At 44.2% G+C, this 72089-nt stretch overlaps 2 protein-coding genes across 2 annotated transcripts; one reads left to right on the top strand and one right to left on the bottom strand.

Annotated features, from left to right (window-relative positions):
• Positions 1-2745: 2745 nt before the first annotated feature.
• Positions 2746-9424, bottom strand: FAM167B (family with sequence similarity 167 member B). Its single transcript, XM_066575016.1, has 2 exons — positions 8935-9424; positions 2746-5061 (listed from the first exon to the last, which is right to left on the bottom strand). The coding sequence occupies exons 1-2, from the start codon at positions 9217-9219 to the stop codon at positions 4798-4800; spliced, it is 549 nt and encodes a 182-aa protein (XP_066431113.1). The 5' UTR covers positions 9220-9424; the 3' UTR covers positions 2746-4797.
• A 17213-nt stretch (positions 9425-26637) lies between these two features.
• LOC136574469 (myotubularin-related protein 9-like) lies at positions 26638-46286 on the top strand. Its single transcript, XM_066575015.1, has 10 exons — positions 26638-26934; positions 29608-29755; positions 33885-34010; positions 34099-34272; positions 39697-39914; positions 39994-40155; positions 40366-40507; positions 40620-40840; positions 44855-45006; positions 45092-46286. Exons 1-10 carry the CDS (start codon positions 26738-26740, stop codon positions 45175-45177), a joined length of 1626 nt encoding a protein of 541 aa, XP_066431112.1. The 5' UTR covers positions 26638-26737; the 3' UTR covers positions 45178-46286.
• The last annotated feature ends 25803 nt before the right edge of the window (positions 46287-72089 follow it).

The raw sequence follows: 72089 nt of genomic DNA, 5'->3' as shown, positions 1-72089 counted from the left end.
CAGACATTGTTCTAAGTAGCTAGTCTGGCCACTACAAATTATTTGCAGGCCTTGCTCAGCTAGCAGTGGCTTTCTGCAGAGTACAAAGTTAGCTGAAAAGTTACATAAAGCTACAATGAAAAATGAACAAAAAAGAAAGAACTAAGTAAAAAAAAATAAATGGGAAGATGAAGAAAGTAAAGGGTAGGGAATGTGTTGGTAGTGGTGGTGGTGGAGGTGGTAGAGAACGGGCCAAGTTGGCACTTTAATAGGCTCCCACTGAGGCAACAGCTCCACTTTCTGCAGGAGGCAAGCCAAGCCTGCTGCCATTCCGAAGAATTGGTTCTGCCCATGTGTTACATCCGCAGCATGCAGGATAGGTTGTAAAGTGGATGACATAGTATGCCTCAAGTACCACCACCTCCTCTTTCTCCCAGTCACAGGCACACAGCGGTCAGTTTGCATCGGTCAACCATGAGCATCCTTCCCTACTCCTGCCAAATTCCCCACACACTATGAAGCAGTCCACGTGGATCAGTCTAAGGAGCTATTTGATCATTCAGTGTCATGGATGTTAACGGCTCAGTCCAAACAAACAGAGAGAGAAAGAGAGACCAGACCAAGATATTGAATGTATAGATGCAGAACCATTTTTTTCCTCCAAAGTGGAAGATGAGGGTGGGCCAGTACGTGAGGTCAGCCCTCCACAGCTAATATGTACTCAAGAAATGTGGAAATGGTTGTGGCAGCTTTCAGTGCTCAGAAGTTTTCATGAGGAGCACACTCTGCCCTCAAGGTGCTGTTTCTCGTGATAATGGTGGTGATGCAACTGTTGCTGTTTTCCTCCTCCTCCTCTTTCTTCTTCTCCCAAAACGAAAGTTTTCTAAAGCACAATTAACAGCTGTAGCTCTGCAGCTTTTTCTTGGAGAAGGTCCATGCTTGACGGTTTTATTCACCTGGTAGAATTTGTCTTTGCAAAATTTGACATTGCTTTTAAAAAAGCACCACACCTGCCGTTTTCCTTAGCAAAATTTTTGGTAAGTCTACTGCTTTTCCTTGAAGGAGGAATATTTGAGGTCAGCCCTCCACGGGCAATGTGTACTCAGAGATATATGGAAATGGAAGTGCCAGCTCTCGGTGCTCACTGTAACACAGAGAACACTCAGGTTAACAAGCATAATGAAGAGGAGGTAGAAGATGATGATGTGCTTGACCTAACATGGACAAGCATCATAGCAGTTCACAGAGAAAGAGGTAGTAGCGGACGTTGAGTATGGTGTCACAGAAAAACATAAGTGGTCTCTTGCTGTCCCAAATAAATTGAGTTGGTGCTTTTGTCATTATTTTTGAACCTATGTGGCTTCCTTAGGTTGCTTTCACACAAGTGGAACTAGCCCACGGAACACAAACGGTGGAACTCTTTACCTGAGGGCTTGGTGATAGCAAAATTGATAGAAGAGTTTAAGAGGGGACTAGACGTCTTTTTAGAGCAGTATGATATTACAGGATATAGACATTAAATAACCAGAATGCTTGTTGAATCGGGTGTCTTCTGGCTGCTGGACATGAAGTCAGGTAGGAACTTTTCAAATGTTGATCCAGGGATTTTTCTGACTGCCACTATGGAGTCGGGAAGGTAGTTTTCCCCCCAAACCAGAGTAAATTGGCTTCTGCTTCATTGTTTTTTTTTTTGCCTTTCTCTGGATCAACATGGGGGGTTGGAAACAGACTGAACTGGTTGGACATTTGTCTTCTTTCAGCCTAGCGTACTATGTATGTTACTGCTACACACTAAACAGATTTTGGTGTGGAATTCTCCAATAGCAGATTAAGACCTCATGTCTATGTGCAGGGTCTCCCCGAAGTGTTTTAACAATGTTTGTAAGTAAAGTCTTTGCCGGCAGAGACTGCGTATGGCTATGAGTGCACTGCACATGGCCACATATCACCACACACACAGACATGCACAGTGTAACTTTTTTTTTAAATTTCCCACTCTGAAGCAGGGCGTATGGGCGTATGAAAATGCCGCCCATACACAATGTATTGTGTATGGACAGCGTATGCATATGCTGCCTATGCAAAATTATAAGGCTTACGCTGCATGGTACACGGAGAAATAGAGCATGCTGCTATCTATTTCTCGTGCGTATCGATTTCCAGTGTCTACTTGCACATGTGCATGGATCAATGAAAGTCCATTGATTACGCTTTATTTCACCAAGACATGAAACACATGGTTGATATTACTGTAGTGTTCACATGTTTTAATTATTTTAATAAAGAAGATTTAACCTGGATATATAAGTGCTGGTTTCCTACATATATATTGTGTTTATAATTCTAGCTTCTTTTTTTTTTAATTCTTATTTCTTTGGTCACTATTCTAGTAATCAAGTTTTCATAGTTCATCCAATGTATGGGCGCAATCATCTTATCTTATGTATTTTATAGTTGATTTCTTAACATTTTTTAAGGTATTTTGCTTCCATAGTCTCCTGGTTGCTATGGCAACTAGAAAATGTTTTGGGTGGTAGGAAATACCCATCTCAATAAATTTGGGCATATGTGCTTTTATTTTAGCTAAAAATATTGCCGTCTGGTTATTGTTAAATGTTTACTTTTGAATTACTTTAATGGCATAATAACAATGTTTTATATATTTTTTTAATCTATAGATTTAAATATTTTTGCAAAGCAAAAGACAAGGACAATATGAAACATGCAAGAAGAAAGGAACAGAATATGTAATAACTTTTTTCTTATATTTTTAGATTTATTGAATTTATGAAAATAAAAATCAGATACAATAAAATATAGGGACATATTAGGTCATATGAATGTCATCTCGGGAGTTCCTTCTCTGTTCTAGCCAACTCTGATGCACTTGGGTCCGTTCATGCTACTTATAGAAAGGTACAATGAAACTATAGAGAAAATGCTAAGCACTTTGCTTCCAAACTTGTGTAACCAAGAGACAGTAAGACATTTAAAAAATGCTGCCAATAGAAAGGAGGGACGGAAAAAAAGATAAACCATCATATGGAGAATGACATACTGAATGGCTAGATGGGGCTAATCTATTTATTCATGGATAGAATGTGAAATAAAAATCTAAAAAATATATTTATATACAGTTAACAGGACGCAGTTGCCACTTATTCTGGGAATCCAGGAAGACACTACAAGCAGAGGCGTAACTTGAAGCTCCTTGGTCCCGGTGCAAAATCTGTAACAGGGCCCCCAACTATAATGCTTTTTTCATAGTACTGGGCTCCCAATATGTAGAAGAGAGGCCTTATGGGCCCCCTAAGGCTCCTGGGCCTGGGTGCAATCGCATCCCCTGCACCCCCTATAGTTACGCCCCTGTGACAAGTGCTCAAAAGCTGAATCAATGCATACTACAAAAAGATGGCCATGGAGGGCATGGCCAAGCAACCCAAGACAGTTGCACTGACCATTAAGTGCACTCAGTGACTTGACATATGTGAGAATGTCAGGAAATGACCATGGAAACCCCAGATGTTAGAACTATAATGGCACATGTGCATGAGGAAAAACTGAAATCTATGGCCAACCACATGCAAAAATATCAACAATTTTTCTAATAGTTTTTATATGCACCTAAACATTTCTGGTCTGTATAAGTCATGTTAATCTGATAAAGGAGTATTTTGGTATTTGGACTCTTTTGGTTACCTAAGATTTGAAACACAAGTACTTGGAATTTTTTCTATGGTTTCATTTTACCTTTTTATGGACACCCAGAGCAGATGATTTTAGTTCCAAGGAGCAATACAGATAGCACCTGCTGTTAGACTTGAGATTCCTATTACATGTTATAATTGTTGTTGCTTGCTGCAGCTTCCCACAACAACCCAGGGTGAGATATTCTCCTGATTAAATAATTTTGACTTTATCTAGACAATATTGCTCCTCTGTGGCACTTTGCCATAGTTTCTTCCTTCAGACAGTATATCACTTATGGAGACCTTTAACACATAAATACTGTATCCAAGAGTATCAACATTCTGAAGAAAGAACATAGTGTCATAAACAGTACAATAAAATGATATAATATGCAGCAGTAAGGCAGCTTTTAGCTGTGTGATACATTAATGATATTTAAAGGGAACTTGTCAGCCTATTTACACTGCCCTAACCAAGGGCAGCACAGACTATGACATGGTTCCTTTAAAATTGGATTTATTTATTGGAGTACGGTGAGAACTTTGTAGTGGAGCATAAAAGCCAGTAAATTTGCATAAAAAAGGTTCAAAAGTTGATATTTATGAAACCAGGAAAATAAGGTTGCAGCTTTGCTTCTTTTCCACCTGACTCCCAGCACCGAGCCAGTCCACACTCCCTTCCTATCCAAGCTGTGACTCATAAAACTATTAGAATATATTGCACAGTACACTGAACTTCTTGCAAGCTGTAAAATAATATTATCTAGAACTGCATGTGATATAAACATCATATTCTTTTTCAATAATTTTTATTGAGTTTCAATAACATAATAAAGTGTGATTGTTCACAGTGAGAGAAACGAAATAATCTTGTAGATATGATACCTTTTAATGGCTAACAAAAATACATTATGTTACAGCAAGCTTTTGAACCTCTAAGGATTCGTCCTCAGGCATAATGGAACAATCTTAGAGAAGCATAACATAACATACAAGTGTATTTGTAGTTGTGGACATCAGTATTAATTACGAAGGATAGACTATACATTCTTATACAGCAAACAGTCAGTATATTCTGCTGGCGGGTTGGTAATAATTTTAGTTTCTCTGTACAGATGATGAGAACGGCTTAGCACAATGAAAATCTTCGGGAATTAATATTCATGCGTGTCACCCCAATGTGTTTCAGGGGTGTCGAAAGAGAGAAGGCAGCTCGTGGTGGGATGTTGCAGAGTAGATCAGAGTCTTCATCACAATCCTCTAAGTCAAAAGTAGCATCGTCGAGCATTTCTTTGTGCCTCTCGCAGGTCTGCTCTATTTTAAACTGTGAGATCCGGGATCGTAGTAGCATAAGCTGTCGTGCCAGGAGGTGGTCTGAAGCCTGCATCTCCTGCTGTGTAAAACAAGAAATACCAAGTAAGTAAAGTGTTCAGACAATACAATTTATGTAGAAAAATAAAGGAATTCTATAGATCTTAAGATTTACAAAGATAACATGTTAGTAGTAAAATGTTAAAAGTGACTCAGTTAAAGCAAAATGCTCTTAAATTCACATAGGGAGGGTCTAGACGACCATATTTGCACCATTGTTGCATATTTTGTGTGCGCATTGCACAGAGAAAAGGACTCATTGTTTTAAATTCACACTTTCACTTTTGTTACTGTTTTACTGAGGATTTTGTCACAGATTTTGCTGCAGGCTTGCAGTAGATTTCACCTCTTCAAAATGCGATTTCCAACCCACGAGCAGAAATCGAATGCGATTTTCCGCTCGCGGGGAGAAATGGCAGCATTCAGATGGCCTATACGTAGCTTGGAATTCCTTCGGCCGGAGAAGAGAGTTTAGCACTGGCTGATCACGGCAATAGAAGCTTCCATAAAAGACTATGGGAGCTGCCAGCAAAGAGGAACTGGGAGAGAGTTTAGCAGTGCTAGTTGTGCTAAACTTCTCTCCCTCCCTTGCTGGCAGCTCCCATAGGCTTCTATGAGAGCTGTAGGCTGATCGCAGCCAAAAGATAGGACAAGACCTATCTTTTTTTTGGTCGCAGCGTATGTGCTATATTTTCCGGCCGGACAATTTTACGCGCTGGAAAATTGCTCATCTGAACGAATGCATTGGAATCCAATGCTTCAGATGATCACGATTTTCGGCTGACGTTTTATCGCAGCAAAATAGCCACGATAAAACGTTCATGTGAATAAGGCTTTAGGTATACACCCACAGAGTGATGATAGGAAGGGCTTAAGAATGTTAGATGACAATGAAGAGATATGCATAAAATCTTTTTTTAATCCATACCAAATTGTGTTGGTGTGCTTTTTATATGTATCTCTCTTTTTGATAAACACCTATTTACATACAGTCTTTCCATTTAGTGAACACATTCAGTGTATATGCCAGGAAACCTCCTAATGCATATGCAGAGCATAACCAAGGATGGGAAAGTGCAGAGGAGTGAGCTTTCCTATGCAGTGGGCCACTGCTAAAAGATATATACTGTTGGGTATACATTTTTTTTTACATTGTGACCAATGGTCATTGTATGCCATTATATGTCTCTGCAGTGGCATACATCAGAGGTATACGCTGGGTAAATACTCCCAACATATAGCCTAAATACGATGTAAACAGAGTATTGGTATGACCTATTATTTTAATTGTTCTAGGTTGACATGTTGGCACTGAATTAATAATACTTTCTAATAATTAGGACATGCAAACTTACACTAGAGCAGTGGTGGCGGACCTATGGCATGCGTGCCAGAGGCAGCACGCAGAGCCCTCGCTGCTGGCACGCGTCGCCGACGGCCACTCACCACGTTAGTGAACACCAACAGTGTGCGCCAGAATCATCACTGAGCAGCAACGCAGAGCAGAGGAGTAGCAGAGCTTCCACAAGGAGGAGGGGGTAAGTATGTGGGTCTTGGAGGGGAAAGGGGGGGGCCACTGTGGGGTGTCACTATTACATTGGGGGCCGCTGTGGGGTGTCACTATCACACTGGGGGCCGCTGTGGGATGTTACTATTACACTGGAGGCCGCTGTGGGATGTTACTATTACACTGGGGGCTGCTGTGGGGTGTCACTATGATACTGGGGGGGGGGTCTCCATTATTGCTGGGGCTGCTGGCGGGGTTCACTATTATCGCTGGGGCTGCTGGCGGGAGATCACTATTATTGCTGGGGCCGCTGGGGAGGGTCACTATTATCGCCGGGGTCGCTGGAGGGGTCACTATTATCGCTGGGGTATGTTTACATGTGGCAGAAATGGGCAGGGCTGTTTCAAAGTAGACAGCGTGCAGATTGTGACTGCATTCTGAAGTATTTCCGTATCCAAAAAGCAGTTAAAATCTGCACTCTGTCTATTTTGAAGCAGCCCTGTCCTTTTTAGAACAACGGTAAAATCATACGTCGTGATAAGCCCCGCCCCCCGAAGTGTTGGCACTTTGCGATAAATAAGTAGGTTTTGGGTTACAGTTTGGGCACTCGGTCATCACTGCACTAGACAGTCTTAAAATGCATCAGATTTATCATAGTGGCTCTGTTGGATGATAAATCTGGTGTATGATTAGACTCTTTAGTCTAAATTTATACTGTTTGTTTATGCCAGATTTTGTGCCAAAATTCTGACACCAATTTGGTACAATTTGTTGTGCACAATTGGCCATTAAGGCGATGCTCCCTGTCCTTGAAGCCACATCCAATTTGTAGGACTTGGCAAAAAAGTGTCTGAAAGTGTCTAAAACACGTTAGAACTGTTGTGCAAATCATGCAAGACAGTTCGCACCAGAATAATGATGAATTTTCAATAGTAAATTTGCCCTTTTTTGATCCAGTTAGTTGCATTTTGGGTGCAGAGGTTGGGTTATCCGGTTATAGCAGGACACTGATTATAATTCTTCGGAGATTGCTTCTAACAAGAAGAGGCATTAGCATCTTATAGAAGCCCCTCACCCCAATGTCAGTTTAACATTAGATATACTTCATGGTTAGGCTGATGTCATATGCTGTCTTTTTTTTTTCAAAAATACTGTGTTGTTGGAGTTTGATGCGAGGTTTTTTTGCCACTTTTTTTTTTAAATGTTGGCTCTATGTCTGAAGGAAAATATGAAAAATAGTAATTTTTTTTACAGCCATTTTTTCCCACTTTTTTACATGTTTGGATCCATAACATTTTATTAAAATCACTGCATGCTCTATGTCTGGCATTTGTTCTAGAGTTTTCCCATAGCCTTCTCTATATAGGGAGCGAGAGGACAGCATTATTATTTCTAAGGGCCATTTTACACATCCCAGCAACAGAAAACAGGATGAAACAGTATAGCCAGCTTCCCTATTTCATCCTGTAAATTCTGGCAACATGAACAAACCCCATTATAGTTAATGGAAGTCCGTTTGGTGCCGTTTGGCTCCGTCATAAGATGGAACCGTTCGGCCAGGGTTGGTGCTATTTTCCTACTCCCCGGACGGAGCTGAAAATGGAACTCCGAAACACGGATGTGAACAAACCCTTACCGGTATTTTCACTGTCAGCAGCCTAACGTATATCATACTGTGTATTAACTGTTTTGAGATCATTCACTCCTGCATTTACTTGTGTATGACTGAACCTCTTCTCCATCTAACCACTTAATTCTTATATCTATGTACTGATTTTAGCAGATAAGATGACTAATGGTACTCTAGAAGCCTGAAGACCATCGTAAGCAAAAATTAACAGCAAAACTACCAGACACTTCTGAAACAGTAATAATTCAATTGAACCTCACTGTCTTATTCAAAGGAATGCTGCTCATGTGGCCCAGGGTCAGGCCTACCTGTAATAATTGTAGATAAATCTAAACTTTTAACCATTGGCATATGATTTTTAGGGAATAAAAGGGTATTCTCATTTCTGCGACCGCAGTGCTAGAGATGGTTGAGTTTATGGAAACAGCCAGGCACTATGTTCTAACTCCCATAGAAGTGAATAGGAGTTATGTAAACAGTATAGCACAATGAGCTACACAGTGTTTTTTTAATAATTTGTGGAATGCCACTATCAGGTGTTGGCCAATACTTCTAATGTAAGACTTTACGCACAATGTTACAGATTTGTGCTGTATGCATCCATAATATAACACCTGCTGACTGCTACAGGTCCATACTATCCTCACAGATTCTGGCTTTACCATGTGTGTGAGCCAGTTATGCTATTTAGTTTAAAGATCTCAATAAAATACACTCTTTACATCATATTTATGCTCTAAAAGATAAAAATAACTCACCAGTTCTTTTCTAAGCCATTGTAAAGCTTCATCTATGGAGCTGAACCCACATATGCTGTTTTTTGGGGTGCTTTGTTCTTGACTGCAAGAGAGTTTTTCTTGTGTAATGGCTCGAGTTTTTGCCCAAGGTCGTGCTTGTACTCTCTGTGTCCATTCCTGGTATGATGGCCGACGGGTCTGCAACTTCAATCTGGCTGCTAGAGCTTTAACAGACTCTAAATCAGGAGCCGTATCCCCTTCTTCATCTTCACATAGCTCATTGAATACAACTGGCCTGAAAGACATGGCTGTGGAAAGTTACAACAGCCCCGATGTGCAGTCAAAAAATTAAGGATGTCACAGGACAACCTAGGATGAGACTATGCTCTTCAAAATTATAGCCATACAATGTTGTGAAGATCAGCTAATCACTAAACAAAGTCAATGTAGTTCTGTAAAAGCTCCGTGCTGAGACTTCCTAATGCCCCGTAGTTCAAGGTTTGTAAACTGGGTGTTTTATGAGTCTTTATGATTTATTATTACGCCTGTAGGATCCTCCCATTTCTGCAGGAAACTGCACCCAGTAGCTAAGTTTATCCAATGTTCAGGAGAACAATAACAGAACTGATGACCAGCAGGCAGAGGAAAAGTCATTAACACAGCCATCATCCATTATCTATTTAAAGATAACCCTATACTCTAGTATTTCTGGGAAGCAGGCAATAAAACAATAAAGGGAGGGGCTGGGTTAAAATAAGAGCAGAATGTTACATACATATCACTTTAATAACTAACCTCCTGTAGAGCAACCCGGAGTGGTCTGTGCATATTTGTATGCAACAGTGTAGATAGGTCACAGGTAGTTCAATATCCATGACATAGCAACCAATTTTAAGTGGCAAATGTACAATGGTGCAGTTATCTGTAAGTAGATAGGGTACTATACATAACATGCATGAGCCACTCACCAGCCAGTATTTGTGTAAGGCCTCATGTCCACTTGTACGCACAGATTCCACAGCTGAATCCCGCAGCAGAATCCGCGCGTGCCCGCGGCCAGGGAGAGGAAAAGACAGTTTCTTACCTCTCCGGATCCAGCGCGGGTCTCCTACGCTAGCCAGCTGAATCTTCTTTCTTCAGCACGGCGGATGTGTCCAGGACGTGCCCAGCGCATGCACAGTGCTTTCTTTTTTGCTTTTAAATATCCTGCTTTCCCGCGGATCCACAAGACGTCCAAAAGTGATAGCTGCAGGTGTGCCGCAGAACGGACGGCTTCCATTGACTTCAATGGAAGCAGTCCCTGCGGGATTCACAGAAAAATAGAGCATGCTGTGATATGCACGCTGAGAAAAAAAAAATCACATCCGCATTTGTAATTAAAATCTGCCTGTGGAAATTGGGCCTAAAGCCTTAAAGCGTGATTTAAGCACAGAATAGGCACATGAAAAAAATTGAGGCTAAACTGCACTAAAAATCGCGTGAACGGGCAATTTTTCACATGCAGAAGACTCGAGCTTCATGTATGTGAAAATCGGCCATTTACTGGAGCAGCATGTTGGAACAGGGAGAAAGAGAGCAGCGTAATGGGGGATTAAACCATAGTTCCACTCTCTCTCCCGCTATGGGGAAATCCCTTGGGAAACCCCAATGCTGTGGAGAGAGATCGAGGGAGTCCCTTGCTGCCCCTCGCTGCTAGCAGCAGGGTAGGATGAATTCCCCACTGCTTACAGCGGGACATTTAAAACTTGCAGCCCAGAAGCACATTTTAAATGTCCCGCTGTAAACTCTTGTTAGTCCCCGCGGCGATTAGGGGAACCCCCAGGGAGATGAACAGAACTCTCGGGGCTCCCCTCATCCCCACGGGGACTAAGAGGCGTTTACAGCGGAACATTTAAAATGTACATCCGGGTGATGCGGCGTCACTGTTGTTTTGAATTCCCTCGTTCGGCAGAAATCCTCCTAATGACTTCTAATCATCTTTATGGGGCGTTGGACACAGATAAACTCCTGCTCCCATAGGAGTTTATGGAGACTCCTGCGCATCATGCCCTCATCAGGTCCTATCTTTTCACGCAGCACGGACCTTAGATGCGGGCATTGTAGCCACGCATGTCCCATCTTTTGCAGGTGTGAGTTTTTGTGCGCATCTAAAATTCCGCCATCTAAACATTTCTACCATTGGTTCTATTAGACACAATTTTTTCACACTCCTATTCCTCGCTAAAACTACGCTCGTGTGAACGAGGCCTAAAATACAGATATGAAGTGCCTTTGAGTGCATGGATTGTGGAGGATACTTTTTGGATGAAGGCATCTGGTTCTAAGGAAATAGAGTTAGATTAGGGAATGTAATAGTTCTTCCTAATCAGGGCAACCATAAGAGTTTTTGATGTTTCCACAGTAAGAAAAGGACAGATTCTAGAGATGTTTTTCAGATGCAGGTAACATAAGCATGCATGTGATTGAATATAGGGATTGAAGGAAAGATCAGAGTCAAACTTTCCTCCAAGACTCCTAGGCATGCTGCCTAGAAGTTATGGTAGTGTGAAACACTGAAATGGAAATATCATGTTTTTAGGCCTTGGTCAGACGACCGTTTTTTGCCGCGATTTGCGGATTGCATGACGGATGCGCATCCGCAAATCGCGTGACCGGGGCCGACGATTCGCTGAAAAATCTGCAGCTAGCAGCGTTTTCGGCAAAACGGGCCCGATCAAAGGTGCGCTGTCCGTCCATTGAAAGCAATGGGCTGCCAGTGAGCGCAGGATGAATTTTCAGGAAGGGCTTAAACATATAAGCCCTTCCCTGAAAACCATCCAAAAATGTGTAAAAATAAAAAAAATATATATACTCACCTTGTGCCTGCAGCCGGAGTTCAGCCGCGGCCGGCCGGCAGTTCTCCTGAACTGCTATGTGTAGTATTCAACAGGCGAGAATTTAACATCCTCACATGCTGAATGGGCTGCCTCTGATTGGTCACAGCCCTCACCAATCAGAGGCAGCTCTCACTCACCCATTCATGAATTCAGTGAGTGAGTGCTGCCTCTGATTGGCTGAGCGCAGGGACCAATCAGGGGCAGCTCTCAGCTGTCATTCAATAGTGCTGAGCCAATCAGAGGCAGCACTCACTCACCCATTCATGAATTCATGAATGGGTGAGTGAGAGCTGTCTCCGGTTGCAGACAAGGTGAGTATATATATATTTTTTATTTTTACACATTTTTGGATGGTTTTCAGGGAAGGGCTTATATGTTTAAGCCCTTCCCGAAAATTCATCCTGCGCTCGCCGGCAGCCCATTGCTTTCAATGGAGCCGACTGTATTGCTGGCTCCATTGAATTCAATGGGCAAACATCGTTCTTCTCTGCCACAGCTGTTACAGCTGCTGCCGCCGGCCCCATTGGGCGCATATATAGAACACAAGGAATCGCAGAACGCAGATAGGCGCGATCAGCGATTCGTCGTGTCCTATAATTTATCAGACATCCGCATAAAAAGCAGACATCTAACCGATCCCATTGGGAAGCAATGGCTCTATATATGCGCAGATCGCATGCGCATCCGCAAATCGTGGCAAAAAACTGTCGTCTGACCGAGGCCTTAAGGAGGTTAGTAGAAACTTTAGTGCGCTAAATTCAAATATAATATTGTTTTTTTTTCTGCCACGGAAGGTTTTCCAGTTATGGTGAATAATGTAATCCAATTGCCGTTGTACTGTATTTTTTTGAAATATGCCTATACAATTAATTCAGTGGGCTCACCATTAACCTTGCTTAATAAAAAGAACAAAAATGATTGCGCAACTATTTTGCAATCACTGTTACACACCACACACTGACTGAACACTTTAAGGGTAGGTTTATGTAATATATAGGGTATATTTCCACATGGCATAAACACTGTGGATCATCCACCAGTAAGTTGTAATTAATGAACTGTGTTTTTACACTGGGTACCTCTGTGGGGTGTCACTATGATACTGGTGGGGTCTCTATTATCGCTAGGGCTGCTGGGGGGGTCACTATTATCGCTGGGGTTGCTGGGGGGGGTCACTATTATCGCTGGGGTTGCTGGCGGTGGGGGTTACTATTATCGCCGGGGTCTGTCACTATTATCGCTGGGGTATGCTTACATGTGGCAGAAATGGGCAGGGCTTTTTCAAAAAAGACAGCATGCAGATTTTGACTGCATTCTGCTGTATTTCCGCATCCAAAAAGCAGTCAAAATCTGCACTCTGTCTATTTTGAAGCAGCCCTGTCCTTTTAGACTGACGGTAAAATCAGGCATCGTGATAAGCCCTGCCCCCTGAAGTGTTGGCACAGTTACACACCACACACTGACTCAACACTTTAAGGGTAGGTTAATGTAACATATAGGGTATATTTCACACGTGGCATAAACACTGTGGATCATCCAGTAAGTTGTAATTAATGAACTGTGTTTTTACAGGACTAAATAAAAGAATTAAAATCATAAAACAAAAATACATACTTAGTATCGCTGCATCCGTAAAAGTCCGATCTAGCTAAGTAATGCATTATTTACTAACCAAGGTGAACGTCGTCCGAAAAAAAAAATTAAGTGAGCCAAAATTCTTTTTTTTGGTCTTTCTGTCTCTAAGAAAAAATGCAATAAAAAGTGATCAAAAAGTCGTACGTATTCCAAAATGGTACTAATGCAAACTTCAGGACGTCCTGCAAGAAATAAGCCCTTGCACAACTATGTGGGCAGTAAATAAAAAAGTTATTGCGTGAAGAAGATGGCGGCAGAAAATAATATTAAAAAAATTAAATGTCTTTTAAAAAAAAAATAACATAAATTTGGTATCGTAGTGATCGTACTGACCCATAGAATAGAGTTATCATGTTATTGTTGTTGCAGTTTGTAGAGCGTAGAAACAAGATGCTCCGAGAGATGACGGAATTTCATTTTTTTGTTTTTTTAATCCACTTAAAACTTTTAAAAATTTTCTCAGTACATTATATGGTACATTAAATAGTACCATTAAAAAATACAACTTGTCCCACAAAAAACAAGCCCTCATGCAGTTACATTGATGGATAAATAAAGGGGTTATGATTTTTTAAAACAAAAAAAAGCTAGGTCACTAAGGGGTTAAACAACTTGAAAATGAGACGTGCTAGCTATCATTCAGTTCTACCAGTGAAATTAGCAGGTTTTAATTTTGCAGAAACATATCAATTACTTTCTGTTACAAAAAGTTTAAAAAAATGTGTTGCACAGTGTAACTAATTCAATTAACAACTAAGACTAGAGTAGAAATTGGAATGGAGCTACAATTTCAAATATTTCTTGAGCAGAAGTAAGCATGGTATACAGGTTAAAACTGTGTCTTCTGATCAAGGCTTCTAGTAAAGTGCATAAAACCACCATGACAACATCCTGCCACAAGATCAGACACATTACACAAGATAATGCTCACTGTTACTGTTAGGAAAGAACATTTGAGTAACTATTCCCTTAAGAAAAACCTCATTCTGCTCAACAGAAGTAACATCTAGTGTTATGTCTAGCACAGGGTCTGAAAATACATTGCTAGACTAAGGGTTTTGCCTGGAATATTCAAAATCACTATATACTCTTAACATATAAAATCCACAAAGGTCATCAAATCTGCAATATACCCATTAAATTATGGAATTATGGCTTTCAATATGAATTTCACCCATTTTCAAGCAAAGTGGCAAATCCACAGCAATATCAAGTGCAAAATTTGCATGTAACATATGCAGATTTGTGGTAAATTGCTGGTGGAAAGACTTCAACAATCTTAAGATTCATTCCTTTCCTAATTGCTTTCAATTCCCAGTCATTGTTACAAAGCTTGTATAAAGAGTCTAAGATTGACTTGCAGAAATACTGCCTTCCAATAGGTGGCGCTGCAGAGGTATTGCTCCATCTCCCTTATTTGCTATTTCTTTACTGGCCATAAACAATCCCTCTGCTATTGCTTCTTTGGTGCCCTTATCTACATGTTATTCCAAGACGTGCACTAATGGGCATCCTGGTGGTCATTGTGGAGATTTCAATGTGACAAAAAATATTAATCAGTTTTTGTCTTGGCTTTGTTATTTATTTTGAGTAACGTTAATACATTACAGAATGATATAATCATTTAAACACTTGTGGTGCTTTAAGATCTACTCAAACCTAGGATAAGTATTTGGTTTATGAATAAGAATGGTATCAAGGCAATCAAGTATTTGTTTCAAGTCCAGCACATGCCTTCATATCATCCAATTTCTGAAGCAGCTATTGCAAAGTCCACTTGTCTAGGGTGGTTCAGCGGACTGACATGTGACAAAATGGTGATGTATGATTTTATTTGAACAAGCGTTGCATCCGTTAATTAAAAAAATGTAATAAAGAGGAAAAGGGTTTTGTCATTTTGCTTTTCTTTGTGTAAAAATAGCATATGAATAAAAAGAGCCTGTACTGCTATATATCTGTTAACTATTAGGCTGCCTGTCCACGGGCTTTGCGGTATCACGCCTGGGAGCAGGAGCCGGCAGAAGGATCTCCGCTGTCAGCCTATCTGACAGATAGGCTGACCACAGAGAATCGGGGCAATTCTCAGCATGCTGCAATTTGCCACCCGAGAGCAGAGAATCGCTATGATTCTCCGCTCGTGGAAAGGGGGCTGCGCTTTCCGTAGCAACGCTATGGAAAGCGTACACTGCGTTCCCCGCACCCGGATTATTGAAGCGGATAACACCATTCAGTAACGCCGGTGCAAAGGCAGCCTTAGGGTTGCTTTGCTTAAAGTGGTTGAAGTACATAAAATATTGTTTATAACTTACAGTTAAATTCAGCCAATGATTATAAACATTTTTTGTATTTACACTATTTTTAAAAAAAATGAAAAAATATTTTAAAAATGTTTCTATCCCCAGATATTGAGGGACTAATGTTAGAATTGTATCACCTGCTGATTCTATTGAAGAGACTTTCTGTGTCCAATCTACTTTAGTACAGTAAAAGTTCCAAAGTGGACACATTTATTCAGGCTTTGCTTTTACGCAGTGGAGTATAGAGAGAAGCAGGACTGAACAAGAGTAACATTTTTTTGGGCTGGACACAGAATAGAAACATCAGGTGGTGCTATTCTGACATTAGTATCATATAAGTATTAGAGATGAGCGAGCACCAAAATGCTCGGGTGCTCGTTACTCGGGACGAAATTTTTGCGATGCTCGAGGGTTCGTTTCGAGTAACGAACCCCATTGAAGTCAATGGGCGACCCGAGCATTTTTGTATATCGCCGATGCTCGCTAAGGTTTCCATTTGTGAAAATCTGGGCAATTCAAGAAAGTGATGGGAACGACACAGCAACGGATAGGGCAGGCGAGCGGCTACATGTTGGGCTGCATCTCAAGTTCCCAGGTCCCACTATTAAGCCACAATAGCAGCAAGAGTGCCCCCCCTCCCAACAATTTTTACTTCTGAAAAGCCCTCATTAGCAATGCATACCTTAGCTAAGCACCACACTACCTCCAACAAAGCACAATCACTGCCTGCATGACACTCCGCTGCCACTTCTCCTGGGTTACATGCTGCCCACCCCCCACCCCACCCCCCACCCCCGCACGACCCAGTGTCCACAGCGCACACCAAAGTGTCCCTGCGCAGCCTTCAGCTGCCCTCATGCCACACCACCCTCATGTCTATTTATTAGTGTGTCTGCCATGAGGAGGAACCGCAGGCACACACTGCAGTCGGTTGGCACGGCTAGGCAGCGACCCTCTTTAAAAGGGGCGGGGCGATAGCCCACAATGCTGTACAGAAGCAATGAGAAATATAATCCTGTGCCACCGCCATCAGGAGCTGCACACGTGGGCATAGCAATGGGGAACCTATGTGCCACACACTATTCATTCTGTCAAGCTGTCTGCATGCCCCATGCTACAACTCCGCAATGGGAATTCCGTGTGCACCCACAGCATGGGTGGCTGCCTGGAACCCACCGGCTGTACATAAATGTATCCCATTGCAGTGCCCTGGACAGCAGAGCTAACGTCAGATTAAATGCAAGTGGGCTTCGGCCCACACTGCATGCCCCAACCTGACTGGGGTTTTTAATTCATAGACACAGGCAGGTACAACTCCCTATTGTGAAGTCCCTGTGGACCGACAGCATGGGTGGGTTACAGAAAGCCACCGGCGGTACATAAATATATCCCATTGCATTGCCCATCACAGCTGAGGTAATGTCATGTTTAATGCAGGTGGGCTTCGGCCCACACTGCATGCCCCAGTCAGACTGGGGTTCTTTAGAAGTGGACACATGCAGTTACAACTCCGTGTGGACCAACAGCATGGGTGGCTCCCTGGAACCCACCGGCGGTACATAAATATATCCCATTGCAGTGCCCAGCACAGCTGATGTAACGTCAGCTTTAATGCAGGTGGGCAAAAAATTAACTGGATTACACTGTAGGCGAGGGCCCCAAAAAATTGGTGTACCAACAGTACTAATGTACGTCAGAAAAATTGCCCATGCCCAACCAAGAGGGCAGGTGAAACCCATTAATCGCTTTGGTTAATGTGGCTTAATTTGTAACTAGGCCTGGAGGCAGCCCAGTTGAAATAAAAATTGGTTCAGGTGCAAGTTTCAACGCTTTAATGAGCATTGAAACGTATAAACATTGTTTACAAAAATTATATAACTGAGCTTTGTGGGCCTAAGAAAAATTGCCCGTTCGGCGTGATTACGTCAGGTTTCAGGAGGAGGAGCAGGAGGAGGAGGATGAATATTATACACAGATTGATGAAGCTAAAAGGTCCACGTTTTTGATGGTGATAGAGAACAATGCTTCCATCCGCGGGTGCAGCCTACGTATTGTTTAGGTATCGCTGCTGTCCGCTGGTGGAGAAGAAAAGTCTGGGGAAATCCAGGCTTTGTTCATCTTGATGAGTGTAAGCCTGTCGGCACTGTCGGTTGACAGGCGGGTACGCTTATCTGTGATAATTCCCCCAGCCGCACTAAACACCCTCTCTGACAAGACGCTAGCCGCAGGACAAGCAAGCACCTCCAGGGCATACAGCGCGAGTTCAGGCCACGTGTCCAGCTTCGACACCCAGTAGTTGTAGGGGGCAGAGGCGTCACGGAGGACGGTCGTGCGATCGGCTACGTACTCCCTCACCATTCTTTTACAGTGCTCCCGCCGACTCAGCCTTGACTGGGGAGCAGTGACACAGTCTTGCTGGGGAGCCAGAAAGCTGTCAAAGGCCTTAGAGAGTGTTCCCCTGCCTGTGCTGTACATGCTGCCTGATCTCCGCGCCTCCCCTGCTACCTGGCCCTCGGAACTGCGCCTTCGGCCACTAGCGCTGTCGGATGGGAATTTTACCATCAGTTTGTCCACCAGGGTCCTGTGGTATAGCATCACTCTCACACCCCTTTCCTCTTCGGGTATGAGAGTGGAAAGGTTCTCCTTATAGCGTGGGTCGAGCAGTGTGTACACCCAGTAATCCGTAGTGGCCAGAATGCGTGTAACGCGAGGGTCACGAGAAAGGCATCCTAACATGAAGTCAGCCATGTGTGCCAGGGTACCTGTACGCAACACATGGCTGTCCTCACTAGGAAGATCACTTTCAGGATCCTCCTCCTCCTCCTCAGGCCATACACGCTGAAAGGATGACAGGCAAGCAGCATGGGTACCCTCAGCAGTGGGCCAAGCTGTCTCTTCCCCCTCCTCCTCATCCTCCTCATGCTCCTCCTCCTCCTCAACGCGCTGAGATATAGACAGGAGGGTGCTCTGACTATCCAGCGACATACTGTCTTCCCCCGCCTCTGTTTCCGAGTGCAAAGCGTCTGCCTTTATGCTTTGCACTCGGAACTTCTCAAGAGGCATAGCAGAGGAATGGTGACGCTAATGATTGCAGCATCGCCGCTCACCATCTGGGTAGACTCCTCAAAGTTTCCAAGGACCTGGCAGATGTCTGCCAACCAGGCCCACTCTTCTGTAAAGAATTGAGGAGGCTGACTCCCACTGCGCCGCCCATGTTGGAGTTGGTATTTCACTATAGCTCTACGCTGCTCATAGAGCCTGGCCAACTTGTGGAGCGTAGAGTTCCACCGCGTGGGCACGTCGCACAGCAGTCGGTGCACTGGCAGATGAAACCGATGTTGCAGGGTGCGCAGGGTGGCAGCGTCCGTGTGGGACTTGCGGAAATGTGCGCAGAGCCGGCGCACCTTTCCGAGCAGGTCTGACAAGCGTGGGTAGCTTTTCAGAAAGCGCTGAACCACCAAATTAAAGATGTGGGCCAGGCATGGCACGTGCGTGAGGCTGCCGAGCTGCAGAGCCGCCACCAGGTTACGGCCGTTGTCACACACGACCATGCCCGGTTGGAGGCTCAGCGGCGCAAGCCAGCGGTCGGTCTGCTCTGTCAGACCCTGCAGCAGTTTGTGGGCCGTGTGCCTCTTCTCTCCTAAGCTGAGTAGTTTCAGCACGGCCTGCTGACGCTTGCCCACCGCTGTGCTGCCGTGCCGCGCGACACCGACTGCTGGCGACGTGCTGCTGACACATCTTGATTGCGAGACAGAGGTTGCGTAGGAGGAGGAGGAGGGTGGTTTAGTGGAGGAAGCATACACCGCCGCAGATACCACCACCGAGCTGGGGCCCGCAATTCTGGGGGTGGGTAGGACGTGAGCGGTCCCAGGCTCTGACTCTGTCCCAGCCTCCACTAAATTCACCCAATGTGCCGTCAGGGAGATATAGTGGCCCTGTCCGCCTGTGCTTGTCCACGTGTCCGTTGTTAAGTGGACCTTGGCAGTAACCGCATTGGTGAGGGCGCGTACAATGTTGCGGGAGACGTGGTCGTGCAGGGCTGGGACGGCACATAGGGAAAAGTAGTGGCGACTGGGAACTGAGTAGCGCGGGGCCGCCGCCGCCATCATACCTTTGAAAGCCTCCGTTTCCACAAGCCTATACGGCAGCATCTCCAGGCTGATAAATTTGGCTATGTGCACGTTTAACGCTTGAGCGTGCGGGTGCGTGGCAGCGTACTTGCACTTGCGCTCCAACACTTGCGCTAGCAACGGCTGGACGGTGCGCTGAGAGACATTGGGTGGATGGGGCCGAGGTCAGCGGAGTTGAGGGTGTGGGTGCAGGCCAGGAGACGGTAGTGCCTGTGTCCTGAGAGGGGGTTGGATCTCAGTGGCAGGTTGGGGCACAGGGGGAGAGGCAGCGGTACAAACCGGAGGCAGTGAACGGCCTTCGTCCCACCTTGTGGGGTGCTTGGCCATCATATGTCTGCGCATGCTGGTGGTGGTGAGGCTGGTGGTGGTGGCTCCCCGGCTGATCTTGGGGCGACAAAGGTTGCACACCACTGTTCGTCGGTCGTCTGCACTCTCAGTGAAAAACTGCCAGACCTTTGAGCACCTCGGCCTCTGCAGGGTGGCATGGCGCGAGGGGGCGCTTTGGGAAACAGTTGGTGGATTATTCGGTCTGGCCCTGCCTCTACCCCTGGCCACCACACTGCCTCTTCCAACCAGCCCTGCTGCTGCACTTGCCTCCCCCTCTGAAGACCTGTCCTCAGTAGGCGTAGCAAACCAGGTGGGGTCAGTCACCTCATCGTCCTGCTGCTCTTACTCCGAATCCTCTGTGCGCTCCTCCCTCGGACTTACTCCAATTACTACTACCTGAGTGATAGACAACTGTGTCTCATCGTCATCGTCCTCCTCACCCACTGAAAGCTCTTGAGACAGTTGCCGGAAGTCCCCAGCCTCATCCCCCGGACCCCGGGAACTTTCCAAAGGTTGGGCATCGGTCACGACAAACTCCTCCAGTGGGAGAGGATTCGGAACCATTGCTGCCCATTCTGGGCAGGGGCCCGAGAACAGTTCCTGGGAGTCTGCCTGCTCCTCAGAATGTGTCATTGTAATGGAGTGAGAAGGCTGGGAGGAAGGAGGAGCAGCACCCAGAGGATTCAGAGTTGCAGCAGTGGACGGCGCAGAATTCTGGGTGGTCGATAGATTGCTGGATGCACTTTCTGCCATCCACGACAGGACCTGCTCACACTGCTCATTTTCTAATAAAGGTCTACCGCGTGGACCCATTAATTGTGAAATGAATGTGGGGACGCCATAAACGTGCCTCTCTCCTAATCCCGCAGCAGTCGGCTGCGATACACCTGGATCAGGAGCTCGGCCTGTGCCCACACCCTGACTTGGGCCTCCACGTCCTCGCCCGCGTCCACGTCCTCTAGGCCTACCCCTACCCCTCAGCATGCTGTATTACCAGTAGTGCAGAAACAGAACGCTGTAATTAAATGTGCCGCTTATTGGCCTGTGGTTGGAGGCTGACTTCGCTTACAGAACACACAGCAGAGGCAGGAAAGAATTTTGTGCAAGCCTGCTGTAACACTTAGCTGGCTGCGTATGAATTAGGACAACTACCCCCAGCAGAGACGCAGTACAGTCAGGACGGTCACAGGCAGCCCAAATAGATTTTTTTTCCCAAATTTTTTGGGAAAAGCCCACTGCGTATATAGACTGGATATGTCTTTCACTGTCCCTGCCTCACCACCACTACTGGCCGTGGACTATGTAAAATTACTGCAGACTGTTTCACTCTGGACAGGATGACAGCGGTGATGTAAGAGGCAACGCAGAGACAGGAAAGAATTTTGCGCAAGCCTGCTGTAACACTTAGCTGGCTGCGTATGAATTAGGACAACTACCCCCAGCAGAGACGCAGTACAGTCAGGACAGTCACAGGCAGCTGTTAGGGGTTAATCATATTTCTCATAACCTAACATAAGAAAGATAAGGAAACAGTGTAATAAATGTGACATTAGTTATTTGGTTGTATAATGTTATGTAATATGGAAATGAAAAATATGTAAAACATTCCGGAAGTTGCTAATAGAATTTGGATATAGAATCATATGTCAAAAAGTATATTTGGATGATGATTTTAAAATACTAAATGTATGATTAATTAGATTTCATTCAGCCATTTTGATTACATGTCTGAACTCTTGACCAGGTACTGAATACTAAGTAGGTGGCTGAACCAGTTTTTATGTGTAAACTAGAAACAATGCCCCCTCTTTTGATGTGCAAATTGTTGAAGATTACATTCTGGTTTGGGAAGAAGTGTAATTAAGAATGTACTCAGACAGTATGGAGTCATCTGTATGTAACTGTTTTATGTCCACTTCAAACAGTTTTGCTGATACCTTTTGTTTAGAAGGCTTTTGATTTACAGCCATATTGTAATCTGTTGGAATGTAGACTTGGTCACCAAAGTAGATTGAAACTTGGTATCAGGTAACATTTGGAAACGCCTTCTTTCCATCTTGCATAAAAACTAGCAAATGTTCAAAAATAAACTAGAATTCATACTGATATCACTAGACTGTGTATGTGTAGTGGCTTCTTATGGTTCTCATCTACGAGTACTCGATATAATATTTCCTCTTAATTTGGACTCAGGCAACATTCGCACTGGTCTGCGTTGACAGACCCCCAACACAGCCCAAATAGATTTTTTTTCCCAAATTTTTTTGGAAAAGCCCACTGCGTATATAGACTGGATATGTCTTTCACTGTCCCTGCCTCACCACCACTACTGGCCGTGGACTATGTAAAATTACTGCAGGACGCAATGCTCTGGACGCAATGCTCTGCACGGCCGATATACAAAAAAAAAAAATGTGCAACACTGCAAAAAGCAGCCTCAACAGTACTGCACACGGTCAAATGTGGCCCTAAGAAGGACCGTTGGGGTTATTGAAGCCTAAAATCACTCCTAACGCTCTCCCTATAGCAGCTCCGGCATCAGCAGCACTTTCCCTGATCTCTGTCAGAATGCATCTGTGGCGAGCCGCGGGAGGGGCCGATTTATATACTCGGGGACACCTGATCTCGCCAGCCACTCACTGCAGGGGGGCGGTATAGGGCTTGAACGTCGCAGGGGGAAGTTGTAATGCCATCCCTGTCTTTCTATTGGCCAGAAAAGCACGCTAACGTCTCAGAGATGAAAGTGAAAGTAACTCGAACATCGCGTGGTGCTCGCCTCTAGTAACGAGCATCTCGAACACGCTAATACTCGAACGAGTATCAAGCTCGGACGAGTACGTTCGCTCATCTCTAATAAGTATCATATCTTATATATTAGTATCATATAAGTATCATATTAGTATCACTATCTGGGGAAAGAAACTTTTATTTAATAAGTTTAACCATTTTACAAAATTAATGTTTTATATTTATGGGCTTGATTTTACTACAAACAATGCTCTTCATGGGACAATCACTTTAACCACTTAATGCTACAGGAGGTAAGTTTAGGTCCTGGATGTAGGGATTTAACGCAACAGGACATAAACTTACATCCTTCAGATGGCATAGGATCAGAGGCTCAGTAGGGTAATCTAGCGCAAGAGTCAGCTATTACCAATAGCCAATCTCTCACTGAAACAGCAGGAATAGATAAGAAAAATGATCCTCGCTATTTACCCCCTATATGTAAAGGGTTCACAAAAGGAGTGCGCAGAGGGCCGATGGGTTGCCATGGCCACAGGATGCCAGATACTGGTGTTTTCGGCTTGCCATTGCCTATGATCGCTGTTGTAATCAATAAGAAGTCCTGCAATACATTATCATAGCAATCATAGCTATTATGGTTCAAGTCCCTTACAGACATAAAAAATGTAAAAATAAATTTAAAATTGTGTAATAAAAATGTAAAAAAGAAAGAAAACCTTTGCACTTTCCTTTTTTTGTATAGAAAAAAAATAAAAAATAAAAAAAATCCTGCAAATTTGGTACATTGTATCCATAACGACCTGCACAATAAATTGAACACTCTAGGTACAGCACAGGAGCGAGCATCACTGGGACCCACTGTCCAGTGTGCCGTCTAAATGGAGCATAAGTATGCACACAGAATGTGATAATGTACATAACATTGAAATCTCCCATACTACGTGATTCACATCCGCAAGTTTTTAAGTAGGCATCATGGTCAAAAGGTCAGAAATAAACAATAAGTGAAATTAGCGGTGGCTAGACTGTTGTACTTAGCCAGAAAATTGATAGCGCAGCACTGGCTGGATGAAGTCCCTCCCAACTTGGGCAAACTCAAAAACAAAATCACTTAAATTCTAATGTGGGAGAAAAGCATTTATTGTAAAAGGAAAACTTTACAGAAGTACTACAACATATGGCTCAAATGGCTGCATAAGTTTGGTCTCCTTAATACTGATCAGCTTAGGAGATGTGTTGTGTTCACTGATGGGGCTGGGTCCTGGGAAGGGGGAGGGAAAGAAGGGGGGAAGAGAGAGGAGAGGAAGTATACTGTGCTAAACTCTTGCATTCTAGGTAACAGCGAATATAATTGTATAAAAGATTTCACGCACGGAGACAGAGAAGCAGAGGATTCTACAAAGCAGACTGGGACAGTACAAGAGAGACTTATGGGGAAATGTGTATCTGGGTGGTTTGTTTTTGTTTTGTTTCTTATTTGTATTGTATGTTAAAAAGTGTCTTCGGACACAAAGAAATTTACTTAATAAAAAAAAGATTTGAATTAAAAAAATAAATAAACAATAAGTAGTTTATTAGAAATTGCTTTCACATAAATCTGTCAAAACATCAGCTATGTACAACTGTTTTTCCAGGCTTTATGCCATTGTATCATTAGCGAACTTATTTATCAAAAATAATTGTTATGTAATCTATGTATTTGGGAGAAAAAGATGCCATTCTCAGGGTTATCAGGTGTTTTTTTGTCTATGCTTGGGATTTTCACCAATTCTCTATTTTTAATCAAAAGTAGATTGCATGAGTCCAACAAACTGTCCAAGCAAGTGCTCATTAGCAACTTCTGGGAACTCCAGAAGTTAGAGCTTCCCAAAGGTACTCATATGTCAACCTACATACGTATGTCTTCTCAATTTTGCAGAAGCATAGCTAAGTTTGATGAAGGTTGAACAGAATAACCAGTAATTGATATGACATTCAACGTGTAGAGCTGTAGCTACATGCTAGTCAGGCATTTACTGAGACAACAGTCTGAAACCCAGCAAGTATATTATTCTTATTAATAGGACTTGTGCATGATACTTGCTAGGTGTCAGAGCGTTACCTCGGCAATAGTCATGGCTGGTGTAGCATCTTACCGACACTGTGTAGGAGCCACGGTGTAGTAGATGTGCAGGACCGGAGGATAGTCAGGAGGAAGCCGAAGGTTATCAGCAGGTAGTCACATTTGCGGTACAAATGGATAAGGTGGAAAGCAAAGTCAGATGGAAAGCCAGGAGTCATTATCCGGAAGTCTCCGTTGCAATACAAATAGATTAGGCAGAAAATGTGTAGTCAGGAGGAAAGCCAGGAGTTGTCAGCAGGTAGTCACAGTTTACATGAGAGGAGCAGCTTAGGCGATGCAGCTTGATAAAGTCAGTGGAGAACAATAATCACGCGCTGGATCTGAGGGAGGGTCAGGCTTTTATAGGAAGTCCAATTAGAACAGAGGCGGGGTGAGGACCAGGAGGCAAGAACTAGGTTAACAGGAACATAGAAACAAGGCTAGGGTATGCAGGGGAATTTGTCCAAAGGGCTGCATGGCTTAACAGGGAGAGCCGCCGACCTGGGAGCAGGGGACTCAAATTGTTGGCTAAGATTCCTTAGAAATGCTGTCAGAAACTGATGTCTGGCTATCACATTTGCAGCAGGTGATAACTGGAAAAGGATGCTCTACTAAGTACTACAAATAAACTTTTCATGAAGGGGTTGAATAATTCTCAGACTTCAGTAATCATTAAAAGTTGCATTTTCTGTAGAATCCAGGGAAACAAATTGTTGTTTTAATAGTGTTAAACTATTTCAACTGTTCTTGTTTGATTGGATTTTTTGCTGATAGCTGAAAGCTTGTAAATGTGGCAATTGAACCTAATTTATAATGGGGATTAATTTCAATCCTGGTTTATCTATAGGAAAGCTAAATGATATATCCAACTGCAATTTCTGTTTTCATCAGAACCAGTCATCCTACACCGTCTATCAAAAAATTAATGTCAGTAAATGCAGCCCTACTATCCCATCACTGCCATGAGCTGCTAGGATTGAAATAAAGATAGACATGTAGGTAAAAGTTAAAGAATGGAGATGTGGAACAATATATGCACATGGTTAATGGATAATATATTGCTCTCTTTATATGCCCAAACTTTATTAAAGGAGATGTAAATATGCCTTTTTTCTCAGAAAAAGACATTCTTTTCTATGAGCTCGTCAGGTATTTTAGCTGGCCTGACATCCCATGGACAAGAATTGTGATGTGTTTGGAAACAAAAATTAGACCTTTTATTCTAATTCTGTTCAATTCCTTTTACAGTTCATCTTTCACAGATTTCAACATAGAGTAAACTAAAGAGTAATGCAATAACCATGTCATGAACATACTAATAGCCTGTGCATGTATCTCATTACTTATATTAGCAGGTATTTTGCAGCAGTTTATGTAGAATGCTTTACACTGCAATGCTGTGTATAGAAATGGTTATGATATGACAATGTCTATAGGAATAAGAGAGGGTTAACTCGTAAACGTTTTACATTTGTGTCAAGAAAACCTCAACTTCCTTCTTGTACCGAGTAACTTTCCACCCACTTCAGCTCTGCAGTAGTAATAGGCAGTTGCATAGGTTAAGTTAAATATGTCATTCAGGGCTGGCAAGAGATATTGTGTCACTTGAGTACTGGTCTTGTTTCACTACACATATTAAGCATTCCCTTGTAACCCTCTGCCTCTCAGAAGTAGTTTTACGGTTATAGGCACCTCTTTCTGTTACAGGACATGGAGCTCTCACATCTTATACAGAGTTCACAAGTGGAGAATGTTCGTGTTTGCTGCCCCCTAATGCCACCTGTAACTGGGACCCTGTGCGTGAGCAGCCATCACCTGATACTTTCTGCCTGTCCTGTTCAGGGCACAAAGCAGCAAAACTGTGAATTATGGCTTCTGCATTCTTCTGTGGACTCAGTGGAAAAAAGGTAAAAGTACCTAGGCACACTGCTATATGGATGGAAAATTTGAGCATGTGGGAATCACATTTACAAAAGCTTTTATGCCAGATTCTGGCATGAAAACGTCAGGAATGTTTACGCTAGCGTGTATTTGCACAAAAATGTGGGACTTTTTGCTGTCAGTCCTGCCACTTTTCTGAAAAGTGGGGTGGGCCTGTCAGGAAGCGGCATGGCTGACCCAGGCTGACAAATATATAATTTACGCCAGAAACTCGTGTAAATTATACCAGATATGCACACCAGGTCGGACCTGGCGTACAGTTCTGAAAAGGCACACGGACCTGCTGAGATGCACTGAATACAAGAAGAGGCGTGTGCAAGGCAAAGTTGTACTAAGTCCAGCATTGAAAATGCTGGGCCATATACATTTTCCCCTTGGTGTTTATAATGCTGTATATTATGCAGTGAAATCTCTCCAAAAGACCACCTCTATGAGAAGACCCCACCCTTATCCAGAGCAGATTGTTTTTGACAAATGTTCCATCACAAATTATGCATACTGACCATTTTCTTTGAGAAGACCACCCTTCTTGTAGACCAATTTTCAATGCAGATTTGGATGGTCTTTTCAAAGAGGTGTCACTGTAATTGTATTACACTGATTGTTGTAAAATGTCTTATTTAAAACATGGGAGAATACTAGTAATTTACTATTTGTTCATTTTTTATGGTCTTGTATATCACAATTTAGAAAAAATGTAATACTATGTAAATACATGTACAGTATTAGCATCAGCAAATCGCATGACCGGGGGCCGAAAAATCGCCCGAAAAATCTGCTCCTAGCCGCGTTTCATTAGAAACAGGCCGGAGCAGTGCAGCGCTGTCCAGCGCATTGAATTCAATGGAGCCGGCAATACAGCCGGCTCCATTGAAAGCAATGGGCTGCGGGCGATCTCAGGATGAATTTTTGGGAAGGGCTTAAAAATATAAGCCCTTCCCTGAAAACCATCCAAAACTGTGTAAAAAGTAAAAAAATATATATACTCACCTTGTCCCGGCAGACGGAGTTCAGCCGCAGCCGGCCGGCAGTTCTCCTGAACTGCTGTGAGTAGTATTCAACAGCCGGGGATTTAAAATCCCCGCCTGCTGAATGAGCTGCCTCTGATTGGTCACAGCCTTGCCAATCAGAGGCAGCTCTCACTCACACCCATTCATGAATTCATGAATGGGTGACTGAGTGCTGCCTCTGATTGGCTCAGCGCAGGGACCAATCAGGGGCAGCTCTCAGCTGTCATTCAGGGTTTTATTTTAGAGGGGATGGAGAGCTTTAAAGGCATTTTACATGGGATAATAATCGGAAACAAATGTTCGTCTGAACGGTTGTTCACTCAATCATTACCCCATGTAGTTGCTGGTGATTGACCAACAAATAAGAAAACGCTCATGTCAGATCAGCTGATCACATTTTTATGCAGGACAAAAAATCATCAGTTGTTGGCAGCACACCATCCTGTGTAAATAGTTGTGGTGGCAATAATATTAGAACTGTATGGGGATGAATATTCACACCCACCCTCCTCCCACAGTTACTTTCTGCTGCATCACTGCTTAATTCTACAGATATCAGGGGGCATAAGCTTAAAGACATATGTTTTGTAACCCCACCCCCCCACCCCCCACCCCCACCCCCGTTCCAAAAAATATATACATCAGAGACAGCGTATTACAGACAACTGTTGTAACACGACAGGCTCAGATACAGCGGCTCCGCTCTGGTATATCCCTAAATAATGCACTCGCCAATTTTCAGATACCAGCTCTACACAGTGATAGTGATTACAGTGCGATTACCTCCAGTGATCAGAAGTCACATCTTCTCTGATTGTTTTCATTCACTTTTATTTTTCTTCTCTATCTGAGCCCATACTGGAATGATAAATTTTTCCTGCAAAGACTCCTCTCTGCACACAAACTGCACAACCTGGAGCTATGAGGGGCATTCATTAAAGATTTCCCCTCACCCACTCCCTCTGGTCTGAGAGCAACGAAACGTGGCCTAGTTATTAGTCGTTCTCTACATAGGTGCCACCTAGGGACACACACTTCTCCCATCTCTTTATGCAACTGTATCCACCTCACTTGTAGAAGTCAACAGATTGCTCTAAACACCATGTTGTGACTTCGGAAATCTCATCATTTGTAAAATGCTTGCCCTTCAAAAATGACTAGGCTGATTTTTCGGTCCACAAATCGGTCAGAAAAAAAGCCCATGTGCAAGTACTCTTAGGCTGAACAAAGAAACTTTCTTTCTTCAAAAATGTATACCCATGTTTTTTAAAGTTAAGTGACGACTAGGGATGAGCGAGTATACTCGCTAAAGCACTACTCGCTCGAGTAATGTGCTTTAGCCGAGTATCTCCCTGCTCGTCCCTGAAGATTCGGGAGCCGCCGCAGCTGACAGGTGAGTCGCGGCTGGGAGCAGGGGAGAGCGGGCGGGAGAGAGGGAGAGAGAGATCTCCCCTCTGTTCCTCCCCGCTCTCCCCCGCAGCTCCCCGCCCCCCGCCGGCACCCGAATCTTCAGGGACGAGCAGGGAGATACTCGGCTAAAGCACATTACTCGAGTAGTGCTTTAGCGAGTATACTCGCTCATCCCTAGTGACGACAGTATATTAAACTTAACAAGTAATTCTTCTGTAGTGTTCACAACATTGGCATTTTGAAGAGCAAAGATGGAGAAGGAAGATCCAGCTCTGGAACTGTCACTCTGAAATGTAAGGACTTGCGTGTTATTCAGCTGGAAATACCTGATATGGAAGAAACATTTAATATTGCCCGCTCTGTCCAGGTTAGTAACTCCATGTAATTCCATGCGTGTGCCATCTGATCAGCCTGTTCTAATACGGAATATAGAAACAGTGAAAGGTTGGAGTTTAGTGTGAAGTTTTGCAGATCTATGCAAACAAGTATGAAGCATCAAAGTGACTCTCCCTTTCAGCTTAATTTACCAATATACACTGAAAGTTGACATATCATTTTGCCATCCTAGACCCACACTGAGAATCAAGGCTCCTGTGTAGGTCTTTACCTTGCAGTGAAGCCAATGGTAACTACTCTTGTCTATCATCTTTTGTCCTAGTGAATTGTGTTATCCACCTTAAGCACAATAGTTTGAAATACGAGAACTCGTAGAACTAGCAGAGCTCAGAATGGTTACGCTGCTGTCTCTAGGACCAGCATACTGCACTATTCCATCCGGGAAAATGCCAAAGGACATAGAAGCTGATGATCCCATTACAGTCAATGCAATCCACCCAGCGCTGTTTAGTTCCATCATAGGATGGATCTATTCCTGTCAGAAATTCCATTTCCTGCTCCCAAGATGGTACAGAAAAATGGAAACCCTGAATGCAGATATGAACAGCATCTTATAAGCGTTTCTTTTATAACTAGTTCTCGTTGCCAGTAGTGTAGAGGAGAAAAAATGCTACTCATACAGCACCCCTATAGAGAGTTCACACAGATCTGGGTACACTAATGCAATTTTTCAGTCTATATTGATTTCTATAGGGAAAAAAAAAAAACAATTTCTTAATACAGCAGTACATGTAATGCCCACAAAAACACCTCTGCGCAAACTAAGAGTGTGTTCACAATTACATTGAGGCTGGGTTCACACAGGTCGGATTTGCAGTGGAAATTCCTCTATGTCCTCTATGGGAGCACTGGCCACAACGGAAAAGCTTGCGGCCGAGCCATTCCAAAACCCAAAACTAAGTGGTTTTCAAGCAGCGCTTTCCCGGAGGAAATCTCGCGGTTTTTTGCTGCAGCCAATACGGAATACGCCCTGTGAGAACCCAGCCTAAAGCTTCTGTTTGTAGCCCCCACTGCAGATTCTGCTAGATTTACTGGAAACAAATAGTACAGCATGTACCGTATTTTTCGCTCTATAAGACGCACTTTTTTCCCCTCCAAAGTTGGGTGAAAAAGTCAGTGCGTCTTATAGAGCGAACGTGCCGAGATCAGACCTGGCCGGAGCTGAAGAGGATCGCAAATCCTTCTCACTGTGCTGCAGGCCGTTTGCGTACAAAGCCGGCACAGCTGTAGAGCAGAGCGGCTGCACAACAGCTGATTGCTGGGGGCGGGGGAGGAGCAGGGAGCAGAGCGGCCGCACAACAGCTGATTGCTGGGTGGGGGGGAGGAGGAGCAGGGAGCAGAGTGGCCTGTACAGCAGCTGATTGCTGGGGGCGGGGGGGGGGGGGGGGGGGGAGGAGCAGGGAGCAGAGTGGCCGCACAACAGCTGATTTCTGGGGGCGGGGGGGAGGAGCAGGGAGCAGAGTGGCCGCACAACAGCTGATTTCTGGGGGCGGGGGGGAGGAGCAGGGAGCAGAGCGGCCGTACAACAGCTGATTGCTGGGGGCTGGGGAGGAGCAGGGAGCAGAGCAGCCTGTACAACAGCTGATTGCTGGGGGCTGGGGGAGGAGCAGGAAGCTATTATACAGACAGGCAGCTCCTGCTATATTGCTGACAGTGTGATAAAGATAGCAGGTCCGCTCCACACCAGCACCCAATACAACAGCTGACTAGTGAGAGGGAGCTGCTGCTCTCCCCTGCATCAGCAGTCAGCTGTATGTACAGACACCCTCACATCTGCCAGCTACATAGGAGAGGGAGGGGCAGAGGGAGAAAGAGCTGCCTGTATTGTGTATATATTTGTGCCTAGTTATGCATAACCATAATGATACTATATGCCATGCAGGGTTCCTGGAAAGTTGGGTGCCAACTAATGGAATCATTACATTGTCACACAGCTCTTCCAGGATCCTGAATGCCAACTGCAGAGTTATGCAAGCATGCATACCACATGCATTGCCATAACTATTCAACGTGGGATTCAGGGCTCCTGGAAAGCTGGATGACAAGTAATGAGATCGCCATTACATTTATACTCAGCTTTCCTGGATCCTAAATGACAGGTTGACCTAGTGGTATATACTTCATTCCGAGGCGCTACTACTGCTGTTTATTTCTCCTGTAATACCTCCCTCACTGCCTGGTCTCAGGAGTTCAAAATATTTTTCTCCTCTTTTCCTCCTCTAAAACCCAGGTGCATCTTATCATCAGGTGCGTCTTATAGAGCGAAAAATACGGTAGCTCTATTCTTTTCCGGTAAAATCACAGACCTAATTATAGTCAATGTGGTCTGTTAGGCACCGATAGTGTCCATCATATAATAGATCCAGCACTCTGTCGATTTTGTTGTTCGGTTCCTATCATGGAGTAGAACAACAGAACTGATCAGGACAGACCATGTTGCACCTCCATACCACTGTGAATTGGTAATGCCCATAATACAGTGGAGTGAATCAGGGTTGCCAACCTGAATCTTAACTTTTTATGCACAACTTGCTCACAGAAAGAACCACTTATCCAAAGAATAAAAACATAACCTTCATATATTCCAATGAAAAATATATACATAAGAAAAAGGGGAAGGGAAAGAAAGTGAACCTACTCAGGCCATAGTAAGCCCTAACTCTATCACTTGCAATAATAAACCACTCGCCCCAAAAAGGGTAATCCCAAGCAGGAACCTGGCCCTAATAATGCTATTACATCCTAAGCATAAAGTGGGATAATCAACAGATTCATATAAATAACAATTCACATCACACAATATAAGATGGACAAATAATAAAAAACTTTTTCAATAAAAATCTGTTTGTAAAAAAAAAAAAAAGATGGACAAATAATGCGAATGACAGCTACCTCTGACAGCCACAAACATTGGACCAATAGAGCAATGCGATGATATACTTTCTTTAGAAAGGATGTGAGTGTATCATCTTACCTGTTATGTTTGCATTATTTATCCACCTTATTATATGGTGATTCAAATTTAATATGCCAACTTTTCTTTTTGAGGACATTGTTCCCTTTAATCCTAGTCAGACTGTCATGCCCCTTGATGTTTATGGTGTAATAGGGTTATTAGGGCCAGGTTCCTGCTTGGGTAACCCTTTTTGGAGTAAGTGCTCCGTTATTGCCAGTGATAGACCTTGGGCTTATTAGGTTCATTTCTTTTCTCTTCTCCCTGTTTCTTATTGATATATTTCTTATTTGAATAAATAATTTTTATGTTTAATCATATATTTGGGCAATTGGGCTTCTTACTATGAGCAGTTTATTAACGTTGCTCTCACTTTCTCTATCGCTCTGCCAGGAGTTGTATGTGCTGGGTTGTCTGTGAGACTTTCTGGACAACCTAGCTACACATCATAGTCAACATGTTTTTATAGACAAGTATGAAAATCATAATACATGATAAAGGTTATAAGTAGAGATGAGTGAGCATACTTGTAAAGGACAAATACTCGAGCGAGTATCGTCCTTTTCGAGTATCTGCCTGCTTGTCCGCAAAGATTTGGGTGCCGGTGGGGGAGAGCAGGTAGGAACGGGGGGGTGGGGGGACTCTTTCTCTCCCCCCCCCCCCCTGCTTCCTCCTGCTCACTCCCGCAACCCACCGTTCTTCCCCGCATCTAAGTGATAGATGTTTATGGGTCAGAAGCTGATGTGAATGCATCACCATCATTTGCTATGAGTTGTAACCTGCTCAAGTACCAACAGCATCAAAAAAAATCACAGACTCATCTATTTTTTTCACTAACACTGAAAAAATGTGCCAGATTTTTACAGACTGGTAACCCTGGTGTGAATGAGACCTTAGCGATTATCCCAGGTCATACTATAATAATAATAATTTCCAGCAGTATTAGAGGCTGATGGATTGATCATGGATTGGAGGCAAGTAAAAGGCTGATACAGTATGAGCAGTTAGAAATCTTTGTCTATAATAGTGAATTTAATGGCATAAAGTGCACAAGAGTAAGTTTTGTCACATGTAAATGTAGGTCAGCAGCAAGAGGCTGCATGCACACTGACTGCTATAATAAGGATGTTATAACATATATTTGCAGGCTCTTTCCTCGCTGGATAACCTATCTCTCAGCTACCCATTTTTCTTCAGACCAGCAGGATGCAAGTTAGGTAAAGGATGGCCAAGAGATACCATGGAAAATTTTTATCTCAAGCTCAAGGCTCAGGTGACGTCTTTATACATGTACATCAAAGTCTTCTACAAATTCTAAGTGTGAGATCTGAAACAACAATGGTTAATACATGTCTTCCTAGACAGATGCCTGGAGACTGAGTGATGTAAATGAAAACTTTAAGGTTTGTCCTAGTTATCCAGAGAAGATTATTGTACCAGTAGCCTGTTCTGATAACTCTCTGAAGCAAGCTGCAGCTTTCAGGCAAGGTCACAGATTTCCAATACTGAGTTACTACCATCCAAGAAACAAAGTGGTATGCTATGGAAATAATTGCATAATCGATCTGCATTCTCAAGGTTTTACTGACTTCTTGTATCTTATATTGCTCACTATGCTGTTTCTTTTTGTACAAATTGGAATCTAATTATTGAAATTTCGGGAAATAATATTATTGGATGGAACTGTCTATTGAACTGAGCAAGCTGTATAACTCCTGTACATAGCATTCATATGAGGTTCTATGTCTGCATTCTTCACACCGGGACACACCTATAAGCACAGTTCCATGATCGAGCTCTTTTTGAGGATTAAACCAGTACATGCACTGAATACCATACATTACTAACTATGGGCTGGTTGCACCAACCATGCTGTTGATCCAGGTTTAATTAAACTGCGATCAACTGTTGAATTTGGTTTATAGAAAAAGTGTTGCACCAACACTTTTTGATCTAAGATTTGCAAAACCAAGTTCACTTGATCTACAATCAAAGTAGACCCAAGAAGAAGTGTATTGCACACAATGATTGTTGACTTTGGTCAGGTGATCTTCCCTCCATTTATATCGATAGTAAAAATATGGCTGCTACAAGCAGCAAACAGGGGTTTGATTTCACCACCCAGGAAAAGACTATCAGCCTAGTCTGCTATCTTGGATTTTGGCTGCTAAACTAAGTTCAACTAGTATGATTCGCCTAAATCAGGGTATCAAATTAACGCTAGACTTGAACCAAGATCATGGGCTAAACTGTGTTGGTGCAACATTTTTCTACTTAATGTTAGATCAACTCTTGTTTATCTCAGATCAAAATTTTGGTGCAACGAGCCATATTTCTTACATTCTGCTAACTAGTGGCAACTATAAAAGCAATAGAAAAAGGCAAAGTTGGGAGATATATGGTTAATGGTGTAAGAAATGAATGGATGTGGAAAAGAAGGATAATTGGGATAGAGAAGTGGAAAATTATAAGATATAGGCTAGGGCTCCACAGAGATGTGATGTAGCTGGATGCTGTAGCGGAAGCTTTATTTTTTTTACTCTCATGACCTTCAATGGGAGCTATAGGAATATGTATGTAATGAGCTCCTTGTTGGCATCTGGAAACAGCCAGAATTTTAACATTGCTTTTAATTAAATGTTGTCAGTTTTCTTTTTTTGTTACAATTGTCCAAAAATGAATACAAAATAATATAAATTTTAGTACAATTCTGGCAAAAAAGAAAACCTCAAAATAGGTTACCAATATCTGATTGGTGATGGTCCACTGCTCATGACTCCTGACCCCTGATCAGCTGATTGAAGAGGCAATGTCGCTTGGGTGACAGCCACAGCCTCTTTTCAGGCCTGTGACATCACATTCACCTGCCACATGGCCCGATGGCGTGAAAACAGCTTAGTCCTATTTAAGTGAATTGGACTGTGCTACAATAGCAAGCACAGCTGCTATGAAATGTACAGGACTGTGCTTGGTCTCCAGTGAAGTGACAGAAGTGCTCACCTCAACGGCGTGAACACTTCAGACAGCTGATCTGTGGGGATCCTGAAAAGGTATCGATCTAATATTGATGACCTATCCTGAGGAAAGGTCATCAGTATTGAAGTCCCTGAAAACACCTACAATGTACCTACCCATTCTCAAACCAACGTTCTCCATATATCCCTGTCCAATTTAGATTTAATTTGCCTCAGGGCTCTCTCACACTGCATCTAACATTTGCGCATCCATTCACATAGCCCAGGTCTGGCGAATATACGCTGAGGCCGCAATGCCGTTGGGCGGGGAGAGACAGCTTAGCTCCCTCCCACCTCCCTTCTTCGGCCGCTGTCATTGGCTCCCATAGAAGTCTATGCAGGGGCCAACATATTCATGGGAAGAAAGATAATTTCAGGACTACCTTTGCTGCCTGGCGTAAAAGCCCCTGGCGCTATATTTGTCATCCGAGCATTTTTATGCTGCCGGAAAACGTCTGTGTGATCTGATGAATTGGAATTCAATGCATCAGATGGTAGCGTATATCGGCTGACCATTAAACGGTGGCCTATATACGCTCGTGTGAATAAAACCTTAAACTCAGCAACCCCATCCTCTTTCAGTTTTGTGATAAGGCCTTTTCTAATTTTGGCTTTAACTAATCATCCTATTTACTAATCATCTTAACTTCCTCTTTCTTTGCTTTTAGGGCATAATAAAGCTGATAATATTTATATTTGTAATTATTAGAGATGAGCGAGTACCAAAATGCTCGAGTGCTCGTTACTCGAGTCGAACTTTCAGTGATGCTCGAGAGTTCGTTTTGAGTAAAGAACCCCATTGAAGTCAATGGGCGACTCGAGGATTTTTGTATATGACTGGTGCTCCGCTAAGGTTTTCATTTGTGAAAATCTTAGCAAATCACCAAAGTCATGTAAAAAACACAGAAATGGATAGGGCAGGTGAGGAGCAACATGCAGGGCTGCATTTTGGGCTCCGAGGTCTCACTATTAAGCCACAATAGTGGCAACAGTGAGACCCCCCCCCCCCCCCGCACTGAATTCATGAATGGGTGAGTGAGTGCTGCCACTGATTGGCTCAGCTCAGCTGTCATTCAGCTGAGAGCTGCGCTGAGCCAATCAGAGGCAGCACTCACTCACCCATTCATGAATGGATGTGAGTGAGAGCTGCCTCTGATTGGTCAGGCTGTGACCAATCAGAGGCGGCTCATTCAGCAGGCGGGGATTTTAAATCCCCGGCTGCTGAATACTACAGAGGGCAGTTCAGGAGAACTGCCAGCTGGCCGTGGCTGAACTCCGTCTGCCGGGACCAGGTGAGTATATATATTTTTTTTATTTTTACACATTTCTGGATGAATTGCAGGGGAGGGCTTATATATTTAAGCCCTTCCCGAAAATTCATTGTGCGATCGCCGGCAGCCCATTGCTTTCAATGGAGCCGGCTGTATTGCCGGCTCCATTGAATTCAATGGGCTAACATCGTTCTGCCGGGACAAGGTGAGTATATTTTTTTTTTACTTTTTACACATTGCTGGATGAATTTCAGGTAAGGGCTTATATTTTTAAGCCCTTCCCAAAAATTCATCCCGCGCTAGCCGGCAGCCCATTGCTTTCAATGGAGCCGGCTGTATTGCCGGCTCCATTGAATTCAATGGTCAGTGCTCGTTTAATCGAGACGAGCACCGCGTGGTGCTCATCTTGAGTAACGAGCATCTCGAGCACCCTGAGGCCTCCTTCCCACGAACGGATTTCCGCCGCGAAAATCCGCTGCGTTGCCCGCAGCTATTATGTTCTATTGAACCTAATAGCTCAGGGCACACGGTGCGGAATTCCACTGCGGAATTCCGCACCGTGAAATCTCCCGTCCTCACCCGCGGCATGCTCTATTTGCCACGGGTGTACGCGCTGACGGCTTCCATTGCAGTCAATGGAAGCCGTCCGTTCACGCTATCTCCCGCTGTAACACAGCGGAAGATAGCGTGAAAACGCTTTCCCACCTACCGCCGCCGCGTCATATGACGCGGACGGCGCGTCACATGACATGGCCGGCCGCGTCATGTGATGTGGTGGGCGTGTCATGTGATGCGGCGGCGGTGGGCGGGGAAGCGTCATGTGGGAGCGAAGAGGCCGGATCCGCTGGTAAGTATGGGGTCTCTGGGGGGGCGCGTGACGGGCTTCGCCGCGGAATATTCCGCGGCGGAGCCCGTCACGCTCGTGTGCAGCCGCCCTAATACTCGAACGAGCATCAAGCTCGGACGAGTATGCTTGCTCATCTCTAGTAATTATCTGTCAATGGAAAAGTGTCTTAAAAGTAAAAACATTTTTTAGTTTGCCCTATTCCTGTGCATGACATAATCTTATTCCCCTATTAATCTAAAATATTTTACCCTACATTTTCTTTACCCCTCAGTTATACATTTTCCAAATGTGATCCAAATTCATGCATATTTGCAAATGCAATTGGATTTTTTTTTTTTATACACTAGACTTTATTTACTGTATGACCCGTAGGAAATTCACAATATTTCAAAGTACTTACCTCTAATAATCTGAAGACATCACTACATATCTGTTCAGCTCAGTTTTTTTCAATAATAAATTGAAATCCATTTCCAACCAACATACCAAAAAGTGTAATTGAGCAGCAAGAAACTACAATTTAAAATGGGTAAGGTCCAATTCTCCACTAATCCAAGGCTTTTTGTGAGGGCTTATTCACTGGCGCGTATATCGGCCGTTGTTTTCACGGCCGGCCGTTATATGCTGCCATCTGGGCTTTCTACCCCCTTTTCTCCCCCTCGCCGGCTCTCTGCCTCTCTCATACCCTCCGGCTATTTGCAATGGGAGGGGGTGGGGTGGAGCTACCTTCCTATTGCTGGCTGTGGACAAGGGGCAGGGAGGGGGTGGGAGCTTAGCTCCGCCCCCTCCGACTACAAACAGTCGGAGGGGAGGAGAGAGGAAGAGAGCTGGTGAGGGGAAGAGAAGGGAGAAGACAGCTCAGATGGTAGTGTATATCATCCAGCCCTGAAAATGGTGGCCGATATACACTCCTGTAAATAAGCCCTAATACTGATTGTTTTATCTGTTCCTGTTTCCAATTCCATACAACCTCAGGACCTTTTTCACATGAACAAGGGGTTTTCCACGGCCGGAAGATATACGCTACGATCTGATACATTGGATTCCAATGCATCAGATCACATGGCTGTATTCCCGCGGCATGAAAGCGCCCGGCCAGCCAATATAGCGCGGGCGCTTTTACGTCGGGCCGAGAGGAGGTGAGCCAGCGAGGGGGAGGGAACGGCAGCCTTGGCGTATACGCACTGGGCCCAGGCTATCTGAACGGTCGCACAAATGTTAGATAAGTGGCTCTAGTAATTTAAAAATGGTCTGAAATCCAAGTTGGACTAGTAACAAGACTGTGAAGAACTTTTGCTAAAACAATCATTTTTATTATCGATAACATATCTCCAAACAAAAGACAGACATATTTATCCAATATTTTAACTTTTTCCCTGATGTATTGTAAAAAAGAGATTCAAGATTTCTTTTCTATAATCTTGCACTAAGGGTGAATGCCCACAAACAGATTTCTACTGCGTTTCCCAGGTCGGAAATCCGTGCCTGAATTTCGCAGCTATTGGGTTCTATTGAACCTACGGTATAGCTTTCTGCCTGACATGCTCACATGTGGAATTTTACCACGGATTTCCGCAGCGGGAAATAAATTGCGGCATATTCTATTTGCCACAGATTTACGCCACAGGAGGTCTCAATTAATATAGCATTAATGGAGACTGCGGAATCCCGCAATCACCAGCAGTCACTTTTTATTTAATCGCGGTACTCCCACGGCGTAAATCTGTGTGCGTGTCCTGCAACGCTTGTGGGCATGAGCCCTTAGTGGGAGATCATAATACCCAAATACTCTTTTTTATTATTATGTATACCCTCCATATTTCTCAGGCTTTGTTGCGATCTGCTCAGCCTCTGATTGGTCCTAATCATCACCATTCTGAAGACGATGAGATGTTGCTTGATGCTGCACTAATGGGCCAATCACGGGGATTTATTATTGATATTCGAACTGAACAGGAAGCTAAGCAAGCAAGAAGTGCAGGGGGTGGCACAGAAAATAAAGACAGATACCGCAAATGGAGTCTGCTCCATCGTCCATTAGAGAGGTCTGTATAACACAAGCAGTAATACAGTCTCTTTCTTATGAAGTCTGCTTTTATAGCTAACCAATTGTTATGTCTTCAGAGGAAAGGCCCTACAAAGCAGTCTGACGCGTTTGGTTGGTACCTGCCATGAGACCTATCTGGGAAGTACTCATTGGCTCAGCAAGTTACAAGCTTCACAATGGCTGTCCCATATCAAGGAAGCTCTAAGTACTGCAGGCCTGGCTGCTGAATGCATTGAAAGGTGTGGTGAGAACTTATGCATAAATTAGTTATATCAGTTGTGGTTTTGACAACAGAGAGCAGTGACTAAAAAGATAAGGGTATGCGAGTCTTGAGAAAAATATGTCAGGCTTTATTCAAGCATGTGTCGAATATAGAAGGTGGCAAAAAAATTTACATTACAGTGACATGTATGAAATATGTAACATACATATTCCCTCTTTATGTGCAGGGAAGGTACTTGTGTGCTTTTACATGGGGAAGAAGGGGCTAACAATACATTGCTTGCAACATCCCTGGCACAACTTATTCTGTCTCCTGACTGCCGTACAATGGCTGGCTTCCAGGACCTAATTGAGCGTGAATGGCTACAGGTAGCACCCACATTCTTATTTATACACACTTCAGACAGGGAGTGTTCATGAAGTATAGGATATGAAATTTGGGTATTTATTGTTCAGTTATGTTTAATTCCTGTTTTCGTAGGCCGGTCATCCTTTCCAGCTACGCTGCGCCCGATTCGGGTGGGTACAGGGATATATTCAACAAGAATCACCTTACTTTCTCCTTTTCTTGGATTGCTGCTGGCAACTCACACGACAGTTTCCTATGGCAATGGAGTTTAATGAGAAACTTTTAAGTACGCTTGCAACCCACGCCTACAGCTCAGAGTATGGGACCTTCTTATGCAACAGTGAAAAGGAAAGGCAAGTCAAATACACTAAAATAAGACTGTAAATGTTAAACAAAACATGCTTAAAAGGAAATTACAGTATATGTGGTTAACATTAGCTACATATTCAGGAAGTGATGCAATGTGTCAATCTGAAGTCCCAGATTTTTAATTTACAGAGCATTACCATAGATTGTTATCTTGGATTAGAAAACATTGCTGCTTTCTTTCTAAAACAGCATCACACCTGTCCATGGGTAGTGTCTGGTATTGCAGCGAAGTGAATGGTGCTGAGCTGCAATACGACCTATGGACAGGGGTGGTGGTGTTTTTGGAAGAAATCAGCAAGGTTTTTCTAATCCTGGACAACTTCTTTAATACAATGATTGTTTCCACTTCATTGCCGAGGGCAGGCTTAGCTATGTACAAGATTTTAGGCTCTACACATAAACAAGAATGCTCTCATCCACCGATAGCAAACTAATTTAACACGGCGAGAAATAAGACTGGTGTTTGATACACAAGTCTAAAAAAAAAAAGGGAATTGATGGAATTTATTAAAAGCTGTTCTGAGAAATTTGTCCCATTATAGTCTTAAAGCCAGGTAATGAAATCTATTCCTGCTGAAAGCTGTTGTAGATTTGTCTCAAAATGTGTGCCATTTTTTGGCTTTTTTTTAACGAGGTTTTCTGGGACTATAATAGTCATGACCTATTATCAGGACAGGTTCTCTGTATCAGATCGCTGGGGATCTAACGCCAGACACCCCCACCAATCAGCTGTTAGTAGGAGCCAGTGTGTGCTGGAACTAACACAGCTCCATATAATATGCAGTAGCCCAGAATGCTACAGCAGGCTCAGTCTCATTTAAGTTTTGGCATGTAAGGTGAAAAAAAACAACTGGTGCAAACTACTCAATAAATGGGAGCCATAATATATTACAATAAATTATGTATTGTGGCAAATTGGGGTCACTCGCCCACCAGATTGCCATCTTTCATCAGAATGGTTGGCAATGTCTCAAGAACTTCACCTTAAGACCGTATCTTTAGGAAATATCTGGATTCGCCAGCCTTTTATTCCATATCACATCAAACAAATGTACATCATACACAAAGTTAATTTACCGATACCCAGGGTATGAGTCTAGCGGTGTCCTCCCTGTCAGACTTGGGGCCTTTACTCCAGGGTATGAGCATAGGGGCATCCCCCCTGTCAGACTCTAGGCCTTTACCGGTCCACACCAGACATTTTGGAGCCCTTTCAGCTCTGCTAAGCTGTCTGTTTTCCTTTTCCCCTGAGTGTGGCAGGAACTGATTATTTTATGTTACTCCATGCCAGAGCACATGTGTTTTTCCTCACTTCAGGTTCAGGAATGCCTGTCTATAGCCCCAACAGGCCATTCTGTGTACTGCACTACTATAGTATTTATACTCTAGCCAGAGAACACCTTTAGCTCCTTCCCAAAGCACACAAATATGGCCTGGTCAGGAAGTACTTCCCTGTACAAAGTAGGCACAAGAGCTGTGTCTTTGCTATCAGCAGTGGATGTCAGAAGTAATATACCACAAACACAGGTAATTTGGTGACTAGACAATCCGTGGGTCTGCTAGCGGCGCTTTGGTTACGTGGGTTCAATAAATGGGGAGCTATTTATTGGATAAAAGAACAGAAGGAGAGTACTTCATTTAGACCCTTAGGTGATACGCTATCTAATCTGAAGGTCCATTCAGCCTCCTTCTGTAGTAATCGCTTATCCAGAAGTAATATACTGTGCTAACCTGGGATGCCCATAGGCCCCATGGGCTGTCACAACTATATGCCATTAAAGAAGCATTCCTACAATTTTCTTTATTCTTTGCCCCATTGTTTATTTACATCAGAGAAATACTAATGCCTTTAGTCTTGATATATTAGCTTCCCTCCAGTCCTCTGTTGACCCATGTGATTTGGGCTTTCACTCTCTGATTCACACTAAAGATTTTGTCAGACAGTCAGAAAATCCTTCCATACCTTTTTTATGTAGTTTCCATACTTGTCTTGTCTAACAAATACTGACCTAAGGCCGGATTCAGACGGATGTATTTGCACACAAAAGTTTTACACGTGCAATACGCAGAAAATAGAATCCATTGAGTTCAATGGGCTTATACACATGGGCGTATTTGGCAAGCGCAATTCGGTTATGCAAAAAAATACAAAGCATGCTCTATTTTCCTGCACATTTGCACAAGGAAAGAATACATCTTGAGCTCATTAAACTAACTGGCCATTTCAATGGCTGAGAGAATCAGTGTTTTTTCGCACACAAAAAGTACAGTAAAAAAACCTGTTGCACACCCAAATATGCAACGCCCAAAGTGCAAAAACGCAGCACAAATGTGCACACAAATATGTGTGTGCTCGTGTGAATCTGGCCTTAAGGCTGTATTCACACGAGAGTTTTATTGCGGAAATTTTGCTGCGATAAAGCGCTGAGAGAAAATCGCAACCATCTGATTAAATTGGATTCCAATGCATCAGTTTGTATGGGCAAGTCTCCAGTGTGTAAAAACAGGTGGCCTGAAAAGAAAAAGCGCATATGATGCACATTTCGGCCGGCCATTTTTACGCCATCTGAAAAAAATAGGTCTGGACCAAACTTTTCAGCCAGAATACACTGTAAGCCTGCGAGAGATGCTGGAAAAGGGAGGTGGGAGGGAGTTTAGCAGCAGTTCTGCTAAACTACCTCTCCCTTCCCTCACCCTCTTTGCCCTGACAGCCGTCAAAAGGCGGAGAGGGGGAGTGAAGGGGGAGGGAGTTTAGCAGAGCTAAACTCTTTCCCCCCGCCTGATGGTATTCTGTATGCAGCATATACTCGTCACACCTAGGCCGCCTGAACAGGCACTTCAACAGGAGATGCACCCATGACTTGGTCACGGCTGCCTCTTGTTCATGCGATTTTCGTCCGAAAATCACAGCGTCGGTGTGAAGGCGCTCTAATCCTGCATTGTGAAAGTGGGTAAGGCTGCTTTCACTCAGTCATTATATGGGCTCTATTATTATGCTCAATTAAACCATTGGTGTTGTGGCCATAATACAGCTCTCTATGTGGGAGTGGCCTAACTGAAAAAGCTGTAAGTAATTTTGCATGTATCAATACATAATATGAAAATAATATTTCAGCAAATGTATCAAGGCACAAAAATCTACAGCTTCTGTATCTGCATTCTTGTTTTAGTAATATTGTGCGTGAAGAGTCACAGATTTATACAATGAGTGAAAAGATTTGCCTACTATTTCTCCATCTGATTTTCACTTTGGAAGGCTAAAGCACCTTTATTTTTTTTTTCAAAACACAAAGCTACGCTGCACCATGATCTGTGTTGATGGATTGCAGCTGAGGCTTCATTCACATTTGCCTTATGACAAAACAAAAAAAGGAATGCCAATCAGGGACGGAGCCATCACAGACCACATTAACTATTGAGCCTGCCAAACTGTCCAGCATTTTACTGAGTAAAATAGTGTAGCATATTATCATAGTGTGTAAGGTTAAAAAAAGACATATGTTCATCTAGTTCAGCTTATTACCCCGCCTCCTCTGTTGATCCAGAGGTAGGCAAAAAACCTCATGAGGTAAAAGCTAATTTTCCCTATTTTAGGGGAGAAAAATCCTTCCCGACTCAAATCTAATATAATCAGAATAATCCCTGGATCATCGAGAGTTTCATGGCCCTATATCAAACTCGCCTGTGTGAAATTAGCCTTAGTGTTTAATGGTGACAAGTATTTTCCCTGCCCATGTACATAACATTTATCAGTGTTAAATCATATTTGACACTTTTCTGCCAAAGCCCCTAATATATCCAGATCTATGTGCAACCTTATACTGTCCTCTCCTGTATTAAGACCTACACCTCCCTGGTAAAGTAAGTTTTTCGAGATTTTCTTATTCTGTTATTGACTACTGTATGTAGGATTGTCCTCGAGCACTTTCTGCCTTTTGTATTTTTATTAGCTAAACTATTTTCTACTACTTTGTTTTCTACTATTTTTTTTTCGTCAGGCATGTTTACAAGCTACGAGAAAAGACTCATTCTCTTTGGGGTATTCTCAACAACTTCAGGCAGAGAAAACACTTTATAAATCCAGTTTATGAAAGAAACCCATTAGTCATTTGGCCATCAGTAGCACCACAAAGTATACAACTATGGGAAGGTGAGTACAAACAAGTAGTGTGGTACACATTTCAGCATATCTATGGAAAAAAAACGCTCTACTCAATTTCTGTTTGATTTTACAGGTTTTTTCTTCAGATACTTCATGTCCACAAAACATAAAGAGATGTCCTGGCAGCGAACATGGGAGCTTGTAGGTGAAGATCCTTAATACATTGCTTCATTAGACCCTTCAAAAACTTGTCAACAAATTCCAACTGCAACAAAGATTCTCCTGAAAATTACAAATTTCTGAACGTCAGAGATTAAGATTGCTAGTATTAGGGATCTTATGTTATGGAGATGCCAAATGCTTAATAGATAGTACGTTCTTTAATAGAAGATGTGTATAAGGTTACTCTACATCATACCCCCTTTGTCTGTGTGCTTGGGTATGTAGACGATTAACCAACAACTAGATATGAGAAAATAGCAGTGACAAGATTACTTTAAGTTGCAAGGAAACTGATAGCCCAACATTGGCTAGATGAAGCAGCCCCTACAGTAGCAGAATTAAAAAATCTGATGAAGCAGTTACTGCCCTGGAAAAGAGGGATATACATTAAATATAACACTGAGCACCAATACGACAAGATCTGGATGAAGTAGACTGACTCCTCTATATCCATTCAATATTAGTGATGAATGAAATATAGAAACGCAGAGAGAACGCAATTAAGAGTGGGCAGAGAGAACAGGGTACACAGATAACCTTGTTGCAGAAGCTAATGGTTTGACAATACTAATGACGGTCTTGAACAGATGTAAAATATCGCTTTTGGACACAACTGAGTTAAAGGATGATTATATTTTTTGGTTATTATATAAGATATTTGGCAACATTATATATTAACAAGAGTTAGACAAACATAGGCAGTACTATCGAAGGGAGGAAGAGGAGCAACGTACCCACTATCAGGAATTATTGTAATGGATCATCTAGGACATTTAGGCGGAGAAGGAAGAATCCATAATTACTTAGCAAACGATACATCATCTACATTGTGGTGGGACGTCTTGAAAGGGAAAAAATTGGGGAAGCGAGGCTGGAAGAGGGAATAGAGTTAGTTAAGTTGTTAAAAAATTGAAAACTTTGATAAAGAGCATTTAATTAAAAAAAAAGAGATGTTATCATCAGAGAGAAGTCTCCTTTATACTACAGTCATCTATCTGTATGTATATGCTAAGCATAAAAAGTTCATTTACAACCGGGAACCTACTGAATCACTTTTCCGGTCTCTCTTTACTTCTCAGCTTTTGTAGACCTATAGTGGGTCTTGAAAGTGGGTCAAATTAAAAAAAAACTTTCAAGTTTTTCCGTGTTTCCCCATTATTTAGTAATCAATACCTCATAATGACAAAGTAAAAAAAGAATGCTAAAATCTTTGTACATTTTTTTTGAAAAGAAGAAACATTTTGCATTGCCATATGTATTCACACCCTGTACTCAGTACTTATTTGAAGCATCTTTGGCAGTGATTACAGCTTCCAGTCTTCTTTGATATGATGCCACAAGGTTTGCTGGATTTGGGTATTTGGGGATTTTCTGTCAGTCTTCTCCGTAGATCCGCTCAAGCTCTGTCAGGTTGGATGGGGACTGTCAATGGACAGCCATTTTCACCAGAGATGTTCAATTTGGTTCAAGTAAGGGCTCTGGCTGGGTCACTCAAGGACATTCACAGAGTTGTCCCTAATTCACTCCTGTATTGCCTTGGCTGTGTGCTTAGGGCTATTGTCTTATTAGAAGGTGAAGCTTCTGCTCAGTCTGAGGTTCTTTGCACTCTGGATCAGGTTTTCATTAAGAGTATCTAATACAATAGCTAAATGGCTGCTTGGTTTTTTTGCCTCCCTCTGGACCAACAAGGTGTGTGTATGTGTGTGTGTGGGAGGGGGGGGGATTGGGGGGGTTGAAACAGGCTGAACTAGATGGACATTGTCTACATTCAGCCTAACATACTATGTTACCATTACTATTTTGCTCCATTCAGCTTTCCATCAACCCTGACTAATTTCCCTGTCCAGCTGCTGAAAAACACACCCACAGCAAAATGTTGCCACTACCAGGCTTCACTGTAGGGATGCTATTGAGCAGTGTCTGGTTTCCTCCAGACATAATGTTTAGAACTGAGGCCAAAAAGTTCCGTCTTGGTTGCATCAGACCAGAGGATCTTGTTTTCCTTACGTCCTCCAGCAGCACAATAATGTGGTATTCTGTCACTGTGAACAAACAGGACAGATGGAATTTTTAATGACATAAAAAAGTAAATACGAATAGTAGGCCCTGCCTCCCACTCACCTATGTAGGTGCAGTACTCTTAAAACCGTTTAGTATTCCTCTGTTCTGTGAAGGGGACAGGTGGATGCTAGACTCCTCTACTGTCTACAAGTTTCTCTTACCATATAGTCGACACTCTTATTTGGGGTGCGGTTGATGGGTTCTGGCGAGCATTTGGGCTTTTCCTTTGTTTTTATGTTCTTTGGTTACAACATAGCTGGAGGTGAAGGTTTCGGCATCTGTCAATGCAAGGGCTGTCTCAAAGAGAAGACAACGTAACTGCATAGAATGTGGCATGCCCCTTCCGGATTTATGGCATATCCCTTCTGGAGGGTTATGCAGAGGGTTTCTCCCATGGGAACTGACTGGAGAATCCATAATCCAGAATGTAGCTATCTGGGTAGAGGAATTTGTCCAGGAGTCAATGCAGCTTAAAATCCTGAACGATGATCGTTCAGTGTAAGCAACAGCTGTACTAAACGGCCGCTGCTTAAAATGAATGGAGAGTGGCGGGGGAGTGCGAGGAGAGAAATCTCCTCCCGCCTCCCTGCTTGCCGCACTAGGAGCAAGCCAGCCATACTCATGCCTGTGTAACAGCACGGGAGCAAGTATATGTGGGGACGAGTGTCAGGCATAAATGGCCTGACATTTGGCCAGTGTAAATAGTCCTTTAGCACACTAGATTCATATAGCAGCAAAGTTCTTCAAACAGTTATGCTGGGTGATAAACTTGGACAAGTAAAACACCCTGCCAGAAACAAAGAATATGTTCCTGGGGTTTATTATAAACTCCACTTGCATGATGATATTAACTCCTTCGAGGAAGGAGAGAGTAATAGCTTCTGCCAAATCTCTGACCATACCCAGAACAACAACAGTCAAAACCCTGATGAGGCCTCTAGGTCTCATGGCTGCAAACTTTACCCTTTCGAATCCACTGTCTGACGTCTTCTTACATTCTGATTGAAGCTTGTACAACTCCAGTGTCAGAAGATGTCCGGCAGGGTATTCTTACTGTCTATTGCCAGCCACTTCGCTGTCGGACCTCTCTGGCGCACACACACTGGCTTTATCCAGCAGATGGCACTATTGTATAACAGCAAAAAGAGAAAGCCTTTTAGGAAACCCTGAATCGAAAATTGGATTGGAAAGGGTTAAAGGCAGTGACCTGGGTCTGGTGGCATTTATGGCCTCTACAGGAAGAGATCTTTGGCCGTTGGAAGAATGCTCCCAAGCAATTGAATAAAAAGTGGACCCTGTTTTGCAAGACCTGTCTCTCCCTTTATTGGTGGAGCAACCTAATAGATGGGAGATCTGCAGTTCAACTACTATTGACCACAGATGCGTCCCAACTATGTTGGGCTGCTCATTTGGATTAGGACATGGTACAAGGGATTTTGACATCCCAAAAAGAGATTTATCCTCCAATATGAGAACTTTGGGTAATTAAGCTTGCCCTAATTCACTTTGACTTGACCTTTACTGCTTTCCCCTTAATCCAAATGGCAGACAATATGACTGCGGTCCGTTACATCAACAAGCAGGGTGGCACTCGATCTCAGGCCCTCCAAATCAAGGTGGGAAAGATCACGACATGGGCAGAGGAGAATTTAACCCACCTTACAGCGGTGCATATCCATGGGACATGCAATGTAATGGACAGATTGAGCCAAGGTCTCTCTTTTTCAAGAGAATGGGCTTTGAATCCAGAGATATGTCATCAAATCAGTCTCAGGTGGGGTGTTTCAGAGGCCGACCTGATGGCAACCAAACTTAACACCAAGGTAGATAAATTTGGCTCCCTATATCAGGAGGACAATCACCTGGCAGTTAATGCTCTGTTTATCCCCTGGAAGTTCAGGTTGGCCTATATATTCCTTCCAGTTTCCATGAGGGTATTGATGAAAATAAGGCAAGACCAGGCCACGATAATAGCCATCATACCGTTTTGGTCCAGGAGGTCGTGGTTCTCCAGCTCATGCATGAGTCAGAGGTGTTATTGGAAATTAACAAGAATTTGGGGGGCTCAAGGGCCCACTAGATTGTTACCAATCTCACCACAGCTTTTGCCATAAGCTGAAACACACAGCTGGGTCTCCCTAAAAAGTAACTTTTATTGATATGTAATAAAATATAAAATAAAAACCCAGCTGTGTGGAAGTCATCTATATACGCTGGTCCCAAGCCCGGATAAATAGGGAGGGTTAGGAAAAGTACCCTATGGAAACCCTCTGAAAGAGCTCTCAAATGATTTAGTTATGGTATCCCATGGCAGGACCCCTCAGGCCTTAAGAATTTTTTAAATGCTACTGGGGATTCTCTAAATGCTACCCTTATATTAATTTTTGCACCAAAAGAGGTGATAAGTCTTATTTTTGGGGGATGTCCTATTACATTTACCTTGCATGCTGAGTCCATGTCCCTCCCCCTGCTCTCCGGAGCTCTGACGTGCTTGTTGCATTCCTCGGCCACCCACAGAAGATCACTTCCTGGTTACTGGATTCATAAATCCCACCTCCAGCAAGCGATGGCTTTGATTGAATTTGAGTGCTGCTCAGCCAATCAATGCAGTGCTGAATGAATCAATGCGATGGCTGTGATTGGTTCAACGAACATTGAATTGATTAGCTGAGCAGCAGTAAAAGAACCAATCACAGCCACAGCCGTTGTGGAGGCATGATTTATGAATTGGCCAATCAATGCCGTGGCTCAGCCAATTCATAAATCCCGCCTCAAACATGTAATGGCTGTAATTGGCTGAGCAACGGTCGAAGAACCAATCACAGCCATTGCGTTGTTGAGGTGGGATTTATGAGTTTTTGGGGTAGGGCTTATATTTCAAACCTACCTGAAAAATCAGGGTAGGGCTTATTTTCAGGGGGTCATATTTTCGCAAAAAAAGGTAGCAGTACGGAATGTGCGTGGCATGAGTCTAGGGAAATTGGACAACATAAAATGAGAAATGGCAAAACTTAACATTGCTATTCTTGAAATTAGCGATTTGCACTGGGCAGGTAATGAATATTTTCAGTCCGATGACTTCACATTGCACTATGCCAGACAAGAGGAAATCAAGAGGAATTTATTACAAACAAACAGACCTCAAAGGCAGTAGAAAGTTTTAGAACAATCAGCCACCTTATGATTCCTATCCGGATACGTGATAAGCCAGTCAACATTTCAATCTTACAGGTCTATGTGCCAACGACTGATGCTGATGGGAAAACCAACATTTTTATGCTGACTTCCAGAAAACTGTAAACCATCACAGGAAGATTTGGGCTTGGCGAAAGAAATGAAGCCAGTGATCGCCTGGTACATTTCTGCGAATAAAATTGGCTCAGGATAACAAACACATGGTTGATGCAACCCAAACGCTGGCTGTACATGTGGACTTCTCCCAATGACCTCCATCGAAATCAGATTGATTACATTCTGCGTAATCATCGTTGGCAAAATTCAGTCGTTGCAATAGAAATCTTCCCTGGTGCCGACTGCGGCACTGATCACGAACTCCTTGCAGCTAAGATCAAGATCAAATTTTGTATCATTAAGAAAGGTGCTCCACTGAGAAAATTCAACACCTCTAATATCCCTCTATCGTACACTATTGAGCTAGCAAACCAATTCAAACTGCTTGACACATCAGAAAAGCATCCAAACAAACTATGGCACGATATACAGTCCACAGTTATGAAAACAACCAGTAAGCATCTCACCTATAAGAAGCAGGAAAAGTGACACTATTGGTTGTCCGAGCAAACCCTCAGAATAGCTGGTAAAAGAAGGGCAGCAAAGGCAACCGGCAACAAAAATGAAATTCGGCATTTAGATGCCGATTTTCAGCGAGCAGCAAGGAAAGATAAGGAAATGGACTGGAATGAGTGTTGCAAATAACTTGAAGCAGAAGCCATGAAAGGCCGTATCTGAGGCCTATTCTCACAGGTCAACATGGTCTATAAAAACCTTTTATTACAGCATAATCAAAGGCAAAAGTGGTAAGGAAGTGAATGACCAGCAGAGTATCAAAGATAGGTGGAGTGAATACTCAGAGGAACTATATGCCTGCAACCGCATACCTGGACCATTGCATGAGGTGGGGCCTGTGGACTTGGAGCCCTCTATTATGGAGTCCGAAGTGGTTATGGCTATGAAACAACAAGCCAAAAATAAAGCGCCAGGCATAGATAACATCCCGGCAGAGCTATTGCTGCCAGTACCAGTGAACACCATCACAACGCTGTGCAAGGCAGTATGAGCATCCACACAATGGCCAAAGGAATAGAAAAGATCTGTCTTCATCCCTCAACCAAAGAAAGTCGACTCCTAGAATTGCTCAAACTACCGAACAACAGCCCTAATTCCGCATGCAAGCAATATCCTTCTCAAAATTATAGATCAGTAGTTGAAGCGCAGACAGGATTCTGGGGGTAGGCCTGATGCGCAGGGAGGATTCCGGCGAGGACATGGTACCAGCTACCATATTGTAAGCCTGCAATGGACCATGGAAAAAGCTAGAGAATACCAAAAGAATATCTACATTTGCTTCACCGACTACATCAAGGCCTTTAACTGCATTGACCATGACAAGCTATGGCCTGCCCTACAAGAGCTGGGCGTATCGGCACATCTAGTCAAGCTAATAAAATCACTTTATACCAATCAAGAAGCCACTGTGAGAACACCGTATTGGGAAACACATTGGTTTGGGATGAGTAAAGGCGTCCTACAGGGCTGCATCCTCTAACCCTTCTTGTTTACCCTATATGCGGAAGTGATCATGCGTAAAATGGACCTAGACTAATTGAAAATCAGGGTGAAAATAGGTGGAAGAAACATCAACAATCTCTGTTATGCTAATGACACAACTCTGCAGAAACAGAAACCGGTCTGAAGCAGCTATGTCAGATTAAAACTGAAAGTGAAAAATGGGCTTCTACCTGAATTTAAAAAAAGACTAAAATGATGACAACTGCAAAAAATGGCCAAATTCAAATCAAAATTGACAGTGAGGCTATAGAATGCTTGCGAGACTTCATCTTCTTTGGCTCAAAAATTGACCAGGCTAACAACAACACAATAAAATATATTAGAGTAGCAATGAATTAAAAAGATCAGAGTCTCAATGTACTGTGAGTGAATGTAATACAATAGACAAAACCAGTCTAAGAGAAGCAATATCCTGCCTTGCTGATTATGCACAAACATCAGAGTCACACCTATAACACTTGCTGCAAACAGTGCATGCTACCATGCAGCAGTACATTGCTATGTGCTAAAGATATGGCAAGTGATTGGATCCCTGCATGAACTGCCAGCATGTGTGATAAATACTGCCTAAACTAAGTCTGAGATGAGCTTTTGAAGGATAGACTACTTGAAGCTCTGTGCTAAAAGACCAGCTTCCCCAACTAGTAGAGATGAGCGAGCACCAAAATGCTCGGGTGCTCGTTACTCGAGACGAACTTTTTCGCGATGCTCGAGGGTTCGTTTCGAGTAACGAACCCCATTGAAGTCAATGGGCGACCCGAGCATTTTTGTATATCGCCGATGCTCGCTAAGGTTTTCATTTGTGAAAATCTGGGCAATTCAAGAAAGTGATGGGAACGACATAGCAACGGATAGGGCAGGCGAGGGGCTACATGTTGGGCTGCATCTCAAGTTCCCAGGTCCCACTATTAAGCCACAATAGCGGCAAGAGTGGGCCCCCCTCCCAACAACTTTTACTTCTGAAAAGCCCTCATTAGCAATGGATACCTTAGCTAAGCACCACACTACCTCCAACAAAGCACAATCACTGCCTGCATGACACTCCGCTGCCACTTCTCCTGGGTTACATGCTGCCCAACCCCCCCTGCACGACCCAGTGTCCACAGCGCACACCAAATTGTCCCTGCGCAGCCTTCAGCTGCCCTCATGCCACGCCACACTCATGTCTATTTATAAGTGCGTCTGCCAGAGGAACCGCAGGCACACACTGCAGAGGGTTGGCACGGCTAGGCAGCGACCCTCTTTAAAAGGGGCGGGGCGATAGCCCACAATGCTGTACAGAAGCAATGAGAAATCCAATCCTGTGCCACCTCCATCTGGAGCTGCACACGTGGGCATAGCAATGGGGAACCTATGTGCCACACACTATTCATTCTGTCAAGGTGTCTGCATGCCCCAGTCAGACCGCGGTTTTTTATCAATAGTCACAGGCAGGTACAACTCCGCAATGGGAATTACGTGTGCACCCACAGCATGGGTGGCTCCCTGGAACCCACCGGCTGTACATAAAAATATCCCATTGCATTGCCCATCACAGCTGAGGTAATAATGTCATGTTTAATGCAGGTGGGCTTCGGCCCACACTGCATGCCCCAGTCAGACTGGGGTTCTTTAGAAGTGGACCTGAGAAAAATTGCCCATGCCCAACCGAGAGGGCAGGTGAAACCCATTAATCGCTTTGGTTTATGTGGTTTAATTGGTAACTAGGCCTGGAGGCAGCCCAGTTAAAATAAAAATTGGTTGAGGTGAAAGTTTCAACGCTTTAATGAGCATTGAAACGTATAAAAATTGTTTAGAAAAATTATATGACTGAGCCTTGTGGGCCTAAGAAAAATTGCACGTTCGGCGTGATTACGTCAGGTTTCAGGAGGAGGAGGATGAATATTATACACAGATTGATGAAGCAAAAAGGTCCCCGTTTTGGATGGTGATAGAGAACGATGCTTCCATCCGCGGGTGCAGCCTACGTATTGTTTATGTATCGCTGCTGTCTGCTGGTGGAGAAGAGAAGTCTGGTGAAATCCAGGCTTTGTTCATCTTGATGAGTGTAAGCCTGTCGGCACTGTCGGTTGACAGGTGGGTACGCTTATCCGTGATGATTCCCCCAGCCACACTAAACACACTCTCTGACAAGACGCTAGCCGCAGGACAAGCAAGCACCTCCAGGGCATACAGCGCGAGTTCAGGCCACGTGTCCAGCTTCAACACCCAGTAGTTGTAGGGGGCAGAGGCGTCACCGAGGACGGTCGTGCGATCGGCTACGTACTCCCTCACCATCCTTTTACAGTGCTCCCGCCAACTCAGCCTTGACTGGGGACCGGTGACACAGTCTTGCTGGGGAGGCCTTGGAGAGTGTTCCCCTGGCTGCGCTGTACATGCTGCCTGATCTCTGCGCCTCCCCTGCTACCTGGGCCGCGGAAATGCGCCTTCGGCCACTAGCACTGTCGGATGGGAAGTTTACAATCAGTTTGTCCACCAGCGCCCTGTGGTATAGCATCATTCTCGAACCCCTTTCCTCTTCGGGAATGAGAGTGGAAAGGCTCTCCTTATACCGTGGGTCGAGCAGTGTGTACACCCAGTAATCCGTAGTGGCCAGAATGCGTGTAACGCGAGGGTCACGAGAAAGGCATCCTAACATGAAGTCAGCCATGTGTGCCAGGGTACCTGTACGCAACACATGGCTGTCCTCACTAGGAAGATCACTTTCAGGATCCTCCTCCTCCTCCTCCTCCTCTGGCCATACACGCTGAAAGGATGACAGGCAAGCTGCATCTGTACCCTCAGCAGTGGGCCAAGCTGTCTCTTCCCCCTCCTCCTCATGCTCCTCCCCCTCCTCCTCCTCCTCCTCCTCCTCTGGCCATACACGCTGAAAGGATGACAGGCAAGCAGCATCTGTCCCCTCAGCAGTGAGCCAAGCTGTCTCTTCCCCCTCCTCCTCATGCTCCTCCCCCTCCTCCTCAACGCGCTGAGATATAGACATCAGGTTGCTCTGACTATCCAGCGACATACTGTCTTCCCCCGCCTCCGTTTCTGATTCCAAAGCGTCTGCCTTTATGCTTTGCAGGGAACTTCTCAAGAGGCATAGCAGAGGAATGGTGACGCTAATGATTGCAGCATCCCCGCTCACCATCTGGGTAGACTCCTCAAAGTTTCCAAGGACCTGGCAGATGGCTGCCAACCAGGCCCACTCTTCTGTAAATAATTGAGGAGGCTGACTCCCACTGCGCCGCCCATGTTGGAGTTGGTATTCCACTATAGCTCTACGCTGCTCATAGAGTCTGGCCAACATGTGGAGCGTAGAGTTCCACTGTGTGGGCACGTCGCACAGCAGTCGGTGCACTGGCAGATTAAACCGATGTTGCAGTGTCCGCAGGGTGGCAGCGTGCGCGTGGGATTTGCGGAAATGTGCGCAGAGCTGGCGCACCTTTCCGAGCAGGTATGACAAGTGGGGGTAGCTTTTCAGAAAGCGCTGAACCACCAAATTAAAGACATGGGCCAGGCATGGCACGTGCGTGAGGCTGCCGAGCTGCAGAGCCGCCACCAGGTTACGGCCGTTGTCACACACGACCATGCCCGGTTGGAGGCTCAGCAGCGCAAGCCAGCGGTCGGTCTGCTCTGTCAGACCCTGCAGCAGTTCGTGGGCCGTGTGGCTCTTCTCTCCTAAGCTGAGTAGTTTCAGCACGGCCTGCTGACGCTTGCCCACCGCTGTGCTGCCACGCCGCGTGACACCGACTGCTGGCGACGTGCTGCTGCTGACACATCTTGATTGCGAGACAGAGGTTGCGTAGGAGGAGGAGGAGGGTGGTTTAGTGGAGGAAGCATACACCCCCGCAGATACCACCACCGAGCTGGGGCACGCAATTCGGGGGGTGGGTAGGACGTGAGCGGTCCCAGGCTCTGACTCTGTCCCAGCCTCCACTAAATTCACCCAATGTGGACCTTGGCAGTAACCGCGTTGGTGAGTGCGCGTACAATGTTGCGGGAGACGTGGTCGTGCAGGCCTAGGACGGCACATCGGGAAAAGTAGTGCCGACTGGGAACCGAGTAGCGCGGGGCCGCCGCCGCCATCATGCTTTTGAAAGCCTCCGTTTCCACAAGCCTATACGGCAGCATCTCTAGGCTGATCAATTTTGCAATGTGCACGTTTAACGCTTGAGCGTGCGGGTGCGTGGCGTCGTACTTGCGCTTGCGCTCAAACAGTGGCGCTAGCGACGTCTGGACGCTACGCTGAGAGACATTGCTGGATGGGGCCGAGGACAGCGGAGGTGAGGGTGTGGGTGCAGGCCAGGAGACAGTACTGCCTGTGTCCTCAGAGGGGGGTTGGATCTCAGTGGCAGGTTGGGGCACAGGGGGAGAGGCAGTGGTGCAAACCGGAGGCGGTGAACGGGCATCGTCCCACCTTGTGGGGTGCATGGCCATCATATGCCTGCGCATGCTGGTGGTGGTGCCTCCCCAGCTGATCTTGGCGCGACAAAGGTTGCACACTACTGTTCGTCGGTCGTCAGGCGTCTCTGTGAAAAACTGCCACACCGTAGAGCACCTTGACCTCTGCAGGGTGGCATGGAGCGAGGGGGCGCTTTGGGAACCAGTTGGTGGATTATTCGGTCTGGCCCTGCCTCTACCCCTGGCCACCGCACTGGCTCGGCCTGTTCCCACACCCTGACTTGGGCCTCCGCGTCCTCGCCCGCGTACACGTCCTATAGGCCTACCCCTACCCCTCAGCATGGTGTATTAGCAGTAGTGCAGAAACAGAACGCTGTAATTAAATGTGCCGCTTATTGGCCTGTGGTTGGAGGCTGACTTCGTTTACGGAACGCCAGGAAATAATTTGGCACACGCTTGCTGTAACACTTAGCTGGCTGCGTATTTATTTGTAGAACTACTACACCCAGCACACACAGACCCAGAACACTGAGCACAGTGACAGGCAGGCCAAATAGATTTTTTGCCCAATATTTTTTTGAAAAGGACCACTGCGTATATTCAATCAATAATATATGTCTTCTGGCCCTGCCTACACAATTCTGTCCCTGGAGTGTGTCACAGAACTGCAGAGTGTTGCACTGTTATTAACTGCAACAGAGCGGTGATTTCAGAGCCAGGAAATAATTTGGCGCACGCCTGCTGTAACACTTAGCTGGCTGCGTATTTATTTGTAGAACTACTACACCCAGCACACACAGACCCAGAACACTGAGCACAGTGACAGGCAGGCCAAATAGATTTTTTGCCCAATATTTTTTTGAAAAGGACCACTGCGTATATTCAATCAATAATATATGTCTTCTGTCCCTGCCTCCACACTTCTGTCCCTGGACTATTACTGCAGGGCGCAATGCTCTGCACGGCCGATATACCAAAAAAAAAAAAAAGTGCAACACTGCAAAAAGCAGCCTCCACACTACTGCACACGGTTAGATGTGGCCCTAAGAAGGACCGTTGGGGATCTTGAAGCCTACAATAACTCCTAACGCTCTCCCTGCCTCCACACTTCTGTCCCTGGACTATTACTGCAGGGCGCAATGCTCTGCACGGCCGATATACCAAAAAAAAAAAATGTGCAACACTGCAAAAAGCAGCCTCCACACTACTGCACACGGTTAGATGTGGCCCTAAGAAGGACCGTTGGGGTTCTTGAAGCCTACACTAACTCCTAACACTCTCCCTATAGCAGCTTTGGCACCAACAGCACTGTCCCTCAGCTATGTCACAAGGCATCTGAGGCGAGCCGCGGGAGGGGCCGATTTTTATACTCGGGTGACACCTGATCTCGCCAGCCACTCACTGCAGGGGGGTGGTATAGGGCTTGAACGTCGCAGGGGGGAGTTGTAATGCCTTCCCTGTCTTTCTATTGGCCAGAAAAGCGCGCTAACGTCTCAGAGATGAAAGTGAAAGTAACCCGAACATCGCGTGGTACTCGTTACGAGTAACGAGCATCTCGAACACGCTAATACTCGAACGAGTATCAAGCTCGGACGAGTACGTTCGCTCATCTCTACCAACTAGTTTTACCAGGACTCTGGTGTCATCAGGAGTATAATAGCTCCATCATTTGGCTTCTGTTGCTTCTATATATCATTATATTACAGCAGCTAACAGACTGCCTTTCACTCCAAATATCAGTGAAATTATCTAATCACTTCATTTCAAGCCCTTGTGTCTCCTCTCATTAGCATTCTTAGCTAATTTATGACTTCAACAAAGTTTATATTGTTGTGGTCATTAATTAGCTGATAACACCTGTTCAAAAGAAGAGAGGGGAAGGAAACCAAACTGGATCTACAGCGAAAGGCTTTCTGCAGCTTGTTGTATGCAGTGATATACAGATGCTGCAGAAGTCAAAGTCTGAAACTTTTTAACCCCTTAATAACATGGCTTATTTTGGCGTTGAGGACCAAACGATTTTTGGTATTTTTTCATCTCCATTTTTCAACAGCCATAACTTTTTTATTTTTCCGTGGATGCAGCCGTATAAGGGCTTGTTTTTTGCGTGGCGAACTGTAGTTTTTATTGGTACCATTTTTGGGTACATAGATTACATTGTAAAACTTTTATTATTTTTTTTATGATCGTAGGGAGAGAAAACGCATCAATTCTGCCATTGATTTTTTTTTTTTAAAGCATTAATCATGCAGCATAAATGACACAATCCATTTTTTTCAGCGGGTCATTACGGCTACAACGATACCAAAATTCTTATATTTTGTTTAGGTATTTCCACAATAAAAACCCTTTTTTTGGAAATTATTATTTTTTTCTAAACTCACTGCATTCAAAGTCCTATAACTTTTTTACCATGGACGGAGCTTTGTGAGGGCTTAGTTTTTATTGGTACTATTTTGGGTTACATACGTTTTTTTTAATCACTTTTATTGCGTTTTTTTTCGGGGGCAAAAGTTTTTTAGCATTTTTTTAACGCTTTTTGCCGTGCAGGATAATTTATTGTACGCGTCGTTATGGACGCGTCGATACCAAATATGTTGGGTTTTTTTTTTTTTACATTTTTTTTATGCTAATATGAGAAAAAGGGTTTACATTTTTATTTTTTGTACTTTATTTTGCTCTTCTTTTTACACCATCTGTGTCCCTCTGAGGGACTTGTGCAGCACTAATGATCGCTATGATAAGGCATGGCAAGACCTTTCTCCTGCCATGCCTTATCACTTACTATAGCAATCTTAGGCAATGGCAATACAGGACGCCGGTATCTGGCGTCCTGTTGCCATAGCAACCAGCCGGGCTCTCGCGATCTTATCGCGAGAGCCGGCTGAAGTCACAGAGGGAGCGGGCTCCCTCTGTGAACCCTTTCCCTGCCGCGATCTACTTAGATCATGACAGGGAAGGGGTTAACAGCAGGTGGGCGCATCTCCGATGCCCCCCGCTGTCGCAGCGGGAGGCCTGCTACTAGTGACAGCCGGCTCCCGCTGCAGAATAGAGCGAGATCTGCTATGATCTCGCGCTATCCCTATGACGTAAGGGTACGTCATTTTGTGGGAAGTACCCCGCTCCCATGACGTACCCTTACGTCATGGGGAGGGAAGGGGTTAATTAGCCCTTTAGTGACAAAGCCTGTTTGCACCTAAACTATTAAGGGCTCCCACACACTTGCGTTTGCGTTTTTTGTTAACGCGATTGTCAATGGGACTTTCTAATGTTAAAAACACAACGCAATGCACCAAAAACGCAAGTGTGTGGGAGCCCTAAGGCAAACTTTGGAAATCTGGTAGGTGTCACTTTAACACAGAATAAGGCCTGTGTCACTTGAGTGTATGCATACTTACGCCCCTTTTTTACAGATCAGGTATTGTGTATTTGCGTGTGCTAATTTTTTGTACTTTTTGTTCAGGCAAGTCATGCGCATGTTAAGAAAAACACGCATCGATTCTGTCAGCCATTGACATTGTTTGAGTTCAAGATGTTTTCTTTTTCTGTAACTTAAAGCACACACAAAATACGCGTTTGTGAACGAACCCATTGAAATCAATAGAATCTATTTGTTTTTGAAGATTCCATCCTTTCCCATGCATACAGTGGAGTGTGCTGCAAATGTGCACCAAAATGTATGTGACTTGGATTTTGCACTGTGAAAAATTTGCTGTGGATATACCCTAAATGAAGTTATCAATTTGGGTCCAGCAAATAAGAACTTCTACCATTGCGCAAATAAATATTGACCACAGTTGTCATTGGAGAGATGGCCAAATAGGTGTCTCCACTGAAAGGAATATACTTGTTCATGGTGCCTCCCCTTTTAGAGCACTAGGGTCAAAAAGCAAATTAAATCTTTAGGAGGTCATCCAGCATAATTAACCCCTTAGTGACCAAGCCTGTTTGCGCCTTAATGACCAGGCCAAATTTTGCAAATCTGACATGTGTCACTTTAACATGGAAAAACACCAGAAAGGTTTTGCATATCCAAGCGATTCTGACATTGTTTTTTCGCCACATGTTGTGCTTCATTTAGGCGAAAAAAATAGACCGATAGAAATTGTGTTTATTTATTAAAAGCGCCAAAATTGGGAAAATTTTGAAAAAATCGTCATTTTTTCACATTTCCAACTGCAATATCTTAAATATGTGCAAACATAATATAGAAATTTTTGCTAAGATTTATATTTCCACCCGTTTACTTTATTTTGGGCGCACATTGGAAAAACTTTCGGTTTTTTTTAACTATTTAGGAGACGTACAAATTTAACATTACTTTTTAGCATTTTGAGGAACACTTTGTTTTCCTATACCAAGCCGAGATTGGAAAGGCTCATGAGTGTCAGAATAATAGATACCCCCCCAAATGACCTCATTTTAAAAACTACACCCCTTAATGTATTCACTGAGGGGTGTCATGAGTATTTTGACCCCACAGTTTTTTTTCAGGAATTAATTCAATTTAGAGGAGAAAAAGTAAAATTTCATATTTTTGCAAATCTGTCATTTTAAAGACATATTTTTTTCCTATAGTTTACATGAAAATCAGGATTTACACCCCAAAATGGATACCCCTATTTCTCCCGTGTTCAGAAATATACCCATTGTGGCCCTATTGTTATATCTGAGTCCACAACGGGGCCCAAAATGAAAGGAGTAGTCAGTGTCTTTCAAAACAGAAATTTTGCTTGAAGTCCTTTTAGGCCCATAGCACACATGTAGAGTTCTTGAGCGACCAAAACCATAGAAACCCCCCACAAATGACCCCATTTTGAAAACTAGATCCCTTAAGGAATTTATCTAGGGGTGTACTGCATATTTTGACCCCACAGTTTTTGAATGAATTCAAACCAAGCAAAAGGAAAAAATTGTGATTTTCGTTTTTTCGGCAATTCTGTCATTTTAAAAACAGCTTTTTTTGTACAGCACACATATGAAGGAAGACTTGCACCCAAAAATGGATACCCCTGTTTGTCCCGTGTTCAGAGACATACCCATTGTGGCCCTAATCTTATGTCTGGATACACAACGGAGCCCAAAATGAAAGGAGCGACCGGTGGCTTTCGGAACACAAATTTTGCTTGAAGTCCTTTTAGGCCCCATTGCCCACTTGTAGAGTTCTTGAGCGCCCAAAACCATAGAGAACCCCCACAAATGACCCCATTTTGAAAACTAGACTCCTTAACGAATTTATCTAGCGGTGTACTGCGCATTTTGACCCCACAGTTTTTGAATAAATTCAAGCAAAGCAAAAGGAAAAAATTTGGATTTTTGTTTTTTTGGCAATTCTGTCATTTTAAAAACAGCTTTTTTTGTACAGCACACATATGAAGGAAGACTTACACCCCAAAATGGATACCCCTGTTTGTGCTGTTTTCAGAAATATACCCATTGTGGCCCTAATCTTATGTCCGCATGCACAACGGGGCCCAAAATAAAAGGAGTAATCGGTGGCTTTCAGAACATAGATTTTGCTTGAAGTCCTTTTAGGCCCCATTGCCCACTTGTAGAGTTCTTGAGCGCCCAAAACCATATAGAACCCCCACAAATGACCCCATTTTGAAAACTAGACCCCTTAAGGAATTTATCTAGGGATGTACTGCATATTTTGACCCCACAGTTTTTGAATAAATTCAAGCAAAGCAAAAGGAAAAAAATAGGATTTTCATTTTTTGGGCTATTGTGTCAATTTAAAAACAGTTTTTTTTGTACAGCACACATATAAATGAAGGCTTTCACCCCAAAATGGATACCCCTGTTTGTCCCGTGTTCAGAAACATACCCATTGTGGCCCTAATAGACTTACAGGACCCATGGCTAGGCGTACAATGAAAGGAATACCCGTTGGATTTCAGGGTACCACTGAATAAATTTCAGGCCCCATTGCCCACTTATAGAGCCATTGAGCGGCCAAAACTATAAAGAACCCCCTCAAATGACCCCATTTTGAAAACTAGACCCCTTAACGAATTCATCTAGGGGTGTACTGCGTATTTTGACCCCACAGTATTTGAATGAATCTAAGCAAAGCAGAAGGAAAAAGTTACGATTTTCAATTTTTTTGGCAATTTTTTCAATTTAAAAACAGTTTTTTTGTACAGTGCACATAGGAATGAAGACGTTCACCCCAAAATGGATACCCCCGTTTGTCCCGAGTTCAGAAACATACCCATTGTGGCCCTAATCTACTTACAGGACGCATGGCAAGGCCTATAAAGGACGGAACACCTGTTGGATTTTAGGGCACAACTGAATAAATTCCAGGCCCCATTGCTTATTTGTACAGAATAAAGATTGACTCCCTAAAAATCCCCCCCCCTCCCCCACACACTCCGCGCCCTTTTTGGCGTTCGCAAATCTTAGATAAAAGTAAAAATGTGAACTGTGTAGTATTTCCGAAGACAGGGGTAATTACGGAGGCTGGTTGGAATGGGCCCATGGGGCAATAAAACCGGGTATCCCCCCCCCCCCTCCTCTCATGCTTTTTGGGGGTATTTCATGACCTCAGTGGCGGGTATGGGGTGTAAAAAGTGGCGTTCCGTGAGTCTCCGTAAGCTTGATGAGGTGCGGCGGTCTCACACAGAAGGCGCTCAACAAGGTGCTCCTGGAACTGCAGGAAAGCGAGCGTTCCCGGGGCTTCTTGTAAAATACGTATCACAGGTAGCGGTCTGAATAACGCCGGGCTCACGCGGGTGCAGGCGGAATCCGCTTGCGGAGGCCCACAGCGGATCCCATCTGTGAGCCCGGCTGTGACCCTGCGTACGGCTGCGTAATGTACTGCGCATAACTGCCTACTCACACAGGCGGTCATGCACAGTACACCTTTGTTTGTATTTCCTGCACCGTCGCTTAGCGATGACATGGGTACCCGCAGCCCGTATACAATGTAGTTGCGTATGGACTGCGGGTATATCCGCGACCATGGAGCACAATGGGCTCTATGTTGCCGATATCCGCAGTAAAATAGAACCTGCTGCGTTCTCTTTTCTGCGAGTGGATTACGCAATTCTGACCCGCTAATGTGAGCGGAATTGTGTAATCCAATGCGATTGATCTGCGTATTACCACGGATCAGACGCATGCGGAATCCGTCATTCCTATCCGGTCATGTGAGACCGGCCTAAGGTAGATCGCTACCTTTTTATCACGTGACCGGGGACCGCTCAACGAGGCCACCCGTCACTGCTCCAGGCTCTCTGTGACCGTTGGTCGCTGGGAGCAAGGAGATTTTAAGTTTCCTGGGCTCCCTGACTCCTGCGCATGTGTCCGGCTTTTTGCCGGCAATCGCATGTGCAGAATCCTGGAAGGTCCACGGAGGAAGATTGCGTCGGGATTCAAATACGCAGGCCTCCGGTAAAAAGATTCATCTCCTCTCACCGATCGCATCAGTGAGGGGAGATGAAACTTCAAATTTTTTTTTTTACTTTTACGTGATCGCCATTATTGGATAATGGCGAACACGTGACCAGGAACCGCTCACCGCGGACCCCCATTAAATCTCCATGCTCTTGGCTACGTTTTGTAGCCAGGAGCAGGGAGAATTTAAATTATCCTGGCAATCCACAGCTTTTGCGCATGCGCCCGCCATTTTGGCGACGGGCGCGTGTGCAGAAGCTGTGGTAAGGTCCGCGGATAAATCTGGGGGCCTTAGGTACGTACTTTCATCCTCCCTCACGGATATGATCCATGAGGGGAGATGAAACGTACGCTTTTTAAACTTTTAAAAACTTTTTTTAACTTTTTTTTTTTTTTTACTTTTTTACACTTTTTTTTCACTTTACATGATCACTGTCATCCATTGGATGACAGTGATCATGTCCCCGGTATAATCTCTCTGCTCCTAGCTACACATGGCAGCCAGAAGCAGAGGGATTTTAAATTCCCCGGGGCTCGAGCCCGTCTGTGCACGCGCCCGATGTCAATCATCGGGCGCGCATGCGCAGACGGGGATTCGGGTCCCGGGACATCGGGACACCGCTGAGGACTGGGGGTGAGTATTTTCACCTCCCCTCATGGATCGGATCCATGAGGGGAGGTGAAACTGACTTTTTTAAAACTTTTTTTTAACTTTTACGCGATCGCCGCTAACCATTGGATAACGGCGATCGCGGTACCGGGGACCGCTCACCGCAGTCCCCGCTGACATCTCCTGCCTCCCGGCTACCTACAGGAGCCGGGAGCCAGGAGATTTTAAATCTCCCGCGCCGCCGGGCCTTCTGCGCATGCGGCTGACGTAATGCCGCCTGGCGCGCATGCGCAGAAGACCGGCTTCGGGCCCCGGAGCGGCAGGAGAGCGGGGAGCAGCGTGTCAGACCTCGGTGAGTAATTTCAGCTGCTCCGATGGATCCGATCCATCGGAGCAGCTGAATCTTTAACTTTTATGTACTTTTATTTACTTTTTTTGCGATCGGCGCTATCCATTGCATAGCGCCGATCGCAATGCCGGGGGGGGCTCCGAACAGCCCGGGATGACAGCTCCATGCTGTCAGCTACCTGCGGACACCGACAGCATGGAGCTGTCACGTCCACAGCCCGAGGGGCACTATTCTCTGCAGGAAGCATGTTTTTACGTCCTCAGAGAATAGAGCCCACTTCGGGAGGACGTAAAAACACTATGGGCTGGTCGTTAAGGGGTTAAAAGGAACCTGTCATCTTGTTCATGAGCCACCGTTCTCCCCGCCACAATTGACAGTTCTTTCATTATGCACTGTAATAGAAATTAAAACGCTAATCATGGCAGATGCGCAACAGTTCCAGAATAAGTAACTCTTCTCTGGCCACATGTTGTAGGATCAACATGCAAGTTCTTAAAAACTACATAACATTCGCCTACAAATGACAGACTGCTGAAATCAATGTGTCTGTTACTATATTAGCTGGGATCCGGATAAGAAAGAATTAATGCAAGCAAAATGGTGGATGCCATAAAAGGTCAGGAAATGATTCAGCAATTTGTACATAGAAAACTTTACTGCGCTTGCGTAGCAATGCAACAAAATGAGACAATCAGCATATATATATATAGATAGATAATAAGATAATTTTGAGCATAAAATAGATGGAAACAATAGGGGTAAGGGTTCTGCTCCAACGAGCTTACATACTACAGGTAATGGGGTGATACAGAAAGTAAAGGGCTGTGAATGTGAAAAGTACGGCGAGGCGGAGAGTGAGGGATGCTATACACATAGACAATAGTCAGACATAAGCAGTGTGGTGGTTTAATTTGGTAGGATTGCAGTGAGCAGTGGTTGTTTACGGCTAGCAGGGACTGCAATCAGAGGCAGGGAGTCTTTTGCAGCAGAGGCTGATCAGCAACGAGTTGCAATAATCGAGCCGGGAGTGAATGAGGGCAACAGTGAGCGTTTTTAGCGTGACTATGGTGAGATAGGGGCAGATTCTTGCAATGTTCTTGAGGTGCGGGTGACACATTTAGACGAGAGATTGGATATAGGGGGTAAAGGAAAGATCAGAGTCAAAATTACCATTGGCATGCTGTCTGGGAGCTATGATGGTGCCTCACACTGAGATGAAGATGTCAGGATGAGGCATCCATTCAGTTGCTGCCCCTGCTCTTTTACCTATAATAAGAGAGACGTCAGGCAGCAGGTTTGGTGCGGTTGTATTTTATGCATTCATGAGAATACACAGACAATAATGCCTCCTCAGCACACAAGATGGCAACTTTCAACTCTAAAGAATGAGTCTTTGTCAAGCTCTTTTACCAACATCAGTCGGGCACAGATGGGGGTCAGCAGGCCCGCCCGTCTGGAAGCAAGGCTGGCGTGGGCGAAGAAGAACTACAGGGTGTCAGTGGAGTACCTAACAAGCCCAAGCGGGAGACGCATTGAACTACAAGGGGAAAAGATAACTTCGTGATTGCTCCTGGTGGGGAAATGCGCCCCGCTGCTGGGACTCTGAGAGATAGTGATGTGAATGAGGAAATCAGAAGGATGGACAAACAGGAGGTGGCTGTCAGTTCCGCTGCATCCTCCCGTGAAGACAGTGCGAACGAGGAAAGTGAGAAATGGCAAAGACAGAAGAAAAAGGGTAAGGGAAGAATAAGAAGGAGCAACAGAGATTCTTCCTCTCTAGAGTGGGATGATTCGGTCCCACTCATTTTGGCACAGATACCCAGGGAACTCCCAAGTGGTTCCCCTCTGGTCGACCTCTCTAACTGGTTCCAAGCCCTCAATAACACCTCTTCTTCCTTACATGGGGTAGAGGCCGAGGATGAGGTGCCGGAAGTAGTGGCAGGAGTGGTGGCGGAGGTCTTTGAAAGGAAGACCCAGGGGACACTGGGTCTCTTTCTAAGGGGGGTCCGGGTTTCCTCTGGGAAGGGGGCTGCCCTGGGGCCAGAAGGTGAAGGTGAGGGGGAGTACAAATGGAGGTATGGATATTTGTTTGTTTAAAAAGTAATAAAGGGGAGACCTCTTTCTCTGATAAAGAGAAGGGGGGAAGTAAGAGAAAAGCCATCCAGCTCGATCACCAATGATGGAGGCACTCACCCTGTTGACGCTAGCATTCATGAACGTTGCCAGCATAAAGTCAGATGCAGCTAGATTTGTGGCTTTTGAATTTCTCAGCCAAATTAAAGCTGACATTTTATTTTTGTAAGAGTTCCAGGCTGACTGACTTGTCAGCCATATATAAAGCCAAGCGTTAAGGGAGGGGTGGAGCCTCCTATTGGTCTCTTGCGGCCGAGCCCTATAGTTGGGTGGCAATCCTTTTTAAGAATGCACAGGTAGAATGCAGATGGGGTATTGAGCTGGAACTGGGAAAGGGCTTGATCTTGGATATTCTCATGGGAGGTCAAGAGTTGCGCCTTATCAACATCTATGGACCTAAGTCAGAGTGGGAGCACAAAGACCTCTTCATGAGAATTAAGAGTTACCTTTTTATAGGCCGGCAAGTCATCTTTTGTTGGAGACTTTAATAATGTCACGAGGTTCTGTTATAGAGGAGCTATCGCTGATCGGCTGGCCTACGATAGCGCCACGTTAAATAGCTTAGTGCAGCACGCCTTGTGGTTGTCCACGTTCGGCACACCCCATGCACAGGGTTCACATATTTCAAAGGTAGTAGTTGCATGTCTAGGATAGATAGGTTTTATTTAAAGGAATAAAGCTGTCTTCTCACAGTTATCAGTGGTGGAATTGGAGTTCTCCGATCACTGTATGATTCTTCTTCTCAGAATTTTACAGAGACCCCTCGGATGTGCAAAGGTTTATAGAAGCTGAATTAATCACTCCTGGAAGAAGTGGCGATAAGACAGCTGTTTGAGGATTTTCTTCAGAGCCAGGAACTACTACTGAGTCTATGCAGCAGTAAGTCAGAGTGGTGGGTAGTTACTCAAGCGAGCACCACGCCGTGTTCGAGCCCTCTCCGTTTTACCACTTCCTGCTGTGACGTGCCAGCGCACGCACGTCCACAGCAGTATGGGGGGGGGGGAGAGAAAGAGAGCGAGAGAGAGAAAGAAAAAACTCGGCACCCGGTGGGTCCACTGCAAAAATGCTCGAGTCTCCCATTGACTTCAATGGAGTTTGTTACTCGAATAGAGCTCTTGAATATTACGAAAAGCTCGACTCGAATAACGGGCACCTGAGCATTTTGGTGCTCGCTCATCTCTAGTGGTGGGAGATGTTTAAACAACGGGTGAGAAGGCTCTTCCGACAGCTTTTTAACCTCAGGAGCCTTAACAGAAAGCTTATGTATCAGAGCCTGAGGAGGAAACTCGAGCGTTTGGTCTCAACTAGAGGCAGCTGTAAGATCTCTGGGGTGAAATCCTTGCTCAAGAGATGTCAGTTTGAAAGACACACATCTTTGGTTTTTGAGAGTGATTTTGAGAAGTACTGCTTGCCTAACCGCTACAAGAAATGTAAGATGTCAGTGAGTTGTAAATTGGTCATGGGTCTGTTAGACGGTACGGGGTCCCCGAAAAGGTCCCGGTCAGGGATCCTGGAGATCATTAGATCCTTCTACTCACATCTCTTGCATGGGAGGGAACTTAATTGAGACAGAATCTCAGCCCAGCCTGGGGAACTCTTTCCTGGTGGGGGCTGGGTTCTTTCATCCTAGCTTTTTGGGGGGGTTTTTATGTTAAAGTTGACTGTAAGGCTTACAGGACCCAAACCAGAGCTGGAGGGCCATAGAGCCCTCTGAGGAATTAGTTATGTTTCATAGTATGTATTTTTGCCAGGTTGTCAGGTATTATGTATTTTGTGTTGGGAGGTGGGTGGTATTACGTCATATGTCATGGGGGGGGGGGGGATATTACATCATGTGTTATGGGAGATGGGGTTGTATGTGTTAAAGAAACTTGGTTGGGAGGGAGGAGTGGGATATAATGTATATATCTATTTTTTTAATTCTGTATTGTATTCCTCATATATAGTGGTAGGTGTTGGCAGTGGACCAGGGTGTCAGTATATGGTGTGGGTATGGGATACATGCGATGGGGTGTATAGTATAGTAGGTGTTTAAATATAACTAGTATGCGTTTTCCTTTTAGCACACAGAGTCTGCAGAATTATTAGTTATTTTTTGTATAGTTTTGTTTTTATATAAATTGGTACGAATGGTTCTGCGGCCAGACCGGTTCTCTTGGTTTTGTAATATATTGTAAATATACTTTAATTGCTTTCGATTATTGTATATTTTATGTCTTGAATATTATGTCTTATTTTGTCTGTTGTTTTGTTATCCTTTTATTATAAAAGTAAAAAACATAACAAAGGATTTGCAGATTGACTGCATACAGCTAGGCATTTTGGCATTTATGTTGGTTTGCATAGACCTCTTCTCACATTAGCTAGAGACATGGCTTGTAAAATAAAATAACAATGCCAAAACTATGGCTAAGAAATTGTTGAATTAAGTAATTTGTATATATGGTGTACCAGAAGTCATGGAAAATCATAGAGGTACACATTTTTATTAGTCCTCTACTACATTTTATTAGTCATAACTGTGCCCAATCACAAGACTAAGTTGAGCCCCTATGAAGTTTAGTTTGGTAAGGCTCCTGTAATAGGCCTACACTTTCTCCAGTAACAGAATGAAGAAGGACCTCCTTTCCCACATTAGTGCTTTGTACCAGGAGTTAACTGTCACTCATAAATATGTATTTCAATTCCAGATTTAAAAAAGTCGCCACATAGTTTTGCTTTCAGGTAACTGGGTTGTCCTCAAAAGGACATATTGGAAAAAGTTTGGAACAGAGATTTGATGGACCATACCAGATTAAGTTCACAACTGCCACTGTGGTCAAATTGGAAGGAAAAGACAACTGGATTCATGCCAGCCGCTGCAAGAAAGTCCTCACTCCTAAACCAGGAAAAGACTCTTGTCACAGTTATGTGTTGCGACACACAGACACGGACTCAATGTGTTGAAAGATGATTGGGACAAAAAGTTTGTAAAAATCGTGAAGTACTTTTTGTAGCATTTGATGATACAGAAAATAGAACAATTGTTGACTGTGTACTCATGCCTCTATAGCGTCCTCCGCTACAACCTTTGTGGCTATACCTCTCACTGTGGAGATCACGTCACTAGAGATGTGCGAGTATACTCGCTAAGGCACATTACTCGAGCGAGTAGTGCCTTAGCCGAGTATCTCCCCGCTCGTCTCTAAAGATTCGGGGGCCGGCGCCGGTGACAGGTGAGTTGCGGCGGGGAGCAGGGGGGAGTGGGGGGAGAGAATGAGAGAGAGATCTCCCCTCCGTTTCTCCCCGCTCTCCCCCGCCGGCCCCCGAATCTTTAGAGACGAGCGGGGAGATATTCGGCTAAGGCACTACTCGCTCGAGTAATGTGCCTTAGCGAGTATACTCGCTCATCTCTACACGTCACGGTTTAATAAAAATTCTTTGTAACAGTGTTGTCACAAAAACACCATAGCATAACTGCCCTAATAATGGTTGGAGTATGGCTCAGTGACCCCTGGTTGGTTCTTAATTGCTCATGGACTGTGGATCCACATGCCATCTCATTTACCCAGGATAATTTCACTACAGACGGTTATCCTCCCTGGACAAAGTGTGCGTGTGTGGAGGTTCCTAATTATGGGACAACTCTATTTTCAAATCATACACCCTATCGGGATTGCAATGGGATACCTAATAAATGTGTGCAATGTGTGGGACAATATAAATGGTTAGACTGTAGAAAATTGGGCCAGAATGTAGGATACCTGAGCTTTGGATGACAGTTATCTGGCATCCTAGATCCAATGGTAGTATCTATGCCACCTTTATGTTACCACATGATGGTCTGTCATAAACGGTAAGCCCTAAACACTCTCTTCAAGGAAGCTGCAGATAATTGGCCAAGTCCAAATGGTAAGCCTCAGGTAATGTCTATGGGCATGGCTAACAAGATAGTTTATTTACCCACTCATATTATGAATTATGGAGAAGTTAGTGAAAGCTAAAGATTATCTAGATGGTATTGGATTTTCACAGTATTAGGGCTGGCTGGTCAAACTAATGCAACTCAAGCTTAATTGATTGTTGATACTAAGCAACACACAATAGTGCTAGATTACCTTACAGCTGCCCAAGCTTGGCATATGCCAGTATGTTTTGTACTTTGTCACACCTAGGTATTCCCATGCATAAAATACCTGACTACAATTTAGGGCAAAATGGGAATTTTGTCAGCTAGATGCAACCTGATGAATAATACTGAAGTAATAGATCTGGGAACATCAATAGCGAGGGTCGGGGGACTAGCAATAACTAATGGTCAGGTATAGCACAAGATGTGGCAAGAGCCCTTAACGCTACCTTACAGGCTTTTGACTACTGTTGGATGTACAAGGTACTCTGAAAACTGCTCTACAGAACAGACCTACAATTGATGGTATTCAGTTCTGGATGTGAGACATTTGATGGTATATGTTGTTTCAACCCAACTAATAATTCGGAATCTATTATAAAAATATTAAAGATATCAACGAGGTAGTACAGATAACCCCGGTAAGATAAGGACCAGGGATAGTTTGATTGGCTTTTTAGTTCCTAGTTCAGTGCATCTTGGCTTCGTCGATTTTTCAGTATATTTTGTGGTGTAGTGGCAAGTTGTACACGTGCATTGCATTCAATGCACACCTAATCTAGTGAGTTTATGTAATAATTGGTTCATGGGTCCATGAACAGACACAAATTCACAACACGTTATTAAGGAAAATACAACCCAGACGTGACTAAATGATTGCCTTATGTTTCCTTGTGTTGTATCTGTACCCATACACAGAATGCATAAGTCTCCTACCCTCAAATTCAGGGTTAGCTATTGAGCCTCCTTAGGGACAGGCTGAGGCCATTCTACATGGGTGTAACCGGGAAGGATTATTGATTCCTCTTCGGAACAGCCATCTTCCTACAGTTAGGTAAGGTAACATATTCCTTAGGGTTTAGCCCAAGTTTCCAGGATGAGAACGGAGATCATGCCAACCGTGGTAATATGTGAGATGAATAAACAGTCGCAAAAAGGAGGAGGGGGTTTGTGAAAAATTCAACCTCACTAACTGCTGTCTGCAGATAGATGACAAAGAGAAAGTTATTGAAGAGATTATAGATAGGGTGCAAAAGGTAGCGCATGTCCTGGTT

The sequence above is a fragment of the Eleutherodactylus coqui genome, chromosome 1, assembly GCF_035609145.1.
Source record: "Eleutherodactylus coqui strain aEleCoq1 chromosome 1, aEleCoq1.hap1, whole genome shotgun sequence".
NCBI classification, from domain to species: Eukaryota; Metazoa; Chordata; class Amphibia; order Anura; family Eleutherodactylidae; genus Eleutherodactylus; species Eleutherodactylus coqui.
The sequence above is the reverse complement of the archived record's forward strand: the minus strand, read 5'-3'. Positions and strand labels throughout refer to the sequence as shown.

Bases quoted from the DNA above. Each gene is read 5' to 3' on its own strand.
- FAM167B (XM_066575016.1), bottom strand. From the start codon at position 9,219: ATGTCTTTCAGGCCAGTTGTATTCAATGAGCTATGTGAAGATGAAGAA. The intron at 5,062-8,934 runs GTGAGTTATTTT...TGTTTTACACAG, and splicing joins AATGGCTTAGAAAAGAACTG to CAGGAGATGCAGGCTTCAGA.
- LOC136574469 (XM_066575015.1), top strand. From the start codon at position 26,738: ATGGAGCTCTCACATCTTATACAGAGTTCACAAGTGGAGAATGTTCGT. The intron at 40,841-44,854 runs GCAAGTCAAATA...TTTTTTCGTCAG, and splicing joins TGCAACAGTGAAAAGGAAAG to GCATGTTTACAAGCTACGAG. The intron at 45,007-45,091 runs GTGAGTACAAAC...TTGATTTTACAG, and splicing joins AAGTATACAACTATGGGAAG to GTTTTTTCTTCAGATACTTC.